At 44.1% G+C, this 60,948-nt stretch overlaps 1 protein-coding gene and 1 non-coding gene across 2 annotated transcripts; both read right to left on the bottom strand.

The window, feature by feature from the left end:
* Window positions 1-20,538: 20,538 nt before the first annotated feature.
* Window positions 20,539-20,610, bottom strand: TRNAE-CUC (transfer RNA glutamic acid (anticodon CUC)). The gene has a single exon. It is a non-coding gene; the product is annotated as a tRNA-Glu (tRNA).
* A 2,127-nt stretch (window positions 20,611-22,737) lies between these two features.
* LOC143803740 (vomeronasal type-2 receptor 26-like) lies at window positions 22,738-40,894 on the bottom strand. The gene is made up of 5 exons (XM_077281514.1): window positions 40,788-40,894; window positions 38,551-38,842; window positions 33,420-34,226; window positions 25,553-25,676; window positions 22,738-23,896 (listed from the first exon to the last, which is right to left on the bottom strand). The coding sequence occupies exons 1-5, from the start codon at window positions 40,892-40,894 to the stop codon at window positions 22,995-22,997; spliced, it is 2,232 nt and encodes a 743-aa protein (XP_077137629.1). The 3' UTR covers window positions 22,738-22,994.
* Between the last annotated feature and the right edge of the window lie 20,054 nt (window positions 40,895-60,948).

Below are 60,948 nucleotides of genomic sequence, written 5' to 3'. Positions count from 1 at the left end.
GTACCCGGAGCCGGGCCTCTAGTTCTCAGTCTCGGGGTTGTCACGGTGGCTAGACCCGGTCCGTGGCCCTGTCCGTCAGTGGGGGACGTCCGGTGCAATAAGCGGTGTTGTAACGGTGCAGGTCGCGGTAAATAATGAAGACACCAGGTTGCAGTCTCTTTACCTCTTTACTGAAGATGTTGGAGACCTCAGTCCAGAGCGCTGTTAACTGGGTTTTCAGAGACCGGCCGGTCCAACGACACATCAGGAGTTCTCCTCACAGGTGGGAATCAGTATCTACCTTCTAGCGCTGGGTGTTGTAGTTCTTCCCTGCTGAGCTCCCGGGATAGTCCTCACAACTGTTTCTTTCTGTCTCTACTGTTCTTTCTCCGTCCTCCAGGTGATATGGTAGGACGCACCCGTATGACGGGGTAGGCCTGGAGTTCTTCCGGGACTCTAGAGTCGCCCCTCTCCCACAGCTGCCTCCGTTGTCTGCTTAGGTGTTGAGTGAGACAGCCAACCTGTAATTAGCTGTCCTGCCGTGGTTTGCAATGTACTTAAAGTCTCTTACTTGCTCGGCGTTCCGGCCACCGATTGTTTGCGCCTCAGAAGGATGTTGCCTCGGTCTAACAGCAAGACCCCTTCTGGTATTTCTCCTTTTTCTGTATTCCCGTTGTTTACTGGTTAGTTCTGCTCTGAGGAGTCTGCCAGGATCCCCATCCCTGACAGGTCCTCTCACTAGCTCTTCCCAGCTACTTCTCCCTGTCTTCCTGTCCAACCCCCAGTTTTACCAGAGTTGTGAGGAGTGGCCTACTAGATAGGACCACCCCCCCTGGTGGCCGGAGTGTGAAGTGTGGTGTGAGTGTACCTGGTCAGAGAAACTCCTTTGGTGCAATCAGACGTACCACAGCTCCCCATAGTGGCGGAGCCACAGTACTGCAACAACCAGGACTCTGGGGTGCTGCAGATCCACAATCAGACCCTGATGAGACTATGTTGCCCCGCCACGAACGCTATACCACCGACCGACACAGTGACACAGACGAAGTTGCACACGAGCTCGAAGAGGAGGTAATAGATGACCCAGTTATTGACCCCGATTGGCAGCCATTGGGGGAACAGGGTGCAGGCGGCAGTAGTTCAGAAGCGGAGGTGGAGGAGGGGCCGCAGCAGGCATCAACATCGCAACAGGTTCCATCTGCCGGGCCCGTATCTGGCCCAAAACGCGTGTCAAAGCCAAAACCTGTTGGAGCACAGCGTTGCCATCCGGTTAAAGCTCAGTCTGCAATCCCTGAAAAGGGATCCGAGTCTAGGAAGAGTGCAGTCTGGCATTTTTTTAAACAACATCCAACTGATCAGCGCAAAGTCATCTGTCAAAAATGTTCAACTAGCTTAAGCAGAGGTCAGAATCTGAAAAGTCTAAATACTAGTTGCATGCATAGACACTTAACCACCATGCATTTTCAAGCCTGGACTAACTACCAAACGTCCCTCAAGGTTGTAGCACCCTCGGCCAATGAAGCTAGTCAGCAACGCAACATCCCTTCCGTCACTGTAAGGCCACCATTTTCCGCACCACCGGCAGTATCTGTGCAGGTTTCTTTGCCAGCCAAAAGCAGTCAGGGTCAGGGAATCACCAGTTTTGTAGGAGGAAATATTGCATCTAGGGCACCGGCGGAAACAATACCGTCTCCAACCGTCTCTCAGTCTACCATGTACACCGGCACACCCGAAAGTTCCACGATCTCCAGCTCTCCAGTCCAGCTCACCCTACATGAGACTCTGGTTAGAAAAAGGAAGTACTTATCCTCACATCCGCGTACACAGTGTTTTAACGCCCACATAGCTAGACTAATCTCGTTAGAGATGATGCCCTACCGGTTAGTTGAAAGCGAAGCTTTCAAAGCCCTGATGGAGTACGCTGAACCACGATACGAGCTACCCAGTCGACACTTTTTTCCAGAAAAGCCATCCCAGCCCTGCACCAGCATGTTAAACAGCGCATCGTCCATGCACTCAGGCAATCTGTGAGTACAAAGGTGCACCTGACTACAGATGCATGGACCAGTAGGCATGGCCAGGGACGTTATGTGTCCATCACGGCACACTGGGTGAATGTGGTGGATGCAGGGTCCACAGGCGACATCAATTTAGGGACAGTTGTGCCTAGCCCACGGTCTAGGAAACAGTTGGCTGTAGGCGTTCGCACCCCCTCCTCCTCCTCCTCCTCGTCCTCCTGCAGAAGCTACAGCTCTTCCACAGAACGCAGTCTGCCAACCACTCCATCGGCAGATGACACTGTTGCACACCAGTTGTCCCATTATGGGCCAGCTACTGCCAAGCGTCAGCAGGCTGTATTGGCTATGAAGTGCTTGGGCGACAACAGACACACCGCGGAAGTTCTGTCCGAGTTCTTGCAACAAGAAACGCAGTCGTGGCTGGGCACAGTAGATCTTGAGGCAGGCAAGGTAGTGAGTGATAACGGAAGGAATTTCATGGCTGCCATCTCCCTTTCCCAACTGAAACACATTCCTTGCCTGGCTCACACCTTAAACCTGGTGGTGCAGTGCTTATTGAAAACTTATCCTGGGTTCTCCGACCTGCTCCTCAAAGTGCGTGCACTTTGCTCACATATCCGACGTTCGCCTGTACACGCCAGCCGTATGCAGACCTATCAGCGGTCTTTGAACCTTCCCCAGCATCGCCTAATCATAGACGTTGCAACAAGGTGGAACTCAACACTGCACATGCTTCAGAGACTGTGCGAACAGAGGCGTGCTGTTATTTATTTGTGGGAGGATACACGGGCAGGCAGTAGGATGGCAGACATGGAGTTGTCAGGTGTGCAGTGGTCTAAGATACAAGACATGTGTCAAGTCCTTCAGTGTTTTGAGGAATGCACACGGCTGGTTAGTGCAGACAACGCCGTAATAAGCATGAGCATCCCCCTAATGCGTCTGCTGATGCAAAGTTTGACGCACATAAAGGAGCAGGCGTCTGCACCAGAGGAAGAGGAAAGCCTTGATGACAGTCAGCCATTGTCTGGTCAGGGCAGTGTACAGGACGAGGTAGCGGGCGAAGAGGAGGTGGAGGACGAGGAGGATGATGGGGATGAGTATATTTTTAATGCCGAACCTTTCCCGGGGGCACAGGAAATTGGTTGCGTGTCACGGCCGGGTTCTGGTTTTTTGAGGGACACAAGTGACGTAGATTTGCCTGCAACTGCCCCTCAACCAATCACAACCGGAGATTTGACAACTGGAACTTTGGCCCACATGGCGGATTATGCCTTACGTATCCTAAAAAGGGACACACGCATTACGAAAATGATGAACGATGACGATTACTGGTTGGCCTGCCTCCTTGATCCACGCTATAAAGGCAAATTGCAAAATATTATGCCACATGAGAACTTGGAACTAATATTAGCAACCAAACAATCAACTCTTGTTGACCGTTTGCTTCAGGCATTCCCAGCACACAGCGCACGTGATCGTTCTCACACGAGCTCCAGGGGGCAGCAGACTAGGAGTGTTAGGGGTGCACACATCAGAAGTGGCATTGGACAGAGGGGTTTTCTGACCAGGTTGTGGAGTGATTTTGCTATGACCGCAGACAGGACAGGTACTGCTGCATCAATTGAAAGTGACAGGAGACAACATTTGTCCAGTATGGTTACTAACTATTTTTCATCCCTTATCGATGTTCTCCCTCAACCGTCATTCCCATTTGATTACTGGGCCTCCAAATTAGACACCTGGCCAGAATTGGCAGAATATGCATTGCAGGAGCTTGCTTGCCCGGCAGCAAGTGTCCTATCAGAAAGAGTATTCAGTGCTGCAGGTTCAATATTAACCGAAAAAAGGACTCGTCTGGCTACCCAAAATGTTGACGATCTAACATTCATTAAAATGAACCACAACTGGATTTCGAAATCTTTTGCCCCACCTTGCCCGGCCGACACCTAGCTTTCCTATGAAAAGCTCTTGCCTGTGAATTACTTTTCTAATGTCTAATTTGCTGCAGCTGATTGTACAGCATACGACATGTTTACACCTCCCTAAATGGCCAAACTCCCCACACGGGGCCGTGGTATCGCGACTTGGCGCAAGCACCCGTGAGACTGCTGTTTGTCTGAAGAGGTGGGTGTGCTCGCTTTTGGTTGACGGCATTGCTACTGGGTCCCTCATAGTACAATGTAGTGTCTCTGGCGGTGGTGGTGCGCACCCAACGTCAGACACACCGTTGTAACATGAGGGGCCCTGGGGCGGTCCCGCCGGCCTCTAGAGAGTTCCCCCCTACCCCAGCTCAAAATGTGCTCTACCACATGCAAAATTATGTCGCACAGCTCCACCAATCTTAAGTCTATTCACTGACATCATTCAATGTCTGGCACTGACAATACAAATTTGTAGACATCTATGATGCAACTTAAAGTAGTCTGTGTCTGTGTCCTATATTGGCACCATTAAATAGTTACTGCCAAATTACTATGTCAGAAACTCAGCAGATGAGCCCACCCCTGTACCTAAGTATGCCACCTTTTTTTTTGTTTTGGTTGTTTTGCGAGACATTAACATCTATTTATATTTTGGGAGTACTGGGACAGACACTCCTTGCACTACTCCTCCACTCACCACCAAGCTGCCCGTGTATCCATGTAACCGCTGTAAAACTGCCATGAGCCTATTGTTTGTTATTTTAGGCCTTTGAAGCCTGTCTGCGGTCCCTCCTTCCACTAGTCCTCCACTGACCAGACCACTGCTGCCCGTGTACCCCTGGAACCAATTATAAAGTGCCTACAGCCAGCCCATTTTTTTATGTTAGGCCTTTGAAGCCTGTCTGCGGTCCCTCCTTCCACTAGTCCTCCACTGACCAGACCACTGCTGCCCGTGTACCCCTGGAACCAATTATAAAGTGCCTACAGCCAGCCCATTTTTTTATGTTAGGCCTTTGAAGCCTGTCTGCGGTCCCTCCTTCCACTAGTCCTCCACTGACCAGACCACTGCTGCCCGTGTACCCCTGGAACCAATTATAAAGTGCCTACAGCCAGCCCATTTTTTTATGTTAGGCCTTTGAAGCCTGTCTGCGGTCCCTCCTTCCACTAGTCCTCCACTGGCCAGACCACTGCTGCCCGTGTACCCCTGGAACCAATTATAAAGTGCCTACAGCCAGCCCATTTTTTTATGTTAGGCCTTTGAAGCCTGTCTGCGGTCCCTCCTTCCACTAGTCCTCCACTGACCAGACCACTGCTGCCCGTGTACCCCTGGAACCAATTATAAAGTGCCTACAGCCAGCCCATTTTTTTATGTTAGGCCTTTGAAGCCTGTCTGCGGTCCCTCCTTCCACTAGTCCTCCACTGGCCAGACCACTGCTGCCCGTGTACCCCTGGAACCAATTATAAAGTGCCTACAGCCAGCCCATTTTTTTATGTTAGGCCTTTGAAGCCTGTCTGCGGTCCCTCCTTCCACTAGTCCTCCACTGGCCAGACCACTGCTGCCCGTGTACCCCTGGAACCAATTATAAAGTGCCTACAGCCAGCCCATTTTCTTATGTTAGGCCTTTGAAGCCTGTCTGCGGTCCCTACTTTAAATACTCCTCCACTGACCACCAAGCTGCCTGCCCGTGTATCCATGTAACCGCTGTAAAACTGCCATGAGCCTATTGTTTGTTATGTTAGGCCTTTGATAGCCTGTCTGCGGTCCCTACTTTAAATACTCCTCCACTCACCACCAAGCTGCCTGCCCGTCTATCCATGTAACCGCTGTAAAACTGCAATGAGCCTATTGTTTGTTATTTTAGGCCTTTGATAGCCTGTCTGCGGCCCCTACTTGCAATACTCCTCCACTGACCACAATGCTGCCTGGAGTGCCTGCCTGTGTATCCATGTAACCGATGTAAAACTGCCATGACTGCCTACTGTTTGTTATTTTAGGCCTTTGATAGCCTGTCTGCGGCCCCTACTTGCAATACTCCTCCACTGACCACAATGCTGCCTGGAGTGCCTGCCTGTGTATCCATGTAACCGATGTAAAACTGCCATGACTGCCTACTGTTTGTTATTTTAGGCCTTTGATAGCCTGTCTGCGGCCCCTACTTGCAATACTCCTCCACTGACCACAATGCTGCCTGGAGTGCCTGCCTGTGTATCCATGTAACCGATGTAAAACTGCCATGACTGCCTACTGTTTGTTATTTTAGGCCTTTGATAGCCTGTCTGCGGCCCCTACTTGCAATACTCCTCCACTGACCACAATGCTGCCTGGAGTGCCTGCCTGTGTATCCATGTAACCGATGTAAAACTGCCATGACTGCCTACTGTTTGTTATTTTAGGCCTTTGATAGCCTGTCTGCAGCCCCTACTTGCAATACTCCTCCACTGACCACACCAATGCTGCCCGTGTACCCCTGGAACCTATTTAAAAGTTCATAGAGCCTAGTTATATATTTTATTTACTATTAATAAGGCCATGATGGACTACGCTGTACCACGCTACAAGCTAACCAGTCGACACTTCTTTTGCGAGAAAAGCCATCCCAACCCTCCACCAGCATGTAGAAGACCGCATTGTCCATGCACTCTGGCAATCTGTGAGTACAAAGGTGCACCTGACAACAGACGCATGGACCTGTAGGCATGGCCACGGAAGATTACGTGTCCATTACGGCGCAATGGGTTAATGTGGTGGATGCATGGTCCACAGGGGACAGCCTACTAAGTCTGTCTGCAGTCCCTAATTCAAATTGTCCTCCACTGTCTAAATCGGAGCTTCCACCTTCTGGCTTTCGGCCTATAGTATCAGAAATTAAACTGCATTTGGCCTTCAACTTTGGTTAGGGCCTACTAACGGCTTCTGCCCCTCCCTGGTGTTGCCCTCAACTAAATAAAGCTGAGCTTCAACCTTCTGCTCCAAATTACCATTTTAAAAAATGCAATAGGCTTTTCCGGCCTACTAAAGGTGTCTGTCTGTGTGCCCCTGCCTGGTGTTGTCCTCAACTAAATAAAGCTGAGCTTCAACCTTCTGCTCCAAATTACCATTTTAAAAAATGCAATAGGCTTTTCCGGCCTACTAAAGGTGTCTGTCTGTGTGCCCCTGCCTGGTGTTGTCCTCAACTAAATAAAGCTGAGCTTCAACCTTCTGCTCCAAATTACCATTTTAAAAAATGCAATAGGCTTTTCCGGCCTACTAAAGGTGTCTGTCTGTGTGCCCCTGCCTGGTGTTGTCCTCAACTAAATAAAGCTGAGCTTCAACCTTCCGGCTCTCATTAAGTGGTTTTAAAAAAAAAAAATGGTGGTTAGGGCCTACTAACGGCTTCTGCCCCTCCCTGGTGTTGCCCTCAACTAAATAAAGCTGAGCTTCAACCTTCTGCTCCAAATTACCATTTTAAAAAATGCAATAGGCTTTTCCGGCCTACTAAAGGTGTCTGTCTGTGTGCCCCTGCCTGGTGTTGTCCTCAACTAAATAAAGCTGAGCTTCAACCTTCTGCTCCAAATTACCATTTTAAAAAATGCAATAGGCTTTTCCGGCCTACTAAAGGTGTCTGTCTGTGTGCCCCTGCCTGGTGTTGCCCTCAACTAAATAAAGCTGAGCTTCAACCTTCTGCTCCAAATTACCATTTTAAAAAATGCAATAGGCTTTTCCGGCCTACTAAAGGTGTCTGTCTGTGTGCCCCTGCCTGGTGTTGTCCTCAACTAAAAAAAGCTGAGCTTCAACCTTCTGCTCCAAATTACCATTTTAAAAAATGCAATAGGCTTTTCCGGCCTACTAAAGGTGTCTGTCTCTGTGCCCCTGCCTGGTGTTGTCCTCAACTAAATAAAGCTGAGCTTCAACCTTCTGCTCCAAATTACCATTTTAAAAAATGCAATAGGCTTTTCCGGCCTACTAAAGGTGTCTGTCTGTGTGCCCCTGCCTGGTGTTGTCCTCAACTAAATAAAGCTGAGCTTCAACCTTCTGCTCCAAATTACCATTTTAAAAAATGCAATAGGCTTTTCCGGCCTACTAAAGGTGTCTGTCTGTGTGCCCCTGCCTGGTGTTGTCCTCAACTAAATAAAGCTGAGCTTCAACCTTCCGGCTCTCATTAAGTGGTTTTAAAAAAAAAAAATGGTGGTTAGGGCCTACTAACGGCTTCTGCCCCTCCCTGGTGTTGCCCTCAACTAAATAAAGCTGAGCTTCAACCTTCTGCTCCAAATTACCATTTTAAAAAATGCAATAGGCTTTTCCGGCCTACTAAAGGTGTCTGTCTGTGTGCCCCTGCCTGGTGTTGTCCTCAACTAAATAAAGCTGAGCTTCAACCTTCTGCTCCAAATTACCATTTTAAAAAATGCAATAGGCTTTTCCGGCCTACTAAAGGTGTCTGTCTGTGTGCCCCTGCCTGGTGTTGCCCTCAACTAAATAAAGCTGAGCTTCAACCTTCTGCTCCAAATTACCATTTTAAAAAATGCAATAGGCTTTTCCGGCCTACTAAAGGTGTCTGTCTGTGTGCCCCTGCCTGGTGTTGTCCTCAACTAAATAAAGCTGAGCTTCAACCTTCTGCTCCAAATTACCATTTTAAAAAATGCAATAGGCTTTTCCGGCCTACTAAAGGTGTCTGTCTGTGTGCCCCTGCCTGGTGTTGTCCTCAACTAAATAAAGCTGAGCTTCAACCTTCCGGCTCTCATTAAGTGGTTTAAAAAAAAAAAATGGTGGTTAGGGCCTACTAACGGCTTCTGCCCCTCCCTGGTGTTGCCCTCAACTAAATAAAGCTGAGCTTCAACCTTCTGCTCCAAATTACCATTTTAAAAAATGCAATAGGCTTTTCCGGCCTACTAAAGGTGTCTGTCTGTGTGCCCCTGCCTGGTGTTGTCCTCAACTAAATAAAGCTGAGCTTCAACCTTCTGCTCCAAATTACCATTTTAAAAAATGCAATAGGCTTTTCCGGCCTACTAAAGGTGTCTGTCTGTGTGCCCCTGCCTGGTGTTGTCCTCAACTAAATAAAGCTGAGCTTCAACCTTCTGCTCCAAATTACCATTTTAAAAAATGCAATAGGCTTTTCCGGCCTACTAAAGGTGTCTGTCTGTGTGCCCCTGCCTGGTGTTGTCCTCAACTAAATAAAGCTGAGCTTCAACCTTCCGGCTCTCATTAAGTGGTTTTAAAAAAAAAAAATGGTGGTTAGGGCCTACTAACGGCTTCTGCCCCTCCCTGGTGTTGCCCTCAACTAAATAAAGCTGAGCTTCAACCTTCTGCTCCAAATTACCATTTTAAAAAATGCAATAGGCTTTTCCGGCCTACTAAAGGTGTCTGTCTGTGTGCCCCTGCCTGGTGTTGCCCTCAACTAAATAAAGCTGAGCTTCAACCTTCTGCTCCAAATTACCATTTTAAAAAATGCAATAGGCTTTTCCGGCCTACTAAAGGTGTCTGCCCCTCCCTGGTGTTGTCCTCAACTGAAGAAAGCTGAGCTTCCACATTCTGGCTTTCGCCCTATACTATCAGATATTAAACTGCATTTGGCCTACTAGTGTGGTTAGGCCCTTGAAACAGTGTCTGCTGCTCTTGGGTTTGCTACTCCACTGAACAAAGCAATGCCGCCTGTTTAGTCCTGTTACCAATTTTGAACTGCATGTAGCCTACTTTATTCTTTGGCCCTATATCTGTTTCCTCCTCATCCTGCCCATTGCCCAGCCACTGCTAAATGAGTCTGCTGGTACATTGACCTAGACCACTACATTCCCCTTGTACTCTACACAGCCAGAATCTGACCCTGCTGAAAGTAAGGTTCCCCTTCCCGCATGTTATACCACCTTACACAGGGACAAAGAGGAAGGTGCAGATGAAAGTGCAGGTTCCTTCATCAGGTTGGGGGGCATACTCGTTGGCGACGTCACTGGCACAGGGCCCCTCAGAGTACGCAAAAGTGTCGCTGCTGGTGGGAGGCGCCCCCGCCATGCAAACACACCGCCGTACTTTGAGGGGCCCTGTGCCAGTGGCAATGCGAACGAGTGGGCCCCCCCCTGCTTGCTCAGGATCACAGCACTTGCAACGTTTAAATACTTACCTTTCCCTGCAACACCGCCGTGACGTAGTCCGCATTTCCTGGGCCCACGAAAAACTTGAGCCAGCCCTACTCCCCCCACAACTTTCCCCCAATTCCCTATGCCCAACTATTATTATACAGTTAATTAAGATTGGCAAGCTTCAGAAACAAGAATGGATGTTTTTGGCATTAAAATGGGCACTGTAGGTGTTTTCCTGGCCTCCACTCACTGCCGACTATGCTTCCCCATTGACTTGCATTGGGTTTCGTGTTTCGGTCGATCCCCGACTTTTAGCGATAATCGGCCGACTGCACTCGACTCGACTCTGGACAAAATCGGGTTTCCCAAAACCCTACTCGATCTTAAAAAAATGAAAGTCGCTCAACCCTAATGGCTAGTATTCTATTATTAAATCCTGATAGATAATATAATATAAACTCCGTTTTATTGACTCAATATTCCTAGGGGGCAGACCCTAGACTCCAACATATCAAATGTACAGCAATAGAACCCCCATTGTCTTTAGGTTCATTTGAATTTACATCACAAGAAACAACTGTAGCTTTATGGCCGTCAGGGATATAGTGACATCACCGGCTCAGTCGCATATTGGCTCTATAATGACGCATGCGCAGCTATATCTAACTTTAAAAACCTGGCGGTTGCTGGGGATATGGTGACGCAACCAGCTGGTTTACCGGCTTCTAACGACGCGTGCGCAGTTATATCTAACTTTGAAAGCCTGGTGGCTGTTTGAGATACTGCGACGCCACCAGAAGGTGGGCGTGTACCGGCCCCTGAAGCGCCGCATGCGCAGTAGCAAGCAACTTGGGGGCCTGAACCGGAAATGTGTCCCGACGGCCTCTTGTGCTGGAGCTGGACCGGACATGCGCAGTAGAAGGGTGATCCGGATACCGGAAGTACATACGCAAAGAGAATGGCGGTATGTAATCCACAGTGCCAAATAATGGCGCCGGTATACACATACAACATGTGTTTAACGGAAATGAGGTAGGACGCTGAACAATTAATCATATGAGCAGGAAATTATTTAAGGGGATTTACTTCCGTCCGTCGTCTCACCTTACCATAGTCCATACCCGAAATCAGGTGCACTGGACACATAGGAACCACCTCCCGACGGAGGGGCTCTAGCTTTAAAATAGAATATCCCACAATTTATATCTATATGTTCCCCTGATGAGTCTCCCTGATGGGAGAGGAAACGCGTAGGGAAGTTTACCTAGTTTGTGGTGGGTACAATTATTGAGCCTGACTTGGGGACTGCCCTTGTCAGGGCGGGAGCAACACAGGGGCACGACCGGGGTAGGATAGTAAACATTTCCCTTCCCCTGTGTACAAATGAAAGCTCCTGATAAGAGAGAACAAAAAGCGACTGATTTGGTGAGATAAAACCATTTTTTACTCAGCACTGGTATTTTGAGCACTGTTTGCACTTTATCACATTTATCGTCCATAAAACGTTTTTTATATTATTACCATTAAAGGCTATGTTTTATTTATATATAGGAGATTCCCCTGGCTATCTTGATTAAATTATCACCAGTGCAATACAAGGAAATCCTGAAAACATGACCTGTTGGCGGCCCTCGAGGAATGCAGTTTGACACCTCTGCTCTAGATGGTAAAATAAACCTCTATACTATAGTATTGCCCTGTGCAAGTGCCCTAGAAAACAGTGCCCACATTTTGCCCCCTATAAAGTAATAATGCCCTGTGTGTCCTTTTGACAGGCACATTAACCTGAGTTCCCCTACAACAATAAGTGCCCACTTTACATTTAATAATGTCCCGAGTCTCCCCCCTACAGCTCCCCTATACACAGTATGATGCTCTCTTATACACAGTATAATGCACCCTCACTGTATAGTACCATTCACACAGTATGCTGACCCTTTAATAACTCCCAAACGTTTTGATGGCTCGAACACTGTATGATGACCCACTCACTATTCTCCATACTATATGATGGTCCGCTAGATAGCCTCCATATAGTATAATGCACCAGATAGTCCTCAATATAGTATAATGTACTCCCCATAGGTCTCTATATAGTATAATGTACTCCCCATAGGGCCCCATATAGTCTAATGCACTCTTCCAGCATTTTTTCCTCCTCATTTAAGCATGCCATCATACACTCATTACTTTAAAAACCATCCCTTGATCAAAACTGTGCCGCAAATTATAGACCTGTCTCTAATCTTCCCTTCATCTCTAAACTCCTCAAACGCCTGGTCCACTCCCGTCTTATCCGCTATCTCTCAGATAACTCTCTTCGCGACCCTCTTCAATCTGGTTTCCGCTCTTTACACTCTACTGAAACTGCTCTCACTAAAGTCTCTAATGATCTACTAACAGCTAAATCTAATGGTCACTACTCCATGCTAATTCTCTTGGATCTCTCAGCATTCGATACTGTGGATCATCAGCTCCTCTTCACCATGCTCCGCTACATCGGCCTCAAGGACACTGTTCTCTCCTGATTCTCCTATCTCTCCGACCACTCCTTCACTGTATCTTTTGCTGGTTCCTCCTTCTCTCACCTGCCCCTTTCTGTTGGGGTTCCTCAGGGATCAGTCCTAGGCCCCCTTCTCTTCTCTTTGTATACTGCCCCTATTGGACAATCAGTAGATTTGGTTTCCAGTACCTTCTTTATGCTGATGACACCCAATTATACACTTCTTCTCCTGATATCACACCTGCCTTTTTAGAAAACACCAGTGATTGTCTTACCGCTGTCTCTAACATCATGTCCTCCCTCTATCTGAAACTGAACCTGTCAAAAACTGAACTCCTCGTGTTCTCTCCCTCTACTAACCTACCTTCGCCTGACATTGCCATCTCCGTGTGTGGTTCCACCATTACTCCCAAGCAACATGCCCGCTGCCTTGGGGTCATCCTTGATTCCGAGCTTTCATTCACCCCCCACATCCAATCATTGGCTCGCTCTTCTTATCTGCATCTCAAAAACATTTCTAGAATTCGCCCTTTTCTTACTTTCGACAATGAAAAAACTCTTACTGTTTCACTCATTCATTCTCGTCTGGACTATTGTAACTCTCTCTTAATTGACCTCCCTCTTACCAAACTCTCCCCGCTCCAATCTGTCCTGAATGCTGCTGCCAGGATTATATTCCTCACCAACCGCTACACCGATGCCTCTACCCTGTTCAAGTCATTACACTGGTTTCCCATCCACTCAAGAATCCAGTACAAAACTTATTACTCTCATCCACAAAGCACTCCGTGGTTCAGCACCACCCTACATCTCCTCCCTGGTCTCAGCCTAGCACCCTACCCGTGCTCTCCGTTCTGCTAATGACCTGAGGTTAGCATCCTCAATAATCAGAACCTCCCACTCCCGTCTCCAAGACTTTTCACGTGCTTTGCCTATTATTTGGAATGCACTACCCAGGTAAATAAGATTAATCCCCACAGTTTTAAGTGTGCCCTGTTCAGACTGGCCTACCGCCTCAACGCATTAACCTAACTATCCCTGTGTGGCCCATTAACGAAAAACAAAAAAAAAACATTAAACCTTAATCAGGTTCCTCGCATCATGTTCTCATATATTTCATTTCATATTTAATAGCCCTCTGTGTCTGTACTGCTACATACTTAGGCCGTTAACTGGTTCATGCAGCTTTACATGAACACCCGATCCTTACACTATGGCTTGTCCGAACAACAAAAGCAATTGTTTCCATCCACCTCTCGTGTCTCCCTTTTTCCTATAGATTGTAAGCTTGCGAGCAGGGCCCTCACTCCTATTGGTATCTATTTTGAACTGTGATTTCTGTTATGCTGTAATGTCTAATGTCTGTACAAATCCCATCTATACTTTGTAAAGCGCTGCAGAATATGTTGGCGCTATATAAATGAAATTATTATTATTATGATTATAATGCACTCCCCATAGGCAGACTCTATATAGTATAATGCACTCCCCATAGGCAAACTATATAGTAGAATTCATTCCCCATAGGCAGACTCTATATTGCATAATGCACTCCCCATAGGCAGACTCTATATAATATACAGTACCCCCATAAAAAAAAAATACAATACTCATCTCTCCTTGTTCCCTCGCTGCTCCAAGCACCTGCACATCTCAGGACAGCAGGCGCCAAGTAATGACGTCATCGTGGCCTCTGTCAGTGTCTGCATCAGTGACGTCAGACACTGAGAGGGGGAATGATGGGTGAGGTATCGTAACGCTCCCATTCTCGTCAATTCAATCAACTGTATCGGCATCTAGCCGATATAGTTGAACTTGCAATGGTGGATGGGGGCACTGCTAGAAACACCCCCCCACTGCACAGGGGCCCCAGAACGGCCGTGTAGCAGTGCATGGAGATTGATTCTCCCTTCGTGTAACTGAATGGGTGCTGTGCGTGCCGATACAGTTACAGTAGCGTAGCTCTAGGTGGGCCCCCTCAGAGCGCTGGTCTCGGGATGGCTTCCCCCTCTGCCCCCATAGCTATGCTACTGCCATACAGTATATAATGACGCCATATATTGCCACATACAGTGTATAATGGCCCCATATATTGCTCCATACAGTATATCATGGCCCCATATATTGCTCTATACAGTATATAATAGCCCCATATATTGCTCCATACAGTACATAATGGCTCCCCATATTTCCATACAGTATATAATGGCCCCATATATTGCTCCATACAGTATATAATGGACCCATATATTGCTCTATACAGTATTTAATGGTCCCATAAATTGCTCCATACAGTATATAATGGGCCCCATATATTGCTCCATACAGTATATAATGGGTCACATATATTGCTCCATACAGTATTTAATGGGCCACGTATATTGCTCCTTACAGTATAAAATGGGCCCCAAATATTGCTCAATACAGTATATAATGGGCCCCATACATTTCTCCATACAATATATAATGGCCCCATATATTGCACAATACAGTATATAATGGCCCCATATATTGCTCAATACAGTATATAGTGGGTCCCATATATTTCTCTATACAGTATATAATGGTCCCATATATTGCTCCATACAGTATATAATGGTCCTTATATATTGCTCCATACATTATATAATGGGCCCCATATATTGCTCCATACAGTATATAATAGCCTCATCTGTTGCTCTATACAGTATATAATGGTCCCATATATTGCTCCATACAGTATATAATGGCCCCATATATTGCTCTATACAGTAAATGATGGCTCCATATATTGCTCTATACAGTATATAATGGCTCCATATATTGCTCAATACAGTATATAATAGCCCCATATATTGCTCCATACAGTACATAATGGCCCCCCATATTTCCATACAGTATATAATGGCCCAATATTGCGCCATACAGTATATAATGGACCCATATATTGCTCTATACAGTAAATGATGGCTCCATATATTGCTCTATACAGTATATAATGGCTCCATATATTGCTCCATACAGTATATAATGGCCCCATATATTGCTCTTTACAGTTAATAATGGCTCATATATTGCTATATACAGTATATAATGGTCCCATATATTGCTCCATACAGTATATAATGGCCTCATATATTGCTCTATACAGTAAATTATGGCTCCATATATTGCTCTATACAGTATATAATGGCTCCATATATTGCTCAATACAGTATATAATGGGCCCCATATATTGCTCCATACAGTATATAATGGCCCCATATATTGCACCATACATTATATAATAGCCTCATCTGTTGCTCTATACAGTATATAATGGCCCCATATATTGCTCCATACAGAATATAATGGATCCCATATATTGCTCCATACAGTATATAATGGCCCCATACGTATATTTCTCTTTACAGTATATATTGGCTAATATATTGCTACATACAGTATATAATAGCTCCATATATTGCTCCTTACAGTATATAATAGCCTCATATATTGCTCCATACAGTATATAATGGCCCCATATATTGCTCCATACAGTATATAATGGCCCCATATATTGCTCCATACAGAATATAATGGATCCCATATATTGCTTCATACAGTATATAATGGCCCCATATATTGCTCCATACAGTATATAATGGCACCATATATTGCTCCGTATAGTATATAATGGCCCCATATATTGCTCCATACAGTATATAATGGCTCCATATATTGCTCCATACAGTATATAATGGCCCCATATATTGCTCCATACAGTATATAATGGCCCCATATATTGCTCCATACAGTATATAATGGCATCATATATTGCTCCATACAGTATATAATGGTCCCATATATTGCTCCATACTGTATATAATGGCCCCATATATTGCTCCATACAGTGTATAATGGCCCCATATATTGCTCCATACAGTATATAATGGCTCCATATATTGCTCAATACAGTATATAATGGGCCCCATATATTGCTCCATACAGTATATAATGGTCCCATATATTGCTCCATACAGTATATAATGGCCTCATATATTGCTCTATACAGTAAATTATGGCTCTGTATACTGCTCTATACAGTATATAATGGCTCCATATATTGCGCAATACAGTATATAAAGGGCCCCATATATTGCTCCATACAGTATATAATGGCCCCATATATTGCACCATACATTATATAATGGGCCCCATATATTGCTCCATACAGAATATAATAGCCTCATCTGTTGCTCTATACAGTATATAATGGTCCCATATATTGCTCCATACAGTATATAATGTCCCATATATTGCTCCATACAGAATATAATGGATCCCATATATTGCTCCATACAGTATATAATGGCCCCATACGTATATTTCTCCTTACAGTATATAATGGCTCATATATTGCTCCATACAGTATATAATAGCTCCATATATTGCTCCATACAGTATATAATGGCCCCATATATTGCTCCTTACAGTATATAATAGCCTAATATATTGCTCCATACAGTATATAATGGCCCCTATATTGCTCCATACAGTATATAATGGCCCCATATATTGCTCCATACAGAATATAATGGATTCCATATATTGTTCCATACAGTATATAATGGCCCCATATATTGCTCCATACAGTATATAATGGCTCCATATATTGCTCCGTATAGTATATAATGGCCCCATATATTGCTCCATACAGTATATAATGGCTCCATATATTGCTCCATACAGTATATAATGGCCCCATATATTGCTCCATACAGTATATAATGGCCCCATATATTGCTCCATACAGTATATAATGGCCCCATATATTGCTCCATACAGAATATAATGGATCCCATATATTGCTTCATACAGTATATAATGGCCCCATATATTGCTCCATACAGTATATAATGGCCCCATATATTGTTCCGTATAGTATATAATGGCCCCATATATTGCTCCATACAGTATATAATGGCTCCATATATTGCTCCATACAGTATATATTGGCCCCATATATTGCTCCATACAGTATATAATGGCCCATATATTGCTCCATACAGTATATAATGGCCCAATATATTGCTCTATACAGTATATAATGGCCCCATTTATTGCTCCATACAGAATATAATGGCCTCTTATATTGCTCCATACAGTATATAATGGTCCCATATATTGCTCCTTACAGTATATAATAGCCTCATATATTGCTCCATACAGTATATAATGGTCCAATATATTGCTCCATACAGTATATAATGGCCTCATATATTGCTCCATACAGTATATAATGGCCCCATATATTGCTCCTTACAGTATATAATGGCCCCATATATTGCTCTATACAGTATATAATGGCCCCATTTATTGCTCCATACAGAATATAATGGCCTCATATATTGCTCCATACAGTATATAATGGTCCCATATATTGCTCCTTACAGTATATAATAGCCTCATATATTGCTCCATACAGTATATAATGGTCCCATATATTGCTCCATACAGTATATAATGGCCTCATATATTGCTCCATACAGTATATAATGGCCCCATATATTGCTCCTTACAGTATATAATGGCCCCATATATTGCTCCTTACAGTATATAATAGCCTCATATATTGCTCCATACAGTATATAATAGCCTCATATATTGCTCTATACAGTATATAATGGTCCCATATATTGCTCCATACAGTATATAATGGCCCCATATATTGCTCCATACAGAATATAATGGCCCCATATATTTCTCCATACAGTATATAATGGCCCCATATTACTCCATACAGTATATAATAGCCCCATATTACTCCATACAGTATATAATGGCCCCATATATTGCTCCATACAGTATATAATGGCCCCATATATTGCTCCTTACAGTATATAATAGCCTCACATTTTGCTCCATACAGTATATAATAGCCTCATATATTGCTCCATACAGTATATAATGGCTTCATATATTGCTTCATGCAGTATATAAGGCCCCATATATTGCTCCTTACAGTATATAATGGCATCATATATTGCTCCATACAGTATATAATGGTCCCATATATTGCTCCATACAGTATATAATGGCCCCATATATTGCTCCATACAGTGTATAATGGCCTCATACATTACTCCATCTCTATATATAAAAACGAGTGTATCTGTGTGTATATCGACGATGATGTCATAATGGTTGCCATGGCAATGATGTCATAAAGGTTGCCATGGCGAAGATGATGTCATAATGGTTGCCATGGCGATGATTATGTCATAATAGGTTGCAATGGTGACGGTTATGTCATAATGGTTGCCATGGTGTTGATGATGTCATAATAGGTTGCCATGGCGATGATGTCAGAATGGTTGCCATGGAGAAGCTCATGTTTATAATGGGTATATGGTGTAATGAATGGAAACAGAGGCACAGAAGTTCACATTCGTTTTTATTAAAGTTTAATGTGGAACCTCGGGACCACGGTCCAGGGGGCTCCGAAGGGGGCATGACTACGTGAGCCCCAGACACCCGTAGTATGGCCACTCGAACAGGGTCAGAATGGAATGGCTGGGGGACACGGGTGCTACCTTCAGTTAGACCCTGGACTCGTGGCAGCTGTCCCAGCGGAACAAACGGACAAGCAGGGTTAACAGAAGACGTGGTGCTAACCAGGTGATACCGGGTGTACGGGTAGAAGCTGGTTCCAGCGGTACTGACGTTGTCCTGAGGTTCAGGTGACGAGACAGAACTGGAGTAGCAAGTTGGAGATCATCCAGGAAAGCCAGGTAACAGGTAGCAGATAGTCTGTGGAGACAAACAGTGTAAGCGGAGCACTGGCAGAACTTTAGAAACAGAAGCACATGGTAGCAGGAACAGGAAGTTAGCAGCTGAGGATACTTGTTGCTCTGGCGCCCTCCCTATGGTGGAGGGACTAGAAATAGTAATCATTCACAGAAGCCCATAATGTCCCCAGCGGTGAGCAGCGCCTCTCGTTCGTCCAGGGCCCAGCACTTGCACCGGGTGGTGATGTTGGCCATGGATGCCATGCAGGAAGATGGTGGCTTCCTGCACAACCTTAAATTTTAACTGAACATGGGGTCTGGTGAGAAGGGGGCTTGGACTGGGCCCCCCCCTCACCGAGTCCATTACGCCCTGATGGTGGCCCTCCCTGGCCATGACAGCTGGGGATCTGCAGAAGTCCCCGCGCCTGTCATTGTGAATCTCCTATGAACGCTGGCTTATGGTTTCAATAAAAACAATTGTCAGCTCAGGATGTTTGCCCTCACCAAGCCCCAGATCCCAAAAATGCAAATGCTACTGATCTCAGAAAATGGCGACAAAAAGATAGCTATCCATGTTTGGTATCTACATGCTCATACTGACCTGGGGAATCATATTGCCTGCGAAGTTTTACCATGTAGAAAACATGGTAAATAAAAAAAAAAAAAAACAATCGTGGCATTGTACTTTTTTTTATATGGAATTGTTTCTTCTCCAGTTTTCCCGTACACTATAAGGTAAAATCAATGGTGTCATTGAAAAGTACAACTCATGCTGCAATAAAACAAGCTCTCACAGGGCCATAATGATAAAGAAAGAAGTGATGGCTCTCGGGAAAACGGGAGATGAAAAAACAATAAAAACGAAATTTCCATTTCAAGAAAAAATTTTACAGCTTTTTAAGCAACATGGATGAAAAATGAAAAAAAATAAACAATGTAAATTTTCCTGGTTTTGAACTGGTTAATGGCTAAATAGGTTGTAATTAGACCACATGCACAGCTTGTTATTGTTATTTTTCTTTTAAATAAATAAAAATCTATTGAAACAAAAAAGGGCACCTCCTTTGGCTCATATTGTTCCCATTAAAAAAAGAGAATAAAAAACGGAGTACAAAATTAACTTAGTGCAACTAGAGATGATGGACACAGTGTCATGCCTGCTCTATATATATAATTACCAAGATGAAGCTGCTTTCATGCTATAGGACTTCCTGATTTGATGCCTGTTTTCACAGCTCGTACACGTATCACCAAACATGAAAATTAAAAACGTTTATTTTGAATTTTATTTTGAAAGTAAATAACAAGAAAATAACTTCCCTGACCGGGAATCGAACCCGGGCCGCGGCGGTGAGAGCGCCGAATCCTAACCACTAGACCACCAGGGAGGACTGGGAGCATTGGGTTCACATGTCTCTAAGAGGAATAGCACGTATCGGCCCCAGAGCATGCTATTCAGAATGAAGCAATATCCACTTTAGCTTTATAGTTTATGAAGTATTTAGTTATAAAACATTCAGATGGCGTGAAATTAAATATGTAAAATTACTTTAAAGCAGAAGTAAAATATATATTTAAACAAACAATCGAATAAATAAGTAAAACAACATAATACTTATCTGAAGAGAGAAAAGAATCAGCGTCCCTGGGTGGGCTCGAACCACCAACCTTTCGGTTAACAGCCGAACGCGCTAACCGATTGCGCCACAGAGACTTCATGTGGTATCCAGGTTTTTACAAGCCACCTTACCTGTAGTGACGCGCAGACCACCAGAAGAGGGTGACGGTGAGCTCCTGCTGATGGTGAGATCATGTGACACAGCAGGGAACTATTAACGCCAATGGAAATTTAGAAAGTGAATGTGCAGACGCTGAGGAGTCTGCTGGACAGTAAATGGTGCTGCAGGGAATGCTAAAATAATAATGTAATGCTACAAAGAGAAATATATATATACTAGATTGTGGCCCGATTCTAACGCATCGGATATTCTAGAATATGCATGTCCCCGTAGTATATGGACAATGATGATTCCAGAATTCACGGCAGACTGTGCCCGTCGCTGATTGGTCAAGGCAACCTTTATGACATCATCGTCGCCATGGCAACCATTATGACATCTACGTCGATACTGTGCCCGTCGCTGATTGGTTGAGGCCCAGGCGGCCTCGACCAATCAGAGACGCGGGATTTCCAGGACAGACAGAAAAACCCTTAGACAATTATATATATTGATATATAGATATATACATGTATTTGTATCATTTAATATGATTTAAATTTAATAATGATATATAGAAAGATAATTAGATAATAGATAATAAATGGATGAAAGATAATAGATAATAGAGAGATAGTTACTGATTGATAGGTAATCGATAGCTAAGGCTGGTTTCACATTTGGGGACATTTGCCTATGTCGGCATGCGTCCTGCGTACCCTATCTTTAACATTGGGTATGCAGGCCATGCCGATGTATGCGGATGCCTGTGCATGCGTCGTTTTCAAGCTGCGCAGACCATAACAAAATGCAACATGTTGCGTTCGACGCTGGTCGGCGCAGCGTGAAAACGACGCATGCAGAGGCATGGCATGCATACCCAATGTTAAAGATAGGGTACGCAGGACGCATGCCGACATAGGCGGAGCTGAAGGAAGAGGCGCAGCAGTGGGCGGGGCTTAACTGAGGAGCTACGCAGCCCTCCGCAAAGCCCTCGTCCGCAAATGTGAAACCAGCCTAATAGAGATATAGATAGATAGATAATAGATAGATAATAAATAGATAATAGATGGATAATAGATAGATAGATAGATAATAGATAGATAGATAGATAGATAGATAGATAGATAGATAGATAGATAGATAGATAATAGATAGATAGATATAGGTAGATAGATAGATAGATAGATAGATAGATAGATAGATAATAGATAGATAGATATAGGTAGATAGATAATAGATAGATGATAGATAGATAGATACCTTAATAGATAGATAGATAGATAGATAGATAGATAATAGATAGATAGATGATAGATAGATAGATAGATAGATAGATAATAAATAGAGAGATAATAGATAGATAGATAGATAGATAATAGATAGATAATAGATAGATAGATAATAGATAGATAGATAGATAGATAGATAGATAGATAGATAATAGATAGATAGATAGATAGATGATAGATAGATAGATAGATAGATAGATAGATAGATAATAGATAGATAGATAGATAGATAGATAGATAGATAGATAATAGATAGATAGATAGATAGATAGATGGATAGATAGATAATAGATAGATAATAGATAATAGATAGATAATAGATATATACAGTGGGAAAGTATTCAGACCCCTTTAAATTTTTCACTCTTTGTTTCATTGCAGCCATTTGGTAAATTCAAAAAAGTTCACTTTTTCTCATTAATGTTCACTCTCCACCCCATCTTGACTGAAAAAAAACCAGAAACGTATACATTTTTGCAAATTTATTAAAAAAGAAGAACCGAAATATCACATGGTCATAAGTCTTCAGACCCTTTGCTCAGACACTCATACAGTGCCTTGCGGAAGTATTCGGCTCCCTGGAACCAGTATAACATCATTTACGCCTTATTGTTGGAAATCACCCTTAAAATGATAACTTGAAGGCACAGTATAGTTCCTCGGCACATGACGGTCTGGAAATTCCATTGTTCTAGAATTTGTACAAAAATAACCCTAGGGTTATCTTCAATCTAAAAATGGCAAATATTTTTATGGACCAAACTACATAGTTCCTTTCAATACTAAGTTTTTCTTGTTTTTATGAGGTTTTACCAATATTATATAACACTTTGGAGCAAATACAGAACATAACATCCCAGAACTGGAGGCCAAAATGGCAAATACCTCAACAGCCACCGTGGACGTCCCTTTAGCACTGAGATAAGTCGGAATGAAGAAAACCCAAACAGTAAAGAAAACCAACATACTGAAAGTAATTAATTTAGCATCGTTAAAAGTGTCAGGTAATTTTCTAGCGAAAAAGGCGACAATAAAACAAACTGATGCCAAAATACACAAGTAGCCCAATATTATATAGAAAGCAATGGCCGATTCCTTATCACACTCCACTATGATTCTGGCCACTTCTGACTGTCTGTTATAATAGATGGAAGGGGGTGTTACGAAAAACCATATCATACATATGAGGACCTGTATGATTGAGCAGGTGAAAACAATGTATTTTGGAACTTTGGCCCCCACCCACTTCCGTAAGTTTTTTCCTGGTTTGGTGGCATTGAAAGCTATCACCACAATCAATGTTTTAGCTAGAAGTGATGATACCGAGATAGCGAAGGTGATTCCAAAAATGGCTTGTCGTAAAAAACATGTTGCTCTTTGTGGACGCTCAATAAAAATAAGGCAGCAGAGGCAGGAGAGCATGAGCGATAATAAAATGAGGTAGCTCAGGTCCCGATTGTTGGCTTTGACAATTGGCGTCTGCCGATTCTTAATATATGCTGCAAGAACTGCCGCAGAGGCCGCAGAGAATAAGATGGCTATGAAAGTTAAGACGACTCCAATGGGATCTTTGTAAGATAAGAATGTTAAATCTTTCTTGATACAAACTGTCTTCGGATCATTGGGCCATTCGTCTTCGGGGCATTTGGTACACACATCCATATCTACAATGATTCAACACACAATTATTATCGTTTGTATAAAATGATATTTTTGCAAGTGTATGGACCATCGCTTCACTGATTACTGATGCACTGTAGACTATGTAGCAAGTCAATATTTAGGAAACTATAGCTGGTCATCATACTATATATGTCTGATGCTGCCCTCTCAGCTAGAAAATTGTTCTAATATGCAGGGTGGGCCATTTATTTGGGTATACCTGTGTGGGCCATGTATAAAGTTGGATCCAAAATGGCTGACTTCAAAATGGCCACCATGGTCACCACCCATCTTGAAAAGTTTTCCCCCTCCCATATACTAATGTGCTACAAACAGGAAGTTGATATCACCGACCATTCCCATTTTATTTAGGCCCACCCAGGTGTATCCATATAAATGGCCCACCCCATACATTGTATGAAAAACTGACTATATCTACACTTTTTAAAACTTATCTCTAAGCATCAACCAAAATCTGGACTTTGCCCATAGAGTCCTAATGCTCAGAACTTTACTTTGTTGACTTGCAAATTGCTCACTAGGGGTTTTCTCATGGGATGATACAACTCATACCTGCACCTAAAAGAGCTGATCTTGTATAAGGGCTCATTCACACATCTGATTTTCACATGTGACTGCTATCCACGTTTTACACAAATGCCACTCATACCTGCGAAAGTCTATTGAGCCATGGTTCCGTAGATAAGCACAAAGACATGTCCAACTTTGATCCGAGGGTCAGATCACGATCGGCAATGCATGGCACTGCAATGGGTCCGTGAAAAAAATCGGACTGCATTCAAAAGCATCATAATGCGGTCTGATTTTCACGGACTGTCAGAATAGAGGAGGAGGAGATTTTTTTTCATTTCTCCATATAATAGAAACACAGATGACACTTGGACCACACTGATCAAAATAATCAAATAAATAAGGATAAATCAGACGTGTGAATGAGCCTTAAACAAATAATGTTAGATCCTGTATTCTGGAGTATGGAGTATAATGAGTATTTATTAAAATTAGCGATCAGGAAATTCATAATCAGATTAAACAGGATTTGCAGGAAGTAGTAAGTAAAATCTCAAAGATCCTCTTCAGAATACCAGTTAGTAATATTTTGGATGGTGTATAATATAATAAAATAATATATATATAACCGCATTAAAATCCATAGACATCTCAGAATTATTTCTCAATTCTGGCTATAGGATTGTATAAACAGGGCTGCAATCACCCAAAAAATAAGAAAAATGCTCATTTTTTTGGTCTGAGAAAAATTTTGAGCGAGCTTAAAACTCATCATTCTCGGCAGCACATTATCCAGCATAAACAAGTTGTTCTGTGCAGATAAAACACCCATATTAATGATCATTCTGTGTGCACAGAACTTTTGTCAGCTAAATAAGTCATCATACCACTGCTCATTGGCTTGCAGGTAACTGATATGTGGTTGTTTACTGGCAGCGGTCGTCTCGCGTAAAAGTGCCCTCATTTTGGACTTGCCTCCATCATATTAATTAAAGGCTATTAGGACTGTATGTATTTGCATGGTGTAGATTTTCTCCCAGGTGAGTTATAACTTGCTTTATGATATATCTTTTTGTTTGTATTCAGTATAAAAGAATTGTCGATTACTGTCTATAGTAGAAACTAACCTGTTTGGTTGGAAATTTGTCCTTCTGGGCAATTAAGACAGTCATAGCAGCATACTGGCTGTCCTTCTCGGATAGATTTTCTGTTTCCTGGCTGGCAGATATCACTGCACACAGATTGTGGTATCTGCATGATAAAATGTCATCATTGACAAAATGAGTATGATTCAGAGAATGTGCTTTAGGTAAATTTTATACATCTGTTTCATAGTCAAAGCAAGGACTGCAATGCATAGACTGGCAGTAGGTTTCCTGACCTGGAGTCAACAGCCTTATATATGTAGTTCAAGCACGGACTGCAATGCATGGACTGGCGGCAGGTTTCAGGACCTGGAGTCAACAGCCGTAGGGATGTCTATGAGACTGCCAGGTTTGGGTAAGTGGACCCGGAGATCACGAGTAATTGATGAGTGAAACCAGCCTTTAAGATGTTCTTTGAGAATCTCTGAGAAAAATGGCCTCTGTCACATATTTCAAATTGCAACCTGTCATTGGCATGCATCAGCACAGGCTGCAGCCTGAGGAAACAGCGCTCAAGATGCATCTCACCTGCAAGGCATCATCAGTGAGCATAACTGATCTACTCACTCATCCATGGAGCAGGAATAATAATAATAATTTTTATTTATATAGCTCCAACATATTCCACGGCACTTTACATTATAGAGGGGATTTGTACAGACAATAGACATTACAGTCTAATAAACACAGATCAAAACCGATACCAGGAGGAATGAGGGCCCTGCTCGCAAGCTTACAAACTATGAGGAAAAAGGGGAGACACGGGAGGTGAATGGTAACAATTGTTTTGTTGTTCGGACGTTCATGTAATGCTGCACGAGCCGGTTATCAGCCTTAGTATGTAACAGTACAGATACAGAGGGTTATTAAATGCATAAAGTGTATGAGAACATGATGCGAGGAACCTGATTATGGTTTAAGTTTTTTGAATGGGCAACACAGGGATAGTTAGGCTAATGCGTTGAGACGGTAGGCCGGTCTGAACAAATGCATTTTTAGGGCACGCTTAAAACTGTGGGGATTGGGGTTTAATTGTATTAACCTGGGTAGTGCATTCCAAAGAATCGGCACAGCACGTGAAAAGTCTTGGAGACGGGAGTGGGAGGTTCTGATTATTGAGGATGCTAACCTCAGGTCATTAGCGGAGCAGAGGGCATGGGTAGGGTGGTAGACTGAGACCAGAGAGGAGATGTAGGGTGGTGCTGAGCTATGGAGTGCTTTGTGGATGAGGGTAATAATTTTGTACTGGATTCTGGAGTGGATGGGTAACCAGCGTAATGATTGGCACAGGGTAGAGGCATCGGAAAAACGGTTGGTGAGGAATATGATCCTGGCTGCAGCATTCAGGACAGATTGGAGAGGGGAGAGTTTGGTAAGAGGAAGGCCAATTAGTAGAGAGTTAGGGTACCGTCACACAGTGCAATTTTGATCGCTACAACGGCACGATTCGTGACGTTCCAGCGATGCATTTACGATATCGCTGTGTATGACACGCTACTGCGATCCGGATCCCCGCTGAGAATCGTACGTCGTAGCAGATCGTTTGAAACTTTCTTTCGTCGTCTAGTGTCCCGCTGTGGCGGCATGATTGCATTGTGTGACACAGGTTGTATACGATGTGCGCACAGTAACCAATGGCTTCTACATCGCAAATACGTCATGAAATTATCGCTCCAGCGCCGTGTATTGCAACGTGTGACCGCAGTATACGACGCTGGAGCGATACTTATACGACGCTGCAACGTCACGAATCGTGCCGTCGTAGCGATGAAAATGGCACTGTGTGGCGGTACCCCTACAATAGTCCAGACGAGAATGAATAAGAGAAACAGTAAGAGTTTTTGCAGAGTCGAAAGTAAAAAAATGTTTTTGAGGTGCAGATAACAAGAGCGAGCCAGTGATCGGATGTGGGGGGGTGAATGAAAGCTCGGAATCAAGTATGACCCCAAGGCAGCCGGTATGTTGCTTGTTAGTAATGGTGGAACCACACACAGAAATGGCAATGTCGGGCAAAAGTAGGTTAGTAGAGGGATTAAATACGAGGAGTTCAGTTTTTAACAGGTTCATTTTCAGATAGAGGGAGGACATGATGTTAGAGACAGCGGTAAAACAATCACTGGTGTTTTCTAAAAAGGCAGGAAAGATATCAGGAGCAGAAGTGTATAATTGGGTGTCATCAGCATAGAGATGGTAATGGAACTCAAATCTACTGATTGTTTGTCCAATAGGGGCGGTATAGAAAGAGAAAAGGAGGGGGCCTAGGACTGATCCTTGAGGAACCCCAACAGTAAGGGGAAGGGGAGAGGAGGAGGAACCAGCAAAAGATTCAGGGAAACAGCGGTCATAGAGATAGGAGGAGAACCAGGAGAGAATGGTGTCCTTAAGGCTGATGGAGGGGAGCATAGTGAGGAGGAGCTGATGAGCCACAGTGTCGAATGCTGCGGAGAGATCCAAGAGAATTAACATGGAGCAGTGACTAGTGTTGAGCATTCCGATACCGCAAGTATCGGGTATAGGCCGATATTTGCTGTATCGGAATTCCGATACCGAGATCCGATACTTTTGTGGTATCGGGTATCGGTATCGAAACAACATTAATGTGTAAAATAAAGAATTAAAATAAAAAATATTGCTATACTCACCTCTCCGACGCAGCCTGGACCTCACCGAGGGAACCGGCAGCGTTGTTTGCTTAAAATGCGCGCTTTTCCTTCCTTCCGTGACGTCACGGCTTCTGATTGGTCGCGTGCCGCACATGTGGCCGCGACGCGACCAATCACAGCAAGCCGTGACGTAATTTTCAGGTCCTTCTAGGCATTCAGTATCTTAAAATTACGTTCCGGCTTTGTGATTGGTCGCGTCGCGGTCACATGGGCGACGCGACCAATCACAAGCCGTGACGTCACGGGAGGCAGGAGACGCGCGCATTTTAAAATGCGCGCGTGTCCAGCCTCCCGTGACGTCACGGCTTGTGATTGGTCGCGTCGCCCATGTTGGCCGCGACGCAACCAATCACAGCAAGCCGTGACGTAATTTCAGGTCCTTCAGTATTTTAAAATTACGTTCCGGCTTTGTGATTGGTCACGTCGCGGTCACATGGGCGACGCGACCAATCACAAGCCGTGACGTCACGGGAGGCTGGACACGCGCGCATTTTAAAATGCGCGCGTCTCCTGCCTCCCGTGACGTCACGGCTTGTGATTGGTCGCGTCGCCCATGTGACCGCGACGCGACCAATCACAAAGCCGGAACGTAATTTTAAAATACTGAATGCCTAGAAGGACCTGAAAATTACGTCACGGCTTGCTGTGATTGGTCGCGTCGCGGCCACATGGGCGGCACGCGACCAATCAGAAGCCGTGACGTCACGGAAGGAAGGAAAAGCGCGCATTTTAAGCAAACAACGCTGCCGGTTCCCTCGGAGAGGTGAGTATAGCAATATTTTTTATTTTAATTCTTTATTTTACACATTAATATGGTTCCCAGGGCCTGAAGGAGAGTTTCCTCTCCTTCAGACCCTGGGAACCATCAGGGATACCGTCCGATACTTGAGTCCCATTGACTTGTATTGGTATCGGGTATCGGTATCGGATTAGATCCGATACTTTGCCGGTATCGGCCGATACTTTCCGATACCGATACTTTCAAGTATCGGACGGTATCGCTCAACACTAGCAGTGACCATTAGTTTTAGCTGTTAGTAGATCATTAGAAACTTTAGTGAGACCGTTTCAGTAGAGTGCAAAGAGTGGAAACCAGATTGAAGAGGGTCGAGAAGAGAGTTATCTGAGAGGTAGCTGGTAAGACAGGAGTGGACCAGGTGTTCAAGGAGTTTAGAGATGAAGGGAAGATTAGAGACTGGTCTATAGTTAGCAGCACAGTTTTGGTCGAGGGATGGTTTTTTAAGTAATGGATGTATAATGGCATGCTTAAATGAGGAGGGAAAGATACCGGAAGAGAGAGAGAAGTTGAATATTTTTGTTAGGTGAGAGGTGACAACAAGGGAAAGGAACTGGAGGAGATGTGATGGAATGGGGTCACAGGGATGAAGCAAGGTAAAAAATCTCCTCAGCTAATTGAGGAGAATGAGCTGTTTTTTCTTCCGGCGTCAATCCTGTTTAGAGATGAGCGGATCAGGCAAAATTCTAATTTGCCTGTTCACATGAACTTTCCTTGAAAATTCAATACATACAGAAGTTATTCCCCACAAACTTAATGTCCCTTTTTCTCTCCAGACCTAAGAGCATAATAAACATAACATGTAAAAGAAAGAATAAATTCTTATATTTACCTCAGCGTTCACCTTCAGACCCTCAACTTTTCATCGTCACCGACCAAGACTTTGCTTCTTATGATTGACACTGCTTATGCTGAAATTCAGGGGCTGAGAGGAAAAGTCATGGGTTCATCATGTTACAGCATGCACCGTGATCTTGCATGAGCAGAACCCTCCCAGGCCTCAACAGAGCTAGAAGTACCAGCTGAATGTTAGAGGTTCATGGGTTTCAGCGTGACTAAGCTGATTAATTAAGCTTATTCATGATGCTCCTCAGCATTTCAGGTGAGACACATCTCAAGCATTCTATTGTCATGCTGCAACCCATCTAAATTTGTGCCTAGGATGGGTTGCTGCTTGAATTATGTGACGGCGGCAATTTTGATCACATTCACAAAGCAGACCTTTGCAACTCTTTTAAAGGGGTAATATATTGATGATCTTAATCAATATGAAATTGGTGAGTGTCTGAAACTGAAAACTGCACCCAGAGCAGCTGTAGCTAAGCAATGTAGGGGTGGAACACAGCAACCCTGTACATTATTTATTGATTAATGCCCAGTACTGCGCTCTAAATTGCATTCAGTGCAGTTTTTAACTAATCGGTAAGGGGTGTTAATTGTTGTACCTCTATAGTTCTCAGATTGATGACTTATCGTATAGGTCATCGATATTTCAATCCTGGAAACCCCTTTAAACAATGCTCTTAATATTAAAATGCATGTATTTAATTAACACAAGCTCATGTTCCATGTGGTGTATAAGACATGTTGACCTGATTAGGTAATCCAAGCTAAAGAATCCATTCAATTATCAAATTTAGTTTATCTGTCTGCTTTGTTGGACTCTGACCAGACAATGACAACCATCGCTCTCTGACTGAATGTTTGAGCAAAGTTTATACTTTTGATTTCCATTATAGAGAAGGTAGTCTTTGTCTCATCTGCCTGAAGTAGTGGCGAGTATCAGGGGTCTTGTTAGTGGTCTAAATAGCTTGATGTCCAAAAGAGGCTATGTGTTTGGGTCTGTCTTGATTTTGTATTACAAAGTTTGAAAAATGTTACCATATCTTCTGTATGTATATACTGTTGTCGTTCTGCAGACCTTTACCTAAATCACTTTTTTTTGGAATTTCTGCTGTGTAGTAAATTTCATTCATTTATGTTACATATTTTTGTATCAATGTTACATGTTGACTTGGCTTTTATCCTTTTGTGTTCAATAAATTATATTTTATTCAAAAAGTACCACCTGTTTTGGAGTTTACTACACAGCAGAAATTCCCAAAAAAAGTGATTTATGTATCATGTATTCAGTGGTACTTGTCCCCCTGGCTATGGGGTATCATATTGAGGGCAAACTTTTGTGTTATAAGACCTTTACTAAAACTAGTTGTGTGCCTCTGTTTTAGACTGACTGTATAGATTGTTACCTACCTTGGAGAATTTGTTTTCCCAAACTATGGCTGAATTATTTAAAATTATTTTTTTTCCTAACGGAGCATGGAAATAAAAACTTCCAATTCTTTGAGAATTTATGGTCCAGTTTGGATAGTGAATAACATTATAAATATCATAGCCAACTGAAATTTCTCCATCGCTAAAGAAAATATCTTGCCCCAGGGGGTTTGTGAAATTGACTTTTCTGAGATATTTATGCAACTGTAAGAAAATAAAGCATTCTAGAACAATAAAAGTTATGGAAGATCCTGTTTACCATATATTTTCTAAAAGGAAAATTCCACCAAAATATTCAGGATATCTGGAAAAGTAACTTACTTATGTCTCAAAGTCAATAATTTCAGTGACATTTAATCAATCAATGTTCCACTGGTCACAACATGTAGAACCATGTGTGGAGTTTTATCTGTTTATCATAGAAGAACCAAAGGGACCTTTATAGCAGTGTACCCTAACTCCAATCGTCAAAGCCCACCAACTGATCATGTTTTCAGGATTTCCTTAGTATTGTACAGGTGATCATTCCATACTATGGCTCATGCAATATTAAGGAAATCCTGAAAACATCTGTTGGTGGCTCTTGAGGACTGGAGTTGGGGAACACTGGTCTATAGTAACCAGCTTCAATCTTTTCTACTAAGTTCCCAAATAGAAAGACTCTAGCGAAATCCCATATTACAAGGTCAATTATTCATATGAATATAATCCAAGATGTGTAATTACTTTACCCAAGCAATAACAACTGATCACTAGAGATTTAAGGTAATTTATCACCTATGAGTTCTGATTCTCAAACTGGGTTGTCTACGAGAGCAGCTATATGAGTAGACTACTATACATGGCTTGCAGCTGGTGATGGTACATGAGGAGGTTGAAAGGATCCTGCTACCAAATTGTCACCAAAAAGTTGGGAGCTTTGTTGTAGAGCTTAAATTATTCCTTTGGTTGCCTAGCTATAGATAAACCATATAGAGTGGCTGTCTAAAGTGTGACCATGTGAAATCTCAAAAAATGGTATGCATTCACACAAAGCCATTTTTTATATACACACTTTCAATGCAGCTTCTGTGGAGTCTTTAGAAATGGACAAGCTTAGTTCTTGTTTGGTTACTCCTTTCCATGGTCTACATAAACTCCACACTTCCTTTTAAAGGGAATATTCCAGAACTGAAAGTTGTCCCTTATCTATAATCTGCTATCTCCTGCAATTCCATAGCCAATGAAGTGGAGGTGGAGCATGCACATCTCTTTTTATTTAATGTACTCTCTTATATAGTGCCATTAATTCCGAAGCACTTTACTGACATCATAATCACTGTCACCATTGGGGTTCACAATCTAAATTCCTTATCAGTATGTCTTTGGAGTCTAGGAGGAAAACGGAGAACCTGGAGGAAACCCAAGCAAACATGGGGAGAACATACAAACTCCTTGCAGATGTCATCCTTGGTGAAATCTGAACCCAGAACCCCAGCAGCACTGTCAGGCTACAGTGCTAACCACATTCAATATGGAGCCCCATACTCAGAATCACTGGAGATTTAAGTCACCAGCAATCAGTAAGTTATCCTCTATTCTATGGAAAAGGGGTTAACTTGATTCTGCGAATACACCGTTACCACCACAAGCACTAAAACAGTAGAGAACAAAACAGCTGATATTGATCTGAAAGTAATCCAGTCCAGTTAAGGCATGAGCGGGTGATGAATTAACACCAGGTCCTTTGGTCATCGATAAGAGCCTTTTAACTCAAAACCTACAAGGGTCAGATTTTAAATAAATTAATACATTTTTTGTATTTTGTTTTTTGGTATTTTTTTCTTTACAATATTTTCGATGTAACATTAGGTTCTCCTCCAATTGTGGTATGGACCATGATCAGGAGAAGATGAGGACATAGTTTTGCTTTCTACTATGCTTCTTTATGAATGATCTTCAGTAACTAATCAATTTGTATGAGATGTATCTCATTAGTGACCTAAGGGTTTTTGTGTGGACTGGGCAGGATCAACTTCTGTCAAATTTGGGGGTTTTGCTTTCCTTTGGATCAACTGTGCTGAACTAGGTTGACTCATACATTTTGTTTAATACTATTCCGTATGGTCATTCTTACCTTCCAACCTTTTAGATCTTGAAATTTTAGTTTGTTTTTATCACTCAGTCGTTCTCTCAGTGGTATCTCTCGATACATTTCTCGTAAAGCATAAGCCACTGCGTAGACGGAATTATATACGTTATAACTCATGCCTGTGAATCGGAGATTGCAATGTGAGTACATAATTTGTCTTCCACTCTCCACTCCTGTACAGTTTCTTCTCCTTGGGTTGAATGGACAACGGTTTTCACACAATTCATCCCACCACGTTGTAAACGTCCTTCCTGATGGGAATCTACTTGGATTCACTTCTTTGATAAATTTAATAAATACTGGGTTCTCATTTTTTTGCATGATAAACCTTAAAGAACCGTTAACGCTGGTGTCGTTTTCCAAGTTGAACATTCGAAAACTTGACTCTGCCGTATGGATCCACACTTTCCCAGGAATGCTTGTCACGTGAACATTTAATTCCAAGTAATACACATAATTTTTGGATCCATAGACGAGTATGACATTTGCTGATGACTTTGCGATAGTTTTCTCGATTTCTTTGATTCTTTCTGGACTAAAGTCATTAATAGAGGGTACAAGCTTAATAAATTCAATGCATCCTCCATTTTCCACTATCAGATTTTTAATAATCTTTATAGCGTTTATGCTGCCGTCATCATCTGGATATATAATACCAACCCACATCCAGCCAAAGTGCTTCAGTAATGCTATTACCGCAGAATACAAAGCCTTTTCACTCGGTACCGTCCGGTAGAAGTACGGAAAATACAGCTTGTTACTCTGCAAAGGTTCTTGTGACTTAAAGCTGATCTGCAAGATAAACACATAACTTAATAAATGCATCTTCAAACACTAAAGTGGGCAGCTTTAGTGGGCACTAAACACTAAAGTGGGCAGCTATGGCATTTCCTTCAGCATTTTATATGACCTAATGGCTATACATAGAATTTCAGGTCACCTTTATTACATTATACTTTATATATTTTATATTATTATTATTATTATATGTGTCTTTACAACTCTCTCTTGATAGTAGATTGAATTTCAACATGTCCATCCATTTGTTGGGGCAGTGGATAACCTCCAACCAAAGGTTTCTGGTATCTGTCTGTGTCCCTTTCCATATGCAAATAGAGTGTCCGGTAGGATCGTGGGGTACTCGGAAATGGGCCGGTTCTTAAAGGGATGTGTCTCACCATCAGTGACCCGGTACGTAGCCCTGGGTGTCTAATAAAAGGGGATGAATGGAAATGGAAATAAAGTCTAATGTAGTAATGTTCATGACGCCACCTGTGGTACTCGGCCAGGGATGGCCCATGCTGCTTAAAGGGGTCCTCTGGGGATGATGGTATTGCAACAGAGGTGGTATAGCTCCCCACAGGTAGAGCTTAGTCCCCAGGGCTCCCTCTGCAGTTGGTAAGGATGATAGATGGTGAAGTGCAGGAAAGAATTGGAGGACACAAGGTTGCAATCCCTTTACCCTTTACTGGTGAAGTTCAGGTACAGGTTACAGACGATCTATGGAATCCAGGCAGCCTGGAAGCGATTCAGAATGCCCATAGCCAGGTGTAGTTGGACTTGGAAGCCTTCCTTACTGCTCTGTATTCTCAGTCCCTTGTTGCCTGAGGCCTCACTCAAGGTCCTCTCACAGTGTCTGTCCTTCTAGGTGGACACTACCCGCATGGCCGGCAACTCTAGCCTTTTTACAGGGGTCCCTCTCTCATGGTGACTCCGGGCTCTAATCTGCTGCTGTGCCTTCGGGTGTAATTGTGGCCAGGAGACTTGGAATCTCCTGCCCATCGGTTTCTGCTGTGGGGCATACAGTTCTGGGCTCTGGTTTCTTGCTCTTGAAGCTGGAGTGAGCTCTCTCTCCTCCTGTGCTCCTTCTCCCCTCACTGTCTCCTACAGACTGACTGCTAACTCCTCCTCCAGCCAGAATATATAGGGAAGCTACCCTCAAACTGGGTCTAGAGCTCCCCCTTCTGGCCAGGAGTCAGAACAGTGTTGCATGTACGTGTTACCTGTTAAAGGGATCCTTGTCACTTCCAGGCATTGCATCACCCTCCCAGTGAGGAAGGCAATACTACTGTGACAACCGGCTTTCTGAGGTGTCACACAAATAAATATGCATGCAAATATACAGGTTATGTAAAATTTATGTTCTCTGCATGTCTACCTTGATTTGCATTTCTCTTCTTAACAAAACTTCGGGGAGGCAAAGTGAGAAATATTGTCTAATAATTTCTCCAATCATTCTGACCATCATCTATATGATGGGGAGTGATGTAAACATTGTTAATTATTCACATCTTCATCAGTCTCCAGTTCCCCAATCCTAGAGAAGAACTTTGAGTCATGGAAATCCTTACAGACATGTCAATGAAAATACCAGATACAGTATTTACATGGCAGCCTCTTTATATTTATCTATAGGACTTATATAGGGGCTGACATACCATTGATGCAACCTTGACATCCGCACAGGGGCCCAAGAGGTAAGGGGCCACTACTATCTCCAAGCAAGTGGAATTGAGCATTATCATTAGTTATTGGCCTGATCTTACTCAGGGGCCCTTTTCTATCTGTGTCCGCTCCTGGATTTGTAAGAAAAGGTAACTCACTACATTTTTTCATTACAATTAATATTCATAGTTTTAAAGGGAACCCATCAGCTTATTCATGCTGCCTGAACCACGGTCTGCATGATAAAGCTACCAGCTGCCTTATTGCAGCCATTATTGAAGCTGACCGGGGACTGTGTGTCGCAGATGACTAGTACGAGACAGCACTAAGGTGTTTTCTCCCTGCTCTGCTCCCCTATACTGACAGGTTTCTTCCCATACACACATAGAGAGAGACTTGTTAGTAATGGTGGGACGATGGGCAGGAAGAAGTCACCTTCGACCTCCCTCTAACTAGTCATCTACGACACATAGTGCACAGCACGGACAGCTTTACAAAATATGTTTTCTCTGAAATGCAGTATGCTAATTGTGTCTTCAGAAAGGAAAAGGACTTGAGCTTTAGCACCACTTATTGGAAGCAGTGATCCTATAAGTCATCATCAACTTTACGAGTCTCGCAATATGAGTTAAGATATAAGCCAAACCAGAATCTCAATTTGCAGTCACTGTGTTTCGGGGTATTGGAAATCCTTACAGACATGTCAATGAAAATACCAGATACAGTATTTACATGACAGTCTCTTTATATTTATCTATAGGACTTATATAGGGGCTGACATACCATTGATGCAACCTTGACATCCGCACAGGGGCCCAAGAGGTAAGGGGCCACTACTATCTCCAAGCAAGTGGAATTGAGCATTATCATTAGTTATTGGCCTGATCTTACTCAGGGGCCCTTTTCTATCTGTGTCCGCTCCTGGATTTGTAAGAAAAGGTAACTCACTACATTTTTTCATTACAATTAATATTCATAGTTTTAAAGGGAACCCAACAGCTTATTCATGCTGCCTGAACCACGGTCTGCATGAAAAAGCTACCAGCTGCCTTATTGCAGCCATTATTGAAGCTGACCGGGGACTGTGTGTCGCAGATGACTAGTACGAGACAGCACTAAGGTGTTTTCTCCCTGCTCTGCTCCCCTATACTGACAGGTTTCTTCCCATACACACATAGAGAGAGACTTGTTAGTAATGGTGGGACGATGGGCAGGAAGAAGTCACCTTCGACCTCCCTCTAACTAGTCATCTACGACACATAGTGCACAGCACGGACAGCTTTACAAAATATGTTTTCTCTGAAATGCAGTATGCAAATTGTGTCTTCAGAAAGGAAAAGGACTTGAGCTTTAGCACCACTTATTGGAAGCAGTGATCCTATAAGTCATCATCAACTTTACGAGTCTCGCAATATGACTTAAGATATAAGCCAAACCAGAATCTCAATTTGCAGTCACTGTGTTTCGGGGTATTGCCCCTCTATCAGTATAAAGTATGAGATCTGATTTGGGTAGGTGAGAGGCTCTGAACTGGGGTCTAAAGAAAAACGTTTCTCCTTGTGGGGAGTGACATGTCAAGCATGGCTCACCTAGCCAAATCATATTTTGCTGATGAGGGGCAAAACCTTGAAACACCATGTCTGCAAATTGAGATTCTGGTTTGGCTTTTATCCTAAGTCATATTGCAAGGCTTGTTAAAGAGTCCATATTGATATCTAGGATCACTGCTTCCAATAGCCCTCTGCCTCTCTGAAGAGACAATTTGCATATTTAATTTCCCAGAGGAGCATGCATGGCTTTTAAGTTTCCTTACTCTGACATGCCAGGCTTGGCATGTCACACTCAACGGGAAGAAACGTTATCCCTTAGATCTCTGAAAGGCTGAAATGTTTCAGAGTATTCTAGAAGGGAAAAAATTTGAAAAATATAATAAAATTAGCAGTTGGATTGCCTCTCCTCACTCTCACTTTGATGATTATTCAAGAACTAGGTTGAGGCTGGTTTCAGATTTTCGATGTTGACAATTCAAGTACGAACCATTATGTCTGAATCAACTACTAGTCTCCTGACCCAAACTCAACAGCCTAAGGGCAAATACAGACAACTTTAATATTCAGATGAATGTTATCCGTCATTTTGACAGATAGCATTCTGACTAATGTTAGTCTATGGGGCCATGAACATGTCCAATTTTTTCTTCAGACAGAGCCGGTCCAGGGAAAAAAATGCAGCATATCCGAGCTTGTTCCGATATTCAGATGGTGCTCAGCCATGTAAGTCTGTGAGTCCATAGGAAATATTGGATTGCACTCGGATGACAACCGAGCCCAGTCCAAAGAGAATCGGATCACACTATGATCACACTCTGATCAGGTTCTGATCAGTGTGTGATTTGCATTATTGACCTGATTGTCTCGGATGAGAAAATACATACCGATGTGACCCTAGGCTAATGTGGATATGATGTACTTGGTCCGTGAATGTCGGACATGTGAAGCCGGCCTTAGTCAAATCCATTAGTCTCTAAGAACATGGCACAGAAGTCATAATACTGAGGTTAGGTTGGTGAGTGGTAAATATGAAATGATCAAACCACGCAATTTAAATTAGTAATTCTGCCAGTCTAATTAATGGTATTGCAACGGCAAGGACCCATTATGTATTTACTTACCTGTGGGTACTTATAGATTCCAAATATATTGGCATATTGTATGGAGAAACTAGATGCCATTCCCTCGATGACGGAAGCAAGAACGCCGTATTTGTCACAGTTGTAATTTGGGTATTGTTTGGTGTTTCCTGAGTAGATGCGAGCAGCTCCTTGTACAGTTCTGAAGAGGTCGACATAAGAGTCATACACGTTGTACCCAAGAGTCACGTTAGGTAAAATGCTCGGGTTACGATTGATTTCATCCACTGCGAACACCAAATTTAGGAAATTATAAAAGTCTTCCAAGAGCATGCTGAAAATGTAAAGTAACACAATGGTCAATACACAGTATGTAGTGATTGATATACCTATCTGTAGACGCATTGTAACTGGAGGATTTACTTAAAGGAAGTATCAAAAATGCCTTATCAGCTTCCAGATATCATTTTGTAATTTTCACTGTTTTATACCTAAAGGCTGCGTGGGTCTGTATAAAAATTATTTTAAATTATCCCACCTCTCCTTGCCTGTGGGTAAAGACCTAGTCCAGGACCTCAGTCAATCATTGCAACAGTGCCCTGGAATCAAGCCCACAGTGGCGTGACTGATATCCCAGCATATGCAGGGTGATCGTACGTGGAAAACCAGTACTGGAGTCATCAGTGTGTCTGTTTTTACCATCAGTGTGTCATCCTTGTGTCTGTTTTTACCATCAGTGTGTCACCATTGTGTCACCAGTGTGTCATCAGTGTTTCATCATTGTGTCACCAGTGTGTCACCAATGTGTCATCCGTGTGTCACCATTGTGTCATCTGTGTGTCTGTTTGTACCATCAGTGTCATCAGTGTTTTTCCAGTGTGAATAAAGAAATAAATAAATTGCAAAGCTTCTCCTATACTTTGCAATGTTAAGCACGGATGGCACATGGATGACACATGGATGCCATGCTTGCTTTTCACGGATCCCTAGATTTATATTGGTCCATGTCATCTGTGCTACTGGAAAAAAACTTGTGTTTTGCAAGGATATACAGTCCATGTAAAAACCTGGACATGTGCATGGCACATAGATTATAATGGGGAAAAAATGGATACCACACATACAGGAAACATGGATGTGTGAAGGACACTGTAAGCAACTCTTGCTGTCAGATTCCCTTTAACCATCACTACATGAGAGCCGAGATGGGATGTGTACACTGACAGCTTGATCCTGTCATGTCGATAATTTGCTGCGCTGTCAGAGAAATGCTAGAGAAGTCAAAGTGTTTAATAAAGTTTGACACTCACTTCTGTAAGGTCAAGTGGTGTAAGGTTTCACGATGGTGACCACCACCAATCCTCAGCACCCAGTGTTTGACTAACACAAAATAAACCTAAAAGGTTTTTGACTCACTAGGTCAAATGAACGTTCCTACTTAAGTTAAGAGTCTCTTACAAGCTATTGGCAAAATTTACCTTTTAAACTTTAATGTGCAAAATGCAAATAGCGACACCATTGGACAAAGTTTTATTTTTCTGTATCAACTTTTTATGACCTGTCAAAAGTCTCTTGGTGGTCATCACCACTAATATCCCCCTTGCAAAGCTCAAACATAATCTTCACATTTTTGTATAACGTTAAGAGATATTTAGCATTATGGAAATGAGCTCCATCTGCCTTCTTTCTATAACTTTTTCATTTACCTAGTAAAATAATTTGTACCTTTATCAGAAATGATTTCATCTCTTCATTCGGATTGAGACACAAATTGTTGTTGCGTTTTTGGTAGAATTCTATATTTTTTTTGTTGAGAAATGCAGGAGCCAGACGTTACACTAAAGTCCAAAGCGCTGATATTGTAGTCAACATAATTAAATATTGTAGTGTACAAGTCCTCATAAGCAACATTTTCAGTTTTGGAATTTTTTTAAATTATTTTAGGTATCAGCAGTATTTTTGAGAGAATGCAGCATGCTTTTTGAAAATTCATAAAAAAAGACACTGGTATATAAAAAATAAAACAAAAAGCTATTTGTACCGGAAAAACAAACACTGTCACACGGATGTCACACTGATGGAAAACACTGATGACACCAGTTTTTCATGTACGTGTTTTATATGGACGCGTGAAGGGGAAATCATATAAAAAATTATATGAAATCATCCACCTTTTTTTTAAATATTTTCCGAAAAATTAGTTTTTACCGTATTTGAATTCTATTTATTTATGCACTTAATTTTCCAATGTAGTCAAAGCAGAACAGACCAATTCTCACCTTATCTTTCGAGGCTGAAGATGCGGAGGACTTGAAAAGTTAAAAGCTTCAGTTTTATAGTAAATATGTATATCAAACAGACCCCCTATAATAACATCTCCGCTCATGTAGAATGGTCTTTGTGGATAAGGTGTCCCAGGTCTGCAGCCAAATATTAGGGTCTGACAGACGCCATCACAGATTAACAGCAGAGTCAATGTACTTCTAAGAACGGTTCTCATATCAAAAAATGACTTCATAGAAAAATGAGATTTTTTTTACTGAGTGCAGCTTATATCAGAAGGTAAGAGGTCAGTGCAGAAGTGATGGTCCCAAAATGTTGCTTTTCCAAAATAAATGAGATGCTTGTAACAAGTGTCTTTTTATGCTATGTCATTAGTATACATGGTATGTCTCTACGGGAAAAGTGCTTGGTTATCATCGAGCACAAATTGTCACCTTCCGATAGAAATAATTATGATTTCTATGTAGTAATTATTAGTCAGCACAAAAGGACAGCTTCACAGGGAATAAAGTGTCACATAGATTGCTAACTTTCAACGAATGAAAACAAACCTGTTAAATAAAATTGCTATAATACCATAATCGGCACTATGAATGATATTTTTTATAGAACTTGCAGGAAAAAATGGTAAAATGGTCGTAAGATGGTCTGGACACCTTGTAAAATTTGGCTCTTTTCTTAGGCCGGGGTCACACATGCGTGTTTTACGGACGTAAGAGCGCAGAAACTACGTCCGTAAAACTCGCATTACATACGGCACAATTATTCTCAATGGGGTTGCTCCTATCAGCCGTATATTACGGATCCGTAATATACGGCTTTCTACAGCCGTACAAAATCGCAGCATGCTGCGTTTGTCAGCGTATTGCGCAAAAAAAATCGCCAATGAAAGTCTATGGGGGCGAGAAAAATACGGATTCCACACGGACCAGCAATGTGACTTGCGAGAAATACGCAGCGGTGTTAGTGAAAAGTCGGTAATTCAATTGCCGGCTTTTCATTTCTCCTGCACAAACCCGACAGGATATGAGACATGGTTTACATACAGTAAACCATCTCATAGCCCCCTTTTTTTTGCATATTCCACACTACTAATGTTAGTAGTGTGTATGTGCAAAATTTCAGCGCTGTAGCTGCTAAAATAAAGGGTTAAATGGCGGAAAAAATTGGCGTGGGCTCCCGCGCAATTTTCTCCGCCAGAATGGTAAAGCCAGTGACCGAGGGCAGATATTAATAGCCAGGAGAGGGTCCATGGTTATTGGCCCCCCTGGCTACAAACATCTGCCCCCAGCCACCCCAGAAAAGCCACATCTGGAAGATGCGCCTATTCTGGCACTTGGCCACTCTCTTCCCACTCCCTGTAGCGGTGGGATATGGGGTAATGAAGGGTTAATGCCACCTTGCTATTGTAAGGTGACATTAAGCCAGATTAATAATGGAGAGGCGTCAATTATGACACCTATCCATTATTAATCCAATTGTTTGAAAGGGTTAAAAAAACACACACACACACATGATTTAAAAGTATTTTAATGAAATAAACACAGCGGTTGTTTTAATAATTTATTGCTCTCTCAATCCATTTCCAGGCCCTCGCTTGGAAAAATAATAAACGCACAAGATACATACCTTCAGATGAAACGTCACGTCCCACGAAGTAATCCATCGCCAATTTTTTCCGCCATTTAACCCTTTATTTTAGCAGCTACAGCGCTGAAATTTTGCACATACACACTACTAACATTAGTAGTGTGGAATATGCAAAAAAAAATGGGATATGAGATGGTTTACTATATGTAAACCATGTCTCATATCCTGTCGGGTTTGTGCAGGAGAAATGAGAAGCCGGCAATTGAATTACCGGCTTTTCACAGATATCGCGCTGAATGAAATCTAAAGACAGAATATATATATATATGTGTCTCAATGACATATATATATATATATATATATATATATATATATATATAAGAAAAAAGGAAAACAGCACAAAAAGTAACAAAAAAGTGGGTCTTTAATGCCTGAATGGCGTTAAAGACCCACTTTTTTGTTACTTTTTGTGCTGTTTTCCTTTTTTCTTATATTATTGGAGCCACTGGAATACTGGCTTGGGAAGCTTTGCACTGCAAGTGTGGTAATATGGTGCTGTTCTAATTTTTTCAATATATATATATATATATATATATATATATATACTGTATATATGTTTTCCCGAACATTTGAGCACATAAATCCATTAGATGTCGGTTTTGCAAGCCTGCGCGAAAATCTCGCAGTACGGATGCCATACGGATTACATACGGAGGATGCCATGCGCAAAATACGCTGACACACCCTGACTACGGATCAATATTTTGGGAACATTTCTCCGTATTACGGCCGTAGTACGGACGTATAATACGTGGCGTATTGTCTTACGCCAAGTGTGACCCCAGCCTTACAAAGTTGTAAATTCCGTATATATTCTTGTTTGGGCTCATGCACACAACCATTAAAATAGGACAAGTGCAATCACGGATGTGACAGATAGCACTCATACCCATGTTATTCTATGGGACTGTGCACAAGTCCAATTTTTTCCTCGGCCTGAGTGGTAGGAAGAAAAAATTCACAACATGCACAAATTGCCTCGGAGATTCAGATGGTGCTTTCCCAATCAAGTCTATGGGTTTATTGAAAAAAATTGCAACACACTCGCATGACATCGGAGTGTGGTCTGATTTTCATGGACTGACTGCGTGGAAAAAGAAGAAAAACTTTTTTTTTCTGTCCACCTCCGAAAAGAATGGATCCCACTCTGATCAAACTCTGATCAGATTCTGATTTGCATAATCAGATAATTTGTTTTGGATGGAGAGAAAATGGTCGTGTATCCCTAGCCTTAAAGGGAATGTGCACATAACAAACAAAAATTGGAGTAACCATAAACCACCAACTAGCGACAAGTTTACAGGTTGTAATGCTTTACCCTTAGAGAGGGGGAGAGAGACTTGGTGGGGCTCTGACAGAATTGCCCCGATGTGCGTTTCATGTACAGCATGTCAAGGCTTACTCCCCTTGATTGATTGAAGCCACATCTCCATGACTGAAAGCCAGAGGTTGCCGGTAGGAATAAAGCTAATTTTCTCCTGGTTGCAAGGTTTTCAGAGCAGCTGCCTGCTCAGTTTTAGAGTTCTATTAACTTGCAGATTAACCCTATTTTTACAAATTAATAGTGTTTGGAGATGTTTCCTTTAAAGTCTATGGGCAGTCTGGAAGTAGTTAACAAAGTAGTCTCATCAATTTTTTGTTTCCACACTCCATCCTAATTCTGTGTAATATTCTTTAATGGGAACCTGTCAGCAGGATTGTGCACAGTAACCTACACACAGTGTCAGGTCAGCGCTGTTATACTGAATAAAATTATACCTTGGTTGATGAAATCCATCTTGTGGTTGTTTCTTAATCTTTATTTTGTGTTAATGAGATTCTCGTGCCCATGTAAGGAGGTGACAGAGGTCGTCATATGCCTCCCCTTTTTGGACAGTATTCACATTAATTGTGTGTGGTTCCATAGTGGTTATGACTGTAAATGTACTGCTTTACTGTTGCTGTAATGTACATGTATTTGTGTGTGTAGAGGATTAGGGATAGCAAAGGACAATAGTAAGCATAGAATAGTAGGGCATATTAGAGACAGAGGATAAGAGCCTTAGAACAAGTATAGTTAGCATAGGGGGCTTTACAGGCTGGGAGGAGTCACAGATGGGTGTAGTACAGGACAGTGGGATATAGTGAAGGTACTTCCTTGTTAGTGTGCAGAGCCTGGGTAACCATGCCCAGGGCAAGGTGTAGTGCTGCAGCAGTAGTGGAAGCAGTCAGATAGCCGTGGGGGTGAAGTTACTGAGGCAAGAAGGTACCCCAGGCTGAGGGGCATGCAAGTGCGAAGCTGAGATGGCGAGCCTTTTACCTTTTCCTATTGAAGACGGACAAGGGGAATGAGAGGAAGCTGGTGGACCTCAATGCACAGACGCCGCAGAAAAAACAGGGATTGTCCAGCGTGGCAGAGATTGCTGGGCAAGACAGAGAATGTCAGAAGGTAAAGGGATTGTCCAGCAAGGCAGAGATTGCTGGGAAAGACAGAGAATTTCAGATGGGACAGAGAATGTCCAACAAGGCAGGAATTGCCAGGATGGGAGAGAGATTGTCCAGCGTGGCGGGTAATGCCAGGACGAAGCCGAGACTGCAGGAAAAACGGGGAAAGCTCCAGGAAAGTCATTGTGTGAGAACTGTGCCAAAACTGTGCCAAGAACCCTGTTATATTTCCACATATTAGAGTCATACCTCTCAGCATGTGGCCATTTTTTTCAAAAGGTATGTGGAAAGAGCTTGCCACGACCACGAAGGGACTGGAATAGTGATGAGCGAATATACTCATTACTCGAGATTTCCCGAGCACGCTCGGGTGACCTCCGAGTATTTTTTAGTGCTCGGAGATTTAGCTTTCCTCACCTCAGCTGAATGATTTACATCTGTTAGCCAGCTTGATTACATGTGGGGATTCCCTAGCAATGAGGCAACCCCCACATGTACTTATGTTGGCTAACAGACCTAAATCATTCAGCTGCGGCGATGAAAACGAAATCTCCGAGCAGTAAAAAATACTCGCAGGACACGCGATCATGCTCGAGAAACTTACACTCAATCTTCCGATCCAAAGTCCTCCCCCATCGTAGGATGAACTGGCCTCCAATGGGAGGTGCGGGTTTAAATCTTCCTTCAGACCGCTCTATTTTGTTTGTTTTGGTTGCTTTAAAGCTGTATAACATAGTTTATTTTTCTAAATTTTCATAATGTACTCTAAGCATATTTACATTTTTTAGAAAAGTGTGCGGCAGAAAGAAGTGAATGTCACGACCACGAAGGGAATCGAACCTTCAATCTTCTGATCCGAAATCAGACTCTTTCTTCAATCGTACGTAGTCTGATAACTATGACACAAATATCTCTCTCTCTCTCTCTCTTACTTCTTACTTCTGTTTGCTCAATTTTTTTTTTGTTAAGTGCGTTTGATTGCTTAACAGCTGTATAACAGATCTTACTTGTCTATATTTTCGCAACGATAGCTAAGCATATTTACATTTTTTCTAAAAGTGTGCAGAAAGAGATTGCCACGACCACAAAAGGACTCGAACTCTCAATCTTCTGATCCAAGTCAGATGCCTTACCCATTAGGCCACGCGGTCTACACATTAACATTTTTTGTTCTCTATCATGATTCCGTGGCCAAGATAAATATGCTCACATTCTAGAATCTTTTTCTGTCCATCAAGAGTTACACTCTCTGCACAATCTCCTTTTGTTGTAGACTGTGATCTGTCTTATTTTTATATTGCTTGTTGTGGGCACCAAGAACAGTGCTCTCTGATTCCTCCCGTATGACTCTTCACCCATCGTAGGATGAACTGGCCTCCAACGGGAGGTGTGCGTTCAAATCTTTCTTCTGACCACTCTATTTTTTTTGGTTTGTTAAAGGCGTTTGGTTGCTTTACAGCTGTATAACAGATTTTATTTTTCTAAATTTTCATACCGAACTCTAAGCATATTTACATTTTTTAGAAAAGTGTGTGGCGGAAAGAAGAGAATGTCACGAGTAGTGTTGAGCATTCCGATACTGCAAATATTCGCGATATCAGAGTTCTGATACTGAGTTCCGATGCTTTTGCAATATCGAATACCGGAATCGGAAATTCCCATAATGCTATGAGCCAGTTTGATTTAATTCAGCCAATGAGGAATCCTAAGAAGTGTGGGCACATCCTTTTATGCATGTTAGGCATGTATCTAATGGCATGGCTGTGATTGGCTGCTGAAATGATGTCATGATGCATAATAAAAGCCGCCGCAGCCATTTTGGGTTCACTCTGCTGTGAATTCAGTTAGGGACAGGACGCTGCTGTTCTGACTGAGGGACAGTTTGAGATAGCGATTTGCTTCATTGTGCTTTACCCAGGCTACTGTAGCAACCGCTGTGTGAGAAGCTTTTTTTTGCCTTGCAGCGCTGTTCACGGCTGTCTGCAAGGTGTCTGTGTGTGAGTGCAGCTCACGCTGTAGTCTGTTCTGCAGCCACATCTGGTTGTAGTGTGCGTCACTGCCTCATACTGTTACATTGTCCTTTTTTGCATTAGTGCTGCTGCACATTTTTCCTGATTTCTCCTATTATTGTGTTTCCATCCGTATCCAGCTAGATTGCGTGCAAATGGAGCGCCCCCACACCGCCGCAGGGCCGAGGGGTACCCGGAGCCGGGCCTCTGGGTCTCAGTCCTGGGGTTGTCACGGTGGCTAGACCCGGTCCGTGGCCCTGTCTGTCAGTGGGGGACGTCCGGTGAACTAAGTGGTGTTGTAACGGTGCAGTTGTGGGGTGCAGGTCGCGGTAAATAACGAGGACACCAGGTTGCAGTCTCTTTACCTCTTTACTGGAGATCTCTGAGTCCTCAGTCCAGAATACGGTTCACCAGGCTGCGCAAGTCCGGCCGGTCCAATGGCACCTCCAGAGTTCCCCACAACCGTTGTGTCTGTTTCTTAAGTTCCCTCACAACTCGATTAAATGATGTTCTAATCTTCCGTCCCTTCCTGATGTTACAGTTAGAACGGCACCCGTTTGTCGGATAGGCCTGGAGTTCTTCCGGGACCCTAGAGACGCCCCTCTCCCGCAATTGCCTCCCAAGACTTCATAGGTGATATGTGTTAGACAGCCCGCCTTAAACTGACTGTCCTGCCGCTGTTTAGAGTATTGCTTGAAGCTGAATGTTATAATACTCCCTCGGCGTTCCGGCCACCGGTAGTGCGCCTCAGTAGGGTGTTGCTCCGGTCTTACAGCACGACCCCTACTGGAATTCTCCTATTGCTTGATCTCGTTTCTCACTCAGCACAATCTATCTCGCTTCTAGTCCTTTCTTGGGTCCCGCCGCTTCCCGGAGCTGGCGCGGACCCGTTACGTTCTTTTCAATGCCAAGCCTCTGTCAGGATCCCACCCCTGACAGAGACCCTACTGTCTCTTCCCCTACAACACCCTCTGCCACAAGGTGTTGCCTGGTTCCAACCCAGTCAGCTTCTGATCTAACTTCCTGCCTGACCCCCAGTTTACCCACTATGGTGGGGAGTGGCCTAATGAATAGCACCCTTAGCTCCCCCCGGAGGCCCGGCTGTGAAATGTATTGGTGTCTGTGATACCTGATCAGATGAACTCCTTCAGTGCCATCGGACGCACCATGGCTCCCCATAGTGGCGGAGCCACAGTACTGCAACGACCAGGACTCTGGGGCGCTGCACTCCCCCCTGGTTAAACACAGTACTCCGGGACTGGGAAGAAAACAACAATACAAGTTAACAAAAAGACATACAATTTTGTTGAGTGCAATGACAATAAGTATACTTGAACAGGCTTCCCTTTATGGGAGGTAAGGACACTTGAACGTTACAAACATGGCAAAATATTAAAACATTATAAATTACAGGCTATAAATAACTCCTGTTACCCAACCGGGTATTCTACTTAGTGCAAACATTGGTATAATACATTAACATTGTCTTTAAAGGACACACACTCTAAGTCCACCAAAGACCTTCCTATAATCACATTATAAGGCATATCAACTTTTCATTCTCCTTCTTTGAATCTGCAGGACCGCCTGTCCTATCGGCACCAGACCTACTGCCTCTCCCCTCTATTACAGGACCGTCCTGTTCGGCCAGGACCTACTGCCTTTTCAACTGCTATACACAGTATAGGACATAACATACTTTCAGTTTTAGAAGCACTGAGCCACCTACGTATGGCTCTTAGGAGGACTCTCTACCTAACCCCTACGGGTTCACTTTCTGTCCTCTGTAACACATTATTAACTCTTTCTTTACAACAACTGACTTACTATGGAGGACTCAGGGTTTACCTTCTATCCCCATTTTCTTATCAACATTATCAACTATTTCCTTATATCATCAACCTTCATTACTACTTTCTTACTTCCGACTATGCAGGACACTCTGTCTACCCCTACGGGCCCACTGCATCTTTCTTCTAGCTCTCGCACTTTCTTCTAAGGAACATTATCAACACTTCTTTTTACAGTTAACCATTTCAATACACATAACTTTTACATGTAAACATTATCATTTTTACTTTCACATTACTGTTCTAGAACAGTATCACTCATAAGTATACTTTTGGCATCCCCTTTAAGAGGGGATCAAGTCTTTCTGAGGTAGCATGTCTTCTCAGACTACCAGTCCATACTCAGCAAGGCTCCGGTGCGGTATCTTCGCAAAGAGTCTTTAAGTAAAACCAGTAGGAAGCGCCTTTAATAAGGTGCAACTATTTACAAGGAGTTTGTATCATGCATTGTTCATGATTCAGCAGTTTTTATAACATTGTGGAACAAAAAAAGCAAAAATGAAAGTGAAAGCAAAAATAAAAAGCAATAGGGATCCCGGGTAAACAAAGGGATCCCTTTAAGAGTTAACCCAGGACGGGTTTTAGCAGCAAAACAGCAAGGAAATAAACAGTTAACTATTTACAGTTTCAGGTTTCCGAGGCTTAGTTGAACGGCTTCCAGGGCTGCACCTGGCACTTAACCCCTCTTGGCCCGGGAAGGGTGAAGTCCAGGGTTGCACCTAGTGCTGGACACACGCCGTTAATCCGTCTCTCATGTACAGTTAAATCATGCGCAGCGATGGAGGTCTACGCAGCTTGAGTATGGGCATTTGCTGCAGCAGAGGTAGCGGCTGCTGCAAGATCAGTCACTGGAACGGAGTCAGCAGCTGTGGCACTAGCAGTCGCTGGAGTGGTGTCGGTCGTCAGGGCAGGGTCGTCCTTCATACCTGCTTCAGACGCGGTCCCTCCGGTGCCGGTCTGCTCCACCTCCGCTGGGGTCTGGAACGCTGGTTGCGGGGCCTTGTGCTGCGGCGTTGTCATCTCTGCTTGCAGCATCTCGCTTTCCGGCAGGGCCCTGCTTTCTGGCTTCGGAGCGCTGGAATTTCTTTCTTGCTCCGGACCAGACGAGGCTGCCGACAGACGTCTGGCGAGGCTCCCGATGATGGTCTTCTTCCACCTGGCCTCAGTGCTCAGCTGCATCCGCCGGGGTTGGTGGATCAGCTCATCCGCTCCGGTCTGCAGGAGGTCAGCGTCAACTGTGGAGGTCTGGCTGCGGTGCCTCTCCGGGTAGCTGGCAGATGAGAAAAACGGGGGCGCACCAGAATCAAATATGATTAATCATAATAGGGTGCAATACTGAGTCTATAAATAGCAATATGCAAAAACCAGAAAAGATAGACTCACATAGTATGCACAGCCGAAACAATAAAAGATATATGTATATAAGTATCAAAAAACACACCTTTATTGCACTCAGAAAAACACTTTAAAAACATTTAAAACATGATAAACATGTATCAAAGCACCATACCCCAAAAGATACAGATGAAAAACCCCCATAAATATGCAAATAATATCATATAAATGCATACCAATATATCAAATATATATTCTCAAATAGATCCCTCCTGATGTCAAGGGCCCCTATGTAATAATTATCCTGACCTAATGCCCAGGAACTTCCACAAGTGGAAGGAATATGTCTGCTACCAATATAAACCCATGCACCATGAGCAAACGAGAGGCATGACGTTCAGGGTATCCCAAATCAATACTACCTGTTGGTAGTCAGATGGCAGCAGAACAAAGCCGTCAAAGACACAGCACACATGGGAGGACAGGAATCTGGAGCCAGGGTTCAATCCCCATACCGAGAACTGAAGGGAAGGGGAAAAGAATGGGAGAGAAAAGGGAGGGGGGGGGGCCAAATAACCCAAGATGATGCCAGGGGTATGGAGCAGGGAAAGCCCCACGCGTATCGCTGTCTCAGCAGCTTCGTCAGGGGAAGTGACTGAGAGCATAGCAGGCGGCTTTAAGTAGTATGTCTAATAGGGTCAATTACATACCCATGTGTGGATCGTCATGCAGGCGGACAGGGAAGCAGGAGGCGCCATGTCCGATAAGTCAGAGAGGGCGGCATAATGCCGGAATAGAGGAAGTGTCCATGGGTACAATGCGCATGCGCACACCGCGACTCCGGATAGGGTCGCGTTGCGCACGCGCCGTCCCTGGCCGGCAAGACACTGCAGAGGGGAATCGCCGGGAATGTAAAATAAAAGAGAAGAAAAGAAAAGTGGGAGCCAAGTTGAAGGGGCTACATAGGAGCCAAGAGGAGCCGCCGGGGGGATGGAATGAAAGCCCATAAGGCAGTAAATGTTAATAAGGGCAAAGATAAACTATTCATGTGGATAAAGGATCAGCTGATTTCTCAGAAAACCTATGGTGGTATCCCAATAGGTGTCCGGGACCTGTGAGATAAAACTTGTTTATTAGAGACAAGAATAAATGGTCCATTATATATATAGGGGCACTATAAGGGTACACATTGGGGGCGTAAGCTAATGCTCAAAATAGCCAGTAAAACCTATAACAAAGGCTGGTTGTTATACAGAGTGTTTATAATATGAACCCCCCAAAACCCAAATACATAACAGGATACAAAAACTGCATATAGATATACACCCATGTGTGAATATGCCTTAGTGAACTTTCCACTGATGAAGCAGTTCGAGGGGCCTAGTGAAGTCTGTGCCTGACCAAAAGGCTTCTCACAAAGATCTTCCATCCAGCTGCCTCGGTCTTGTATCCTTTTTGTGGTGATGGGTAAGGACCGCTGTATTACAATCCAAACAGGAGATGAGGATAACCACAATCATCGCCACCGAGTTGCTGAAGATAGCCCCATCTGTTGTATTTCTATCCTCTTCGGTAGCTGTCTACATCCACCCACCAGCTATTTCGCATCCAATATTTCTAAAGTTCCACATGCCACCATAGGTATCGGAGTGATTGTCCAGAATCATCAGCGTCCATGATGTATCCACCTGGTCCCATTTTATGTTGTCAACTTTCCTGAGGGGAGTAATATTATTATTATTGTGTAAAAAGCGAGGAGCAAAAAAGCAGCTATCAGTAGGATCAAATATCCCACTACAGGCCTACCCCAAAAACCCCGTAAAGAGAAGCTCTTCGTTGAGCCCCAGGGGCGCCACTGTCTGGAGTTCGAAGATCCACCTGGATTCTGCGCGCAAGAGAAGTTTCCGAATATTGCCACCTCTTTCACTACAACGGATCTTTTGTAATCCCACAATTTTAAGGTTCGTTGGAGAACCCCTGTGTATAGACAAAAAATGTGCTGCCACAGGGGTGAGGACTTTACCTTTTATTTGATCTATGGCCGCCAGTCGTATGGTGGATATATGCTTCTGTAATCGTTTACGCAATTCTTGGGACGTCTGTCCCACATAGATCCTGTTGCAGGGACATAAAAGAGCATAAATCACGTTCCTAGTCTTGCAGTTTATATAAGTTTTCAATCTTCCACCGGAAGCGAAATAGACCACGGACCAGACGTGGAAGGGGACGGAGGAGCCATAAGAAAACGCACAACGCGCTACAAGAGCCACAACCCGCCATACCATCACAAATATCCGACCAGGCGGAAGTGAATTCGGCGGCCACCTCTCACCCCAGGGAACGGGCCTCAGAACCTTCTACATCAGCTTTACAGGTATTAAATCTCTCAAATCATGTGTTAACTACTATAGAACTTGCAGTCTTGAGAAAGGGCCTTACCTTTGTTCCTACGAACACTGCTGACAAATTTACTTTGGTCAAAGACCTTTATCTGTTTTGTAGGAACCTTACATTCCAGGTGATCTACAAAAAGCCAGACATCTTGCAATCCATGCCTCCAGATGAGCGTGAAACTTTCCAAGATTTGTTAGGGACAGACGTCCCAAGAATTGCGTAAACGATTACAGAAGCATATATCCACCATACGACTGGCGGCCATAGATCAAATAAAAGGTAAAGTCCTCACCCCTGTGGCAGCACATTTTTTGTCTATACACAGGGGTTCTCCAACGAACCTTAAAATTGTGGGATTACAAAAGATCCGTTGTAGTGAAAGAGGTGGCAATATTCGGAAACTTCTCTTGCGCGCAGAATCCAGGTGGATCTTCGAACTCCAGACAGTGGCGCCCCTGGGGCTCAACGAAGAGCTTCTCTTTACGGGGTTTTTGGGGTAGGCCTGTAGTGGGATATTTGATCCTACTGATAGCTGCTTTTTTGCTCCTCGCTTTTTACACAATAATAATAATATTACTCCCCTCAGGAAAGTTGACAACATAAAATGGGACCAGGTGGATACATCATGGACGCTGATGATTCTGGACAATCACTCCGATACCTATGGTGGCATGTGGAACTTTAGAAATATTGGATGCGAAATAGCTGGTGGGTGGATGTAGACAGCTACCGAAGAGGATAGAAATACAACAGATGGGGCTATCTTCAGCAACTCGGTGGCGATGATTGTGGTTATCCTCATCTCCTGTTTGGATTGTAATACAGCGGTCCTTACCCATCACCACAAAAAGGATACAAGACCGAGGCAGCTGGATGGAAGATCTTTGTGAGAAGCCTTTTGGTCAGGCACAGACTTCACTAGGCCCCTCGAACTGCTTCATCAGTGGAAAGTTCACTAAGGCATATTCACACATGGGTGTATATCTATATGCAGTTTTTGTATCCTGTTATGTATTTGGGTTTTGGGGGGTTCATATTATAAACACTCTGTATAACAACCAGCCTTTGTTATAGGTTTTACTGGCTATTTTGAGCATTAGCTTACGCCCCCAATGTGTACCCTTATAGTGCCCCTATATATATAATGGACCATTTATTCTTGTCTCTAATAAACAAGTTTTATCTCACAGGTCCCGGACACCTATTGGGATACCACCATAGGTTTTCTGAGAAATCAGCTGATCCTTTATCCACATGAATAGTTTATCTTTGCCCTTATTAACATTTACTGCCTTATGGGCTTTCATTCCATCCCCCCGGCGGCTCCTCTTGGCTCCTATGTAGCCCCTTCAACTTGGCTCCCACTTTTCTTTTCTTCTCTTTTATTTTACATTCCCGGCGATTCCCCTCTGCAGTGTCTTGCCGGCCAGGGACGGCGCGTGCGCAACGCGACCCTATCCGGAGTCGCGGTGTGCGCATGCGCATTGTACCCATGGACACTTCCTCTATTCCGGCATTATGCCGCCCTCTCTGACTTATCGGACATGGCGCCTCCTGCTTCCCTGTCCGCCTGCATGACGATCCACACATGGGTATGTAATTGACCCTATTAGACATACTACTTAAAGCCGCCTGCTATGCTCTCAGTCACTTCCCCTGACGAAGCTGCTGAGACAGCGATACGCGTGGGGCTTTCCCTGCTCCATACCCCTGGCATCATCTTGGGTTATTTGGCCCCCCCCCCTCCCTTTTCTCTCCCATTCTTTTCCCCTTCCCTTCAGTTCTCGGTATGGGGATTGAACCCTGGCTCCAGATTCCTGTCCTCCCATGTGTGCTGTGTCTTTGACGGCTTTGTTCTGCTGCCATCTGACTACCAACAGGTAGTATTGATTTGGGATACCCTGAACGTCATGCCTCTCGTTTGCTCATGGTGCATGGGTTTATATTGGTAGCAGACATATTCCTTCCACTTGTGGAAGTTCCTGGGCATTAGGTCAGGATAATTATTACATAGGGGCCCTTGACATCAGGAGGGATCTATTTGAGAATATATATTTGATATATTGGTATGCATTTATATGATATTATTTGCATATTTATGGGGGTTTTTCATCTGTATCTTTTGGGGTATGGTGCTTTGATACATGTTTATCATGTTTTAAATGTTTTTAAAGTGTTTTTCTGAGTGCAATAAAGGTGTGTTTTTTGATACTTATATACATATATCTTTTATTGTTTCGGCTGTGCATACTATGTGAGTCTATCTTTTCTGGTTTTTGCATCTCCGGGTAGCTGGGGGAGTCCTCGGCTCCGACCCCACACTCCGGCTCCGGGCGGCTGGCCATGGCGTCCTCCATGTTGCTCGCTTCTTCTTCCTGGTCCTTTTCCCGCTCTCTCCTTCGTGGGCGGTTCCGTTTTCTCTGTCTCTGCCCACCATTGAGGATCAGGAGGCGGATCTCGGCTGCTGACGGACACGTCCTCAAGGGGCCGAGATATTTAGACTGGGCGGCCATTGTCTTTCGCGCTCTTCAGCTTGTTCACGCCCACTTCCACGCCCTTCTTCTTCTCCTGCGCTCTCCTTAGCGCTGTAATGGCGGCGGTTTTGGCGGGAACTTCTGGCGGCAAGCGGCAATACACGGCCCTTCTAATAAAGTACAGTCCAAGCACTATAAATCACAGTTCCAAGGCACACATGACCTGATTCTTCAGGCTTAAGTAGATCCTGTTCGTGACGCCAAGTTTGGAGCACCCCCACACCGCCGCAGGGCCGAGGGGTACCCGGAGCCGGGCCTCAGGGTCTCAGTCCTGGGGTTGTCACGGTGGCTAGACTCGGTCCGTGGCCCTGTCTGTCAGTGGGGGACGTCCGGTGAAATAAGTGGTGTTGTAACGGTGCAGTTGTGGGGTGCAGGTCGCGGTAAATAATGAGGACACCAGGTTGCAGTCTCTTTACCTCTTTACTGGAGATCTCTGAGTCCTCAGTCCAGAATACGGTTCACCAGGCTGCGCAAGTCCGGCCGGTCCAATGGCACCTCCAGAGTTCACTTCACAGGTTGAAATCGGTGCCTTCCTTCTTAGCGCTATGTGTTGTAGTCCTCCCCTGCTGTGCTTACGGAAAGTACCCCACAACCGTTGTGTCTGTTTCTTAAGTTCCCTCACAACTCGATTAAATGATGTTCTTCTAATCTTCCGTCCCTTCCTGATGTTACAGTTAGAACGGCACCCGTTTGTCGGATAGGCCTGGAGTTCTTCCGGGACCCTAGAGACGCCCCTCTCCCGCAATTGCCTCCCAAGACTTCATAGGTGATATGTGTTAGACAGCCCGCCTTAAACTGACTGTCCTGCCGCTGTTTAGAGTATTGCTTGAAGCTGAATGTTATAATACTCCCTCGGCGTTCCGGCCACCGGTAGTGCGCCTCAGTAGGGTGTTGCTCCGGTCTTACAGCACGACCCCTACTGGAATTCTCCTATTGCTTGATCTCGTTTCTCACTCAGCACAATCTATCTCGCTTCTAGTCCTTTCTTGGGTCCCGCCGCTTCCCGGAGCTGGCGCGGACCCGTTACGTTCTTTTCAATGCCAAGCCTCTGTCAGGATCCCACCCCTGACAGAGACCCTACTGTCTCTTCCCCTACAACACCCTCTGCCACAAGGTGTTGCCTGGTTCCAACCCAGTCAGCTTCTGATCTAACTTCCTGCCTGACCCCCAGTTTACCCACTATGGTGGGGAGTGGCCTAATGAATAGCACCCTTAGCTCCCCCCGGAGGCCCGGCTGTGAAATGTATTGGTGTCTGTGATACCTGATCAGATGAACTCCTTCAGTGCCATCGGACGCACCATGGCTCCCCATAGTGGCGGAGCCACAGTACTGCAACGACCAGGACTCTGGGGCGCTGCACTCCCCCCTGGTTAAACACAGTACTCCGGGACTGGGAAGAAAACAACAATACAAGTTAACAAAAAGACATACAATTTTGTTGAGTGCAATGACAATAAGTATACTTGAACAGGCTTCCCTTTATGGGAGGTAAGGACACTTGAACGTTACAAACATGGCAAAATATTAAAACATTATAAATTACAGGCTATAAATAACTCCTGTTACCCAACCGGGTATTCTACTTAGTGCAAACATTGGTATAATACATTAACATTGTCTTTAAAGGACACACACTCTAAGTCCACCAAAGACCTTCCTATAATCACATTATAAGGCATATCAACTTTTCATTCTCCTTCTTTGAATCTGCAGGACCGCCTGTCCTATCGGCACCAGACCTACTGCCTCTCCCCTCTATTACAGGACCGTCCTGTTCGGCCAGGACCTACTGCCTTTTCAACTGCTATACACAGTATAGGACATAACATACTTTCAGTTTTAGAAGCACTGAGCCACCTACGTATGGCTCTTAGGAGGACTCTCTACCTAACCCCTACGGGTTCACTTTCTGTCCTCTGTAACACATTATTAACTCTTTCTTTACAACAACTGACTTACTATGGAGGACTCAGGGTTTACCTTCTATCCCCATTTTCTTATCAACATTATCAACTATTTCCTTATATCATCAACCTTCATTACTACTTTCTTACTTCCGACTATGCAGGACACTCTGTCTACCCCTACGGGCCCACTGCATCTTTCTTCTAGCTCTCGCACTTTCTTCTAAGGAACATTATCAACACTTCTTTTTACAGTTAACCATTTCAATACACATAACTTTTACATGTAAACATTATCATTTTTACTTTCACATTACTGTTCTAGAACAGTATCACTCATAAGTATACTTTTGGCATCCCCTTTAAGAGGGAATCAAGTCTTTCTGAGGTAGCATGTCTTCTCAGACTACCAGTCCATACTCAGCAAGGCTCCGGTGCGGTATCTTCGCAAAGAGTCTTTAAGTAAAACCAGTAGGAAGCGCCTTTAATAAGGTGCAACTATTTACAAGGAGTTTGTATCATGCATTGTTCATGATTCAGCAGTTTTTATAACATTGTGGAACAAAAAAAGCAAAAATGAAAGTGAAAGCAAAAATAAAAAGCAATAGGGATCCCGGGTAAACAAAGGGATCCCTTTAAGAGTTAACCCAGGACGGGTTTTAGCAGCAAAACAGCAAGGAAATAAACAGTTAACTATTTACAGTTTCAGGTTTCCGAGGCTTAGTTGAACGGCTTCCAGGGCTGCACCTGGCACTTAACACCTCTTGGCCCGGGAAGGGTGAAGTCCAGGGTTGCACCTAGTGCTGGACACACGCCGTTAATCCGTCTCTCATGTACAGTTAAATCATGCGCAGCGATGGAGGTCTACGCAGCTTGAGTATGGGCATTTGCTGCAGCAGAGGTAGCGGCTGCTGCAAGATCAGTCACTGGAACGGAGTCAGCAGCTGTGGCACTAGCAGTCGCTGGAGTGGTGTCGGTCGTCAGGGCAGGGTCGTCCTTCATACCTGCTTCAGACGCGGTCCCTCCGGTGCCGGTCTGCTCCACCTCCGCTGGGGTCTGGAACGCTGGTTGCGGGGCCTTGTGCTGCGGCGTTGTCATCTCTGCTTGCAGCATCTCGCTTTCCGGCAGGGCCCTGCTTTCTGGCTTCGGAGCGCTGGAATTTCTTTCTTGCTCCGGACCAGACGAGGCTGCCGACAGACGTCTGGCGAGGCTCCCGATGATGGTCTTCTTCCACCTGGCCTCAGTGCTCAGCTGCATCCGCCGGGGTTGGTGGATCAGCTCATCCGCTCCGGTCTGCAGGAGGTCAGCGTCAACTGTGGAGGTCTGGCTGCGGTGCCTCTCCGGGTAGCTGGGGGAGTCCTCGGCTCCGACCCCACACTCCGGCTCCGGGCGGCTGGCCATGGCGTCCTCCATGTTGCTCGCTTCTTCTTCCTGGTCCTTTTCCCGCTCTCTCCTTCGTGGGCGGTTCCGTTTTCTCTGTCTCTGCCCACCATTGAGGATCAGGAGGCGGATCTCGGCTGCTGACGGACAAGTCCTCAAGGGGCCGAGATATTTAGACTGGGCGGCCATTGTCTTTCGCGCTCTTCAGCTTGTTCACGCCCACTTCCACGCCCTTCTTCTTCTCCTGCGCTCTCCTTAGCGCTGTAATGGCGGCGGTTTTGGCGGGAACTTCTGGCGGCAAGCGGCAATACACGGCCCTTCTAATAAAGTACAGTCCAAGCACTATAAATCACAGTTCCAAGGCACACATGACCTGATTCTTCAGGCTTAAGTAGATCCTGTTCGTGACGCCAAGTTTGGAGCACCCCCACACCGCCGCAGGGCCGAGGGGTACCCGGAGCCGGGCCTCAGGGTCTCAGTCCTGGGGTTGTCACGGTGGCTAGACTCGGTCCGTGGCCCTGTCTGTCAGTGGGGGACGTCCGGTGAAATAAGTGGTGTTGTAACGGTGCAGTTGTGGGGTGCAGGTCGCGGTAAATAATGAGGACACCAGGTTGCAGTCTCTTTACCTCTTTACTGGAGATCTCTGAGTCCTCAGTCCAGAATACGGTTCACCAGGCTGCGCAAGTCCGGCCGGTCCAATGGCACCTCCAGAGTTCACTTCACAGGTGGAAATCGGTGCCTTCCTTCTTAGCGCTATGTGTTGTAGTCCTCCCCTGCTGTGCTTACGGAAAGTACCCCACAACCGTTGTGTCTGTTTCTTAAGTTCCCTCACAACTCGATTAAATGATGTTCTTCTAATCTTCCGTCCCTTCCTGATGTTACAGTTAGAACGGCACCCGTTTGTCGGATAGGCCTGGAGTTCTTCCGGGACCCTAGAGACGCCCCTCTCCCGCAATTGCCTCCCAAGACTTCATAGGTGATATGTGTTAGACAGCCCGCCTTAAACTGACTGTCCTGCCGCTGTTTAGAGTATTGCTTGAAGCTGAATGTTATAATACTCCCTCGGCGTTCCGGCCACCGGTAGTGCGCCTCAGTAGGGTGTTGCTCCGGTCTTACAGCACGACCCCTACTGGAATTCTCCTATTGCTTGATCTCGTTTCTCACTCAGCACAATCTATCTCGCTTCTAGTCCTTTCTTGGGTCCCGCCGCTTCCCGGAGCTGGCGCGGACCCGTTACGTTCTTTTCAATGCCAAGCCTCTGTCAGGATCCCACCCCTGACAGAGACCCTACTGTCTCTTCCCCTACAACACCCTCTGCCACAAGGTGTTGCCTGGTTCCAACCCAGTCAGCTTCTGATCTAACTTCCTGCCTGACCCCCAGTTTACCCACTATGGTGGGGAGTGGCCTAATGAATAGCACCCTTAGCTCCCCCCGGAGGCCCGGCTGTGAAATGTATTGGTGTCTGTGATACCTGATCAGATGAACTCCTTCAGTGCCATCAGACGCACCATGGCTCCCCATAGTGGCGGAGCCACAGTACTGCAACGACCAGGACTCTGGGGCGCTGCACAAACACTATATAGGAGTAGATAGAGGAGCCTTTCTGCAGCCTTGTGCCCTGCAGCCCCAGCCAGATTAGTATTAGCCTATTTTTTGGAACCTCATCTATTGCATTGTAGGTTACCTTCCTGCATTGTAGGTTACCTTCCTGCAAAAGTTTGTGATACTATAGGTTTGACATCTTTGGGCACATCCAGTGTCTTATTGTTAAACAAAAACCCTAAATAAAGTTCACCAAACACTCCACTTTACAGTTGTGTAGGCCGCATTAGCTCATATTAAAGTCTAGTCCACACTTTATAAAATTAGTGTTTCTTATACCTGTTAGCAGCTGTTCAGGAATAAGCACACTAAGCCCTTAGTACTTTTCTGCCTATCTTTATCAGTCTACCAAGATGAAGAAGGCAGGGAGTAAGGCACGTGGTCATGGGCATGGAATTTCTGCAGGGAGAGGACATGAGGATTCTGTGCCTGCTGCGGGCACCAGTGACTCAGCATCCCCCAGTTTTTCCAGGGAACAGTCCTTTATGCGCAGCTTTGTAGGAGCTCGCCGTACCCCACTGCTGCAGGAAGAACAAATTGAAGCCGTTGTCGGATGGATGGCAGCTAACACATCGACTTCAATTAGTGCCACACCCTCTCAGGTCCAGAGCACAGAACACCCATCTGTCTCTTCACCACCTGCCAAATTGCCCAGGCAGTCAGAGAGCCCTGGACAGGAGCCATCTCTACTTCTGTTCTCTGAATCTCTTGGCTTGGAAAGAGGGGGCCAGCCAAGCAGCATTCGAGAAATTGAAGAAGAGGCAGTATGCAGTGATGCGCAACTGCTTTGTCTCTCTGAATCTGAAGAGGCGGATGGGCGGGTGCCCACGGTCAGCACACCTCAGTACGCATCTGATGATGAGACTCAGGTGCCACTTTCTGGTGTGTACTGTGCTGCCGAGACTACCCAGGAGAAGCAGTCGTTGGAAGAGGGTAGTGTAGATGATGAGGTCCTTGAGCCATCATGGCGTGAGGTACAGGAAGGTGGTGGGAGCAGCTCTGAAGAAGAGATTCCCCAAATGGCCCAAAAAGAAGGGAGAGGGAGGGGGCAGACTGGGTTGCCTGTAGCCTCC

This window comes from Ranitomeya variabilis, chromosome 2 (genome assembly GCF_051348905.1).
Source record: "Ranitomeya variabilis isolate aRanVar5 chromosome 2, aRanVar5.hap1, whole genome shotgun sequence".
NCBI lineage: Eukaryota > Metazoa > Chordata > Amphibia > Anura > Dendrobatidae > Ranitomeya > Ranitomeya variabilis.
Note: the sequence above shows the minus strand (reverse complement) of the source record. Positions and strands in the feature narration are given on the sequence as shown.

Bases quoted from the DNA above. Each gene is read 5' to 3' on its own strand.
- LOC143803740 (XM_077281514.1), bottom strand. From the start codon at position 40,894: ATGAGCGGAGATGTTATTATAGGGGGTCTGTTTGATATACATATTTAC. The intron at 38,843-40,787 runs GTGAGAATTGGT...TTACATTTTCAG, and splicing joins CTTCAGCCTCGAAAGATAAG to CATGCTCTTGGAAGACTTTT. The intron at 25,677-33,419 runs GTAAGAATGACC...TTTATCATGCAG, and splicing joins AAGATCTAAAAGGTTGGAAG to ATACCACAATCTGTGTGCAG.